Below are 60,948 nucleotides of genomic sequence, written 5' to 3'. Positions count from 1 at the left end.
GCAGAATTCTGTACCACAACTCCATGTGATGAAGAGTTAACTACAGTACACACTCTCTGCATTTGAGGACATGTACACACGTTTATCTGCAAGCTTTACTGTTGGCATCTCAAAATGAATTTGCTGAGCTAATCTAATGATATTCTGAGAAGGTGTCAACATTCCAGGTGTTGGGCAGTGCAGCACTGCCAGCACCTGCAGCAGTGCTGGTGCTCTGGGTAAGGCAGAGCTGAACCCCCAGGTCCCACAGCACAGTCTTTCAGATAACACTGAGCAGAGCCCAGCCCTTCCTAGCAGTCATTCAGGAGCCTGCAGCTCACTTCACACTGGGATCTTTGGACTTTGCTTCCTGGCCATGTGCCAGCTCAGGGGATTGCATCTGAACCAGGTGTGCTCTGCTGCCTGGACGGGCACACAGGCACTCACTGCTCAGTGACACCAGCTCTGGGCTGAAAGGGATGCACCCTGCCATGTCTGGGGACAATGCACAGCAACACAAATGTGCACAAAGCATCCACTGCCATCCTGCCCATGGGGCTGCTGGCAAGATTAAACCAGACACTGCATGTTGTGTCAATGGGAACAGCATGGAAGGACAACCACGATGCAGCTGAACCTGTTAGCCAAAACTTTCTGCATATGAACAAAGCTGCCTGTACAAGACAGAGGAGAGAAGCAAGAGGATCCTGTCTGTCCATCCCACCATCAACAACAAAAAAGGAGGCTTAAGCTACGAGACAGAAAGCAGTCCTACATTTTAAGGCAGGCAGCATCTACCGCAAAAGGCTGAATTTGGATGTAAGCTTTACATCTTTCAGCAGCGTGAAGGTCTGTGGGATGCAGAAAGAACATAAAAACCCCATAAACACGTTCTGGATAGTACCAGGTTTCACAAAGTTTCAGATTGGTACATCAGTCTCAATAGAAATCTCCTTTTTCCCCTCCCCCATGCACGGCAGGCCACCAGAACTGCACTCAGAGACTGGAAGACAAATGGGCAGCTGCCTCTGGAGGCAATTGTGAGGAGACTAAAGATCAACTTGCAGCTGGCACTTCCACCCCCACCTCTCCTTAATACTTCAGTCCACTCGCTGCCAGACAAGGATCATGAGTCAGCTCCTAAACATATTCTCCCTGAAACAATGGCTACAGCTCTGTGCTGCAGCCACCCCACTGCTCCAGCTCCCAGGGACACGCCACAGCCACGGAAACAAAACAAAGGCACCAATTTTAACCTAGGGCAGCCCAAGCCCAGAGCTGAAGGATACACAAAGCAGGCACTAAAGAATACTGTGCTAAACCTGGGAGATTAGCAAAGCTCATTTTGACATGTAAGGGACATGAAGTCAGTGCTGCAATGAAAATCTGCAGAAACAGCAAACAGAAGTGGGTTTGGGGCTACATGGTAAAGCAGATGGCTTTTGCTCAAACCTTTTCTGCTACAACAGGGTGCAGTTTGATACCCCATCATTGTATACTGCAGTACTAATTAGAGGGCAAAGGAGACAATTTAGCCTTTACAAATTAACTTTACCATAACCATTGGAGCTGCTGTCTCAATTCTGACCAGCCACCACTCACTGAATCTCCTGCACTCACAAAGATGGAACCCCAGCACCGGTCTCTCAAGGAGAGTAAAAAGCTTCCTTTTGCAAGGACAACCTTTCAGCTTACCCAGCTGATGACATCAAGCTCAGGCTTTTCTGACCCAAGTGCTGTCAGGCAATAAAGAATTCAAATAGCAGGTAAAAAAAACCACACCAGAGATTTCTCAGAACAAGATGTTAGGTGATGAACTGGTGGTGACTACTGAGCACTTAAAGAGCTGTGCACATAATAAAGACATGGAAGAGTCCATGTCCATGCACCATCAAGAAACAGCAGCACCCAGAACATGGCTTACCTGCAGCAGTAGAGACCCTGAGAGCTCCAAGCCTTACCTCCACTGAGACCCTCTGATGAGATGTTTACAGAGCTAACCTGAGAGGAGACTTCTGTGACTGCTGTGTTCCTGGTTTTCTGCAGCTAAGAAATCAGCAAACCCAGCTGTCCTTTCTCACCTCACCTCACCACAGCTGGTGTTTCTTACAGCTGAATCTTGCCAAATGCTTTGAAGAAGTCTCTAACCCTAAATATCATGAGCCACACTGCCCTACAAGCCAGAAGGGAAATTGGAGACAGAAGTAAAAGACTGACTCCCAACATGATAAAGAGATAGGAGAATTGAAGGAAAACCTGCAGGACCCTGCCAGGTGTGGTTTGTGGGACTGAGCAGCACAAATGAGAAGGTCCTACAGCACATCAATTTTACCACTAACAGAAAAGTGAGCAATGCACACATTCTATAAAAAAAGACAGCAAGCTGTATACATATGTATCTTTTAAATTATTTTATTTTGTGTAAGCTAAAAGGAAATTTACACACTTAAATCTCAAAAGACCTTGGGCATGCATATTGACCTTTTTAGAGGTTCTTCGACATAGCTCTCTTTTTTCCATAGGAATTTCCCCAGACATTTACAACCCATAGTTTTTTACTGTATATACAGCCTAAAACCATAGCAATCTATGATTATGTCATTTTACACTGTGCAAAATCAAACAGGAATAGTGGTACAATAGAACATAAAAATTTTTAACAGGTAAATTTCATTGTAAGACATTCATATTGTTTTGGTCCTTCTTTTCCAAATCAAACTGATTAAGAGCAGACAACCTTCTAATGACCAAAAAAAAATATAAATCAAGTGTTTAGACAGTAATCCATAACTGGAACAAGAAATTACTGACAGCATACCTTTCAAAAGGCTATATAGTGACAGAGCCATACTACTGAAGTTCAGGAACATAAAAACTGATCAGCCAACCAATCAAACAGGGGGAGGGGATGGGGGAAAAGAAAAGGAAGAACACATCTTAAGCTTGTTAAAACACAAAAGAAATTACTGGGTTTTAAAGAAACAATAACTGAAAAACCCACAAAAGGGACAACATTACCTTTTGATTTTTTTTTCCAGCAAGAAGTATTTTAATATATGCAGGAAAGAAAAAGTTGCTCAATGCAATCTGAAAGTCTTAAGGGGCAACTTCACAGATCGTGAAGACTGAAGTTTTCATTATGTGTTTATAGGATTTTTTTAAAACTTTTAAAAGTTTTTTAAGAAGGACACCACCAGTGTATTTCACAAAGACATAAATGTATACAGCCCAGCACAACAAAAAGAATAGATCTTCAAAAAGATTTACCCCCAATTATTTACATTTTTCTCTAATATAAATTTAGGACTCCAGTATGTAAATAAATATACATTACTATGTATACCTTTCTAGTGCTGCTTACCAACAAATCATCTGAACTTGATATTTTTTTAATTAAAGCAAGATTGCTTTTTGCGACCCGCAGAGGGAAGAAAAAAATCAATAGAAAACGTCCAATTCACATCACTTTAGTCTACCTTTTCTTGGCAGCTTGTTGAAGGTGTTAATGTGGCTGGGAACATCAACACCTTGGCATGCATGAAAGTTAAGTCAGGAAGGCTAGAAATCACCTTGGCAGCCTCTTCACTAAGATGTTCTTCCTTTTTAGGCTTCCTGTTGGGAAGAAGAGAACAAAGTGCATTAATCCAGTACCTAATAACCCTGGGATCTCTGAAACAATCACTGATTGAAGCAATGTTCTGTCAGCTTGTCTCCCACTGACAGGCACTTCTGCAAGCTCCTTGAAGGTAGTCTAATGTTATAATACCTACCTGCCTACCAATAATGTGTTAACAGAGAGAGTCAGCAAAATGTTCCTGTGTATATTGTTGCAATAAGGAAAAAATGTCCTATTCAAATGATAATTTTTACAGATTTTTTTTGTTAGCAACTTCAAGAGACTCACTTGAAGAGATAACCATGCCCATATTCTAGGGATAAAACAGTTGGAGCATTAGTTCTAAACTATCTAAATCTGGTACAATTCTTCAAAAATACAATGGAAAAGATCTTAAAAGGACATTAAGAAATGTCTAAGTTACTTCTCAGTAATTTTAAAATAAAAAAGCACTTATGCTGTGTTTTTATGACTGTTTTCACACTGCCCATCATGCCACTCCACACTGTGATTCCAAAACCTTTTTCTCCTCAGGATTCAGCAGCAGCAGAAGGTGCCTCACAAATAAGTTTATCTACTTGCTTTGAAGTGCAGGGGTACGAGCAGCCATGATGCACAGAGCAGTTTGGGAATCACTAGGGTTTACTTTGCCTTTTGCATTATTCACAAGAATTACTGAGCACAAATGAATAAAGAAGTCTGAATCCCATGTCACCTGGTTCTCACTATTATGCAAAAAATTCACACTTCCCAAGTAAAATGAGGCCTGGCTCAGACTGCTACAGACCCCCCTCCTTTGCCCAAATATCCATACTTCACACATATCTGGCTTATCTTTGAAGAACACTGACTACTACCAGAAATACTAATTTTTCCATCAAACATTATTCCAGTTTCAAAAAGGCACCTGCTAAATCCTGTGATGATGTAAGAAATTGCAACTGAATAAGCTCCCTCACCTTTGTGGGGAAAAAAGCTGAGACAAAATGCTTGAACCAAAGAAACTGCTTTCCCTAGAGCCCTTCAGAAATCTCCTTTCTGTATCTGGTCTTATTTACAAGCTTTAAACCAAGGCCATGAGAGGGCAATGTCCTCTCCAATCATGAAGCAGCATGTACTTTTTGTCAGCCCCCATGAGGATTGTTTCCTCAGCTGAGCAGAGACCAGTGGAAAGCAAGGGGCCACATGTTTGCTTCCACAGAAGCTCTGAGTTCCTTAGCTAGAAGAAAAAAAGAGCTGGAGTCAAATGCATCCTTGACATCTGATGGTTGTGGTGACCACCAGCACTGATCACAGTGCTGACACTGAACTATCCCTTCTGTTTGCCACTGAAATCCCCACTTGATGAAAGTCCTCTAGATGAGGCAGCCTAAACACTAAATCTGACTTACCTTCACAGAACAGCAATATTTTTTTTTCTCTGCTACAGTGGAATTTCACGAGCTACTGACTAGGCAGATAACCAAATTCTGGAGGATAAACAAAGCTGTGTGCTGGTTTTACTGAAGGAAGAAGCAGAGAGCCAATATGTGCCTCCTCTAACAACTTCACAGTCAGCTCTGTTTGCACTCAAAGGACTATCTCTGAGCTGTTGAAATGTGGTTCTCACCCACCACTGTTATCAGTAGCTGGTGCCACTATTAATAATCACTTACCACAAGCCCCTTAAAGGTACCAACTCCTGATGATCAAGGACTCAGAGCTAACAAAGAAGAGTTTGGCAGAGGAAGCCAAGGGAAGAGGGCTGCCTTGGAGATGTTCCTGCAATTGTTCATCAGGCTAGATGGAGCTCACACACTCCTTGCTATTTATATTCCTCTTCCTCCTGTGCAGCATGCTAAGCAATGGCACTGCTGGGCCCAGAGGCAGCGCTGCCTTTCCCTCTGGGGTCACATGCAGCACCTTTGTCACAGCACAGTGCCACCACTGCTGCTGTGCCAGCTGCTCTCTGCAGAACAGGCACACCAGTGAGGGGTCAATCCCACGCAGCTACCCACTGCTCCCCTTCTGGCTGGAACATTCCCCTTTGCAATAATTTATCTACTCCAGTGCAATGTAAAAAGTATTTCTAAAGCAGGAGAAGCTAATGCACTAACACAGCAACCACTGCTTAACTGTGACCAAGACAGAACTACAGACACAATCACTTGGTAATGAGACTCAAACCCTTTTCTGAAATCACCTCAGTGCAGAAAGGGATGAGATGGCCAAAATTCTCCATTCCTCAGCGGAGAGAGGCAGGTTCCTCTGCAATACAGCAAAACTGGACACTACAAGTACCCTTTCTGGGTAACAACCAACACTTCTGGCAGCAAATATCACCAGGACAACCCTAAAGAGTTACTCACTAACTTTAATTTTAAAAGACAAAGTAGCATCATCACTGCAGCCAGGTTTTACCTTTTAAAGGTAACAAACTGCCCACTAACTGTGATGTCCACTTACAGAGGCAAGAGAAGTGACTGTGCATTAACTTCAGGCACCACTTTTGCTGAAGATTTCCCATTGCCAAGAGATTCTTTTGCTGAGCCCTGAGCAGTGCAGAGGAGTCTTGCAGAGCTTCTCCTGCTCAAGCACTCCTCATTTTTAGGTGCCATGGCTCAAAGAACAGACACCTGAGTGAGTGGACTGTCAGTGGCAGTTGTTCTATTTCTATCTGCTTTGGGATCAGAACTTTTGATTACAAAACCATATAAGGACCCATCCCTGGATCAAAACAAAGTCTCTGCCTCATTGAGGTTTCAAAATAATCCTCTACAGCACACTCTGCCCCTATCCATCTCTTTTCTTACACTAGGTTACATTCCCTCCCACGAAGGACAGGAGGGATATACCCCTACCCAAGCATTTGTACCAGCCCCTCTGTCTGTAGGTACTAAATTTCCTTTTCAAAGGCATGTTAACACCAAGCCACAAGAAATGAACCAGACTTACAGGCAGGAAAGTTGCTGGAAGAAAATCAGGCAAGAAAGAGGGAATGCTTTGTCCATCCATCACTTGCATGTCACTGTTCTGTTTTGCATTCCAAGCCCTTCCTGCAGCATTCAAGTCTTTCAGGGCTTCAGTCACCTCTCATGTTTGCAAAGGGCTTTTAGGATAGCACCAGCAAGGCCAGGCTTTATCAGCAACAATGAGGTGATTAGAGAAATGCACTTTAAAAACACTCTGTAATTAAGAGTTAGCCTGCTCCATCCAACACCATCCCCAAGGAGTATTTCCAGTTTAAATGAGGGTTTTGGCCATTTCTTGGAAAGGTATCAGTGCTCTGCTTTCCTTCAAAAAGACAGCAGATAAACTTTTGATCTCTGCCAATTCTATGGAACTAGGCAAGGCTGGAGACTCTGTGGAATGCTGCTCTGGATCCCTGACCTTCAACACTTATTGCTGCTGTCAAAGTTTCAGGCTCAAGCTCAGGAGGAAGTTTCCCTCCTCTCCCAATACTTTCCTGCTGAGAAACAGACTTTCTGGTTCAAGAGATGGCTTTGCAACCAAAGACAGGGCTACTTTAGACAAAGACAACTCCTCACATGGCATCCCACAGCTGAACAGTGGTATTTTCACTCTAAACTTCACCCTAAAGATCCTGAGTTCAGCCAACAGACATGGGATAGCCCTAGCACTACTGAAGTTGCCATCAAAGTGAACCTAATCCACTGATTTTGTCTTCCTCAGTCAGTTATCACTGATGTCTAATAGTCCACATTTCCAGGCTGGTGCATGAACCTCATTCTCACTGACCTGGCTATACCCAGCCACTCCTATTGTATAGTCTCCAGTTCATTGCAAAAGAATTTATAAAACTGAAAAGAAAAACAAATTTATTACAAAAAGCTAACATTGTACCACACTAGTTGGCATACTGCTGAGGCTATACCTTCCTATTTTTCACAAGGCTTCTGGCCTGAAAAAACAGACTGCTTTTCTTTTGGGGAGCATGAAATCAAGAAGAAAAAGCACATGAATTTTTTTTTTTTAAATTAGGAGTTGGTAAGAACATACAAAATGTATTAAACCATGAAAACAGCAAATCCTTGTGTGTGTCTGAACTTAGCCTCCAAGTCTGAGGTGCCAGCCTGGTATAATGCTACATCAGATCTAGAACCAGTTCCTGCTGGTAAGCAATGCTCTCCAGAACAGGGGAAGAGCTCTGACATCTGGATAAAGAACTTTAAGAGCACAACTAAGAGCTTTCAAGTGCATTGTGGAAGCACTCAGGAAAAAACCAAACCCCTCATATCAAAAAAACAGTACAGAAAAATGAGGGTCAACACTTATTTAAAGGAAGTTCCTTTGTAAAGAAAAAACTAAGACATCTTAAAGCAAGGTACAAATCTAAGAGTGCAGATACAACAAAGATACATTTAGAGTTTGCATGTCCTGCTGTGGTTACTTTTAAATTAAGCTTAGAATATAATACAAAAGTATTTCAACTGTAACTATGTTTTCTAATTCCTGAAAGCCAAACTTCCACTACAGTATCTCCAGGAAGAGCATGTGCACTCCATGGATAGAAAAAGAAGCAATCCAGAGGACCCAAAAATCAGCATGGAAGTGGGGAGTTCCCTCTACTGGTTCTCCCTTGAAATTTCATGGCTTGTTGATTTCATGCTTACTTTCAAAATTATCACTGCAGGAAAACTGGACAGAGTTTTCTTAGTAAAAGAGCATGTTTGACAAGAACTCTTGAAAATTACAAATTAGTCATTTTAAACAAGCCAGCTCCACCCCACCATGACTGTGCCTCCTCCTAAGGGCTGTTGCATGAAAACACCTCCACTTCAAGAGTGCTGAATAAACCCTAAGGCTCACTGGGGAGTGAAGATATGTTATCATGCACTTGTTGCATGTTGAGGCACACATTTCCAAAAAGCCAATGTTTTACCTGGTAAAGACTCCTCAGCATTACTTTTAAAGGGCACAGACATTAGTTATATGTTAAGACAGTCTAGGATCCTTCTGCTAAGACATAAAGAAATAAACCCAAAGAATACAAGCTTGTAAATGGAGAGATGATTCTGGACCAAATCAAAGCCCAGACTTCAAGCAAGCCATTTGATGTCTAAAGCCTTTCTACAGATGCTACCTATAAAAAAAGCACAAAACTACTTTATGTGTGCTCCACTAAGGCAGAAGTGACATCCTAAACCAACTACACATTCAATTCTCAAGGTGCAACAGCAAAATTAAACTGATGTTTGCTCACTGACGTTTAGACAGGTGTTAGGAATATTTGTGAAGGGACAAATAAAGTCATAATTATTAGTCTGTTATCATTTAACTTGTGCAACATTCTGTATTTATAAATTACACAGAGACCAAGGAGAGTCCCCTGTGTGAGCCCTAGGTCACTGAGCTGATTCAGTTTACCCTGCCACTCTCAGGAGCCACTCTGAGCTCTGATGTTCAGAAAGTTGCTTCCTCCAGTTCAGTCTTTAGCTCTACCTTTTCAGCATAGGTCTTGGTGATCTTTTTCCTTCAGCTCATAAACTCTTACCCATCTCATTTTAGACTTCTGAGATAATTTGAAAAAGGAACTACAGTACAACGAACTTCAGATTTAAAATCTAAAGCCTTTTGATCATTCAGGAACTTTTGCCCTAAAACTGCACACACATTCATACCTCACATTTCACACCCCCCTTAGGAACAGAAGAATAATGTGCAATGAAGAGCATTTACCTTGTGGACGTGCTTGCCTTCTCCACTGTGGACATGAGCCTTGCAAAAGCATCAGTTACTCTGCTGCTTGCATTGGAAGTTTCCAGTTTTGAGGTTGTCAATTCATACAGCTCAGGATCCACACCTTATAGTATAAAACAATAATCAGTGATGGTTGGAGGCAAGTAAAGTCATAATTAGTCACAGACCAACTTGCTAGAGACTGCTTTCTGTAAACATCTGAATCATTTATAATTTGAAGATACATGAAAAGAACATGACAGAACATGTTTGTGTTTCTGAAGCATCATCCTCTCTCCCCATCCTTTTTCAGCAGCTTTTTCAGCTGTAGTAGAAAACACATGCCTTGGATCATGTCTGGCATACAAGGTCTCAGTCTGTGAGTAAAAAAACCACAGTCTGATTGACTTTTCAGAGTGGAACCTCTATAAAAATGTCAGCTGTGTCAAAAATGGATTGCTTCAATTATTCCAACTCCACTGCCTGTATTAAAAGAACACTGCATGTTAACAGGGACCAACTCTTCACCTAGAGATTACAAACAACACTGGCATGCAATAGAGTCCATTTAGCATCTGCCTTTTCCCTAGGGGTTGTGTTAAAATTTTAAGTGAGGAAAAGAAGCTTTTATGAAACACAGAAGTGGAATGGCATTAAAAAAAAGTTACATACTAATATGCACAGGACCACCAAAACTTTTAGTCTATGCTCCCTTTGCAACTTTCAAGTATTCCTAAGTATTTTTTCTTTTTAGAAAAAAGAATTCTTTCTAATGGCATGAAGAATCTGAATGTTTCAGCCTTGAATTTCTAGCTTCAGTTATCTGAGGTCAGATGCTGAATTTTGACATCACTTTTGTTGAAAATGGATTTCAAATTTTAGCAGCAGAGGTCATTCTGAAAACACTGCAAACAATGGAAAGCTATATGCAAAAAATATATATGTATGAGCTAAATTCTATCTGTTTAGTATCAAGCATCACATCTCAGTAGGAAGCAGCTCTAGGATTTTAAAATACTACATACTATTTCTTAAAAAAACTTCTAGAAATTAGAATTACCAAAATAAATAAAGAGGAAAGACTGTTACAGCAAGTTCTGTTGCATTTGAAATTGCTGATACTTCCCTAGTTACAGTTTCAGATATTTTATGCTTCAGAGGTTTCATGAAGTGTGCATATGTGCCATTCACAAGGTGTTTTTCAAAGACAGCACAGAATTTTTGTTCATAAGCACTGTGTTTATTCAGAGGCACCTCTGAGCTAAACAGGTGTCATGTCACACTTGTGCCTGTTGGTGTGGACAACACAAAAGCATTTCATTCTACTGCAGAACAAACACTGCAAATACTGGGACCTGGTGCTCCTGTGCAGCTCCCCGATACAAAACCAGCATTTATTAATGTTTGCTGATGATTGTATCCAGTTTAATTCTCAGGATCAAGATGCTTTTAGAAGTATTCCTGAAACACCAAAGGATTACCAGAAATAAATGCCAGTGCCTATTGTCCTGCCTTTACCAGCAGTAACTGCAGCACTGTGAGTGCTAAGAGATGATGTTAATCATCCCCAAACCTGCATGAGCTCTCTACAAGCAGTGTCTTGACCATTTATCCTTTTGGGATGAGTTAATTCTTCTTTTATTGTGAGGAAACTTAGCTGACCAAAATATGAAATAAAGAAAATCATCTGGTTAAGTTGCAGGACTTGTGGAAGATTTGTTCCACATAGCATGAGTTTATTAGAAATTAATCAGCTGTCCTTTTAACACACATGGTTTTTTATATCTGGATTTTCACAATTGATTTGATCCAGTTCCATGCAAAATATCAAAATAGGTACTGTCCTGAGACCGGTATACCAAGACTTCTGGAAATGTCAGATGTTTACAGAACTTAGAAATAGGAAAAAGCCTGAATATTCCATAAAATATCCACTTTCAATCAGGGAGAGGAAGCCTTGAAGAAATACACTTTGACTTGCAGAAGCCTGTGAGATCCCATTAAGGTACAAATTGGAAAGCTAATTGAAGGAAGGAACCCTTTGACATGCAACTCTGCAACAAACATTAAATGCAACCTTGGAAGTTACATCATTTAGATATTGCCATTTACAGTCCTGTCTTGGGATGTCACTGCTCAATTTACTGCTCTTTAGGCACCTCTTACTCAGCTGCATTTATATTAAACTATGAACATGAAAAATAAAACAATACACTAAATCTGTGGGAAAATATAAGAAATGAGTAACTCCCTATTCATAATGTGGAATGAAAATTTTTATTAAAAAGTTATTTTGAGTACTGATGAAATCAGACTGAGAAGAATTCCATGTCAATCTATAGCAAGTAAAACTAAATATCCAAAGAAAGAATAAACTTCTACTGAAAAAAGTATCTTCCTTAAGCAAAAAAAAAAAAAATCTAGCAATTTGTCTTTCATTTATTTTATGTATTTTTTGAGAGTTGCATATTCTCCATTTTATTCAGATCATGAGAGAGTATTTAAGTAAACCACTGCAAAACCTTAATGAGATATTGAAGGAAAGTTAGCCAACCAAACCCCACACAAAGCTCCTAAACACACACACAAACACACGAGCTGCAAGCCATGAAACAAATGACTTTCCCAGAAACAAGTCAGTAAGAAAAAAAAACCCAAAGCCAAACCAAAAGAAATGAAGGAAAAAAAAAAAGGCACTATAGGGCATACCATAGAAGGTGATACCTGTAACTTGATGAAACAACAACATAAAAAATAAAATGCAATAAAAGACTAACAGAGTATTCCTCCAGTAACACCTTCCAGTGTGCACTCCTTCTGCACAAGCAATAATGCATGTACCCAACTACACAAACAATAATAGGTGTAATGGGCACTGGTGACTTGTGTCAGTGGACTTGGCACAAACTTACAAAAAAATCTGTAGGACTCAAGCACCTTTTGCTAGCTGTCACTTCCATGACAAATCTGCCCTCTTTCATCTGATAATGGTATTTCTCAAGGGTGGAATAAAAAGTCACTTAGATTGCCATGCCATAAAATTGCTTTCAGTGATTAGATTTTAAAACTAAAAAAGTGTGTTTCTAAAAAGAAAAAATACCATAATAATTATAATCATTTGTTTGAAATATGGTAGAACCCCAAACATCGTATGAACGGGTTTTAAAAATTAAAATCACTAAGAGGAAAAATATCTTTCCTGTGACTAAATTGATTATCATGGCTTCAGGCATTGTATTGAAGGAGTACTTGCATTATCAATTTAACCTATGCACTAGAACAAATCCCCAGTGTTCCCTGAAATTCCTGCAGGAATTATTCAAAGTGTAGGTTTTCACAAGCTCGTGCAAAATACTCAGAGCACGTAAAAACCACGTGAAAAATGAATTAAATTACTTTCACACATTATTCAGGGAGAGAGTGGTGTTTTCATCTCCTTTTTACGGGAGTAAGTTGCAGATAAAATGCTTTGGGTTCAAAATTAACATTCATGAACTTCTAATACCCCACAAACATGCAACTATCCTTCTTTTCTATTATAAAGGCTGTTAAAACACCTTTTTCACTGTATTATTGGTAGTAGCCCATGACCTCCTGAGCTGTCATGTATCAAAGTTGATAAATTTATATTCACACATTGCTTCCAAACGTCATCATAATCCTGTAATTTGGAGGCACTCAGAGAAGAGAGGAAGCCTCATTGTTTAGGAATTGCCACATCTACACCATTTTTCAAATTTCCTTAAGTGCTTAGAAGAGTTAACTTCTGGAATTTCTCATTTGAAACAAGTGTTTTAACATCTTATTTGCAAGAGCATAAAAGCCATTCATTCCTTCAGCAGGTGACAAATACAGAGCTGACAGTACCTTTTAAATACTTCGTACTCGATACAAAACATCAGAAAACAGAACACAGATTAAAGGAAAAACGCAGTAGAGAGACATTTTAGAGAAATGCAATGTAAAACTTCTCCTTGTTTGTAGGAAAGTCAAGTGATGTGCTCATGCTTTTAGTAAGTCGTTATATTCGTAACAGTTGTGGTTTGAACACTCTGCTGACCTGGGATTGTGGTGGTGCTGCTAGAGCTACTGTCATCCACGGGCCCAAAGAAATCAAGGTTCAGAAGAGTGGAACCTCCACTAGCTTGAAATTCAGTGACCGTGTTGGTAGGCAGCCATATAGAAGGTAAGCCAAGGGAGGGGTTTATGTGTAAAAAGGGGTAAGACACACACTTGAACATGCAAGTTATAATTAGTACTCAGTACGCAATTTAAAAATTGACATGAAAACAATGCTTACAGTATTAGTTTGTACCTTCTAAAGTGTTAACAACTTAATTCAATGCACATTTCCTCATGTACAATGCAGCAAGGAAATCAACACTAGTAACTTTAAAATAGAAATATTTATTTCAATCTAAAAATGAAAGAGAACCAGCACGACCCAGAGAGAGAGATGTGACCAGTTAAAGGGAAACAATATATAAGTCAATTGACAGTTAAAATATAATGGGCTTTTTCTCCCCTCACTGAAATTGAAAGCCATTCTTTCATCAGGAAAACTTAGCAAAGAACAAAAAGAAAAAAAAAATTCAAAATTTTATTTAGCAGCTTTAAGCTATTAATTATCATTATCTTAAAGCAGTGTGACCACTGGGTAACAAAGGCCACTCTTATGTCCAGCTCCTCACTGGCAAATTATACTGTTCCCCTTTAGCACTAAAACAGAAATCAAACCAAGATACATTTTAAAGTTGTTTGTTAAAAGAAAGCATGATGATTGACTGAAGTAGTAAGACACCAGACAACAGCAAAAGGGTCCATCCAGGCTTTCCTTCAGCACCATGATATTGCTATCCAAACTCTTACACCCCACACATTCTGCAACAACACAGTGTGGCAACACCAGTGCAGTAAGAGATGCACTTTATCTGAGCCTGCCTTTGAACTTGTGTCATCAATCAGTTGCTGTCAGAAGGCTCCTTGTAAAGGAGTTTCTTAATAGGCTTCTAGTCTATCAGTCAAACAAGTTTCCAGAACTTGTTTTATTTCCTTTGCATGCACTTACATTTCTGACTCTAGAGGCAGTGGCACAACTCACTTTGCTATTAAAATAGACATAGGTGAAGGGTCTTTTAGGTGATAACTATATACATTTACAGATATAAATAACTTTGTAGCTACCTCTTTAACATAATTGCTATAATTAGCTCTTTAGTGTAAGCAAAAGTGATAATGAATGAAGTCACATTTTTGAAATACAAAATTATCTTTAAATCTGAAAACTTTCAGCTCAGGAAGTGTACATTTTGCAAACAGTTTGTGGTTAAAATATTGTGCTTTGAAGTAGCCACTTTACAGAAGTTTGTCATTCAGAGGATGTCTAAAGAGATAGCTGACTGGTGAAAATACTTTTAGGAAGTAAAACTCATCAACCTAAAATGCTCATTTGTTCAGAGTTTCATTATAATCTGCAGTTATACGTAATGAAGTGTTAATATTGCCACTGTGTCACTAGCATATGGCAGGAATCTAAAATAATACTTAACTTGTATTTTTCAAACTATGTAATACTTCACACAGGGGAACTGTAAATCAGAAAGAAAGCCTGAATTTCCAAAGTTAGGAGTAAGAAATAAGTATTATATATATTTTTATATATGTGTGTGTGTATATATCTTAAAAAAATAATCAGCAGATAGATGTTTGTCTGAACTTTGTAGCTTTCTTATCTCTAGCTCTGGTGCTAGAGGCTCTACGGAGAGACGTACCATCTAAAGGGTTAGTAAGGCCACTGCTACTCCAGTCAAACTGGACAGGTGGTAGAGATTCCTAGAGTTGAAAAGTCAGAAATCAGATTTTATAGTCAGTTCAGGTTACAACAATGCAAAGCAGTTCAAACAACAGATTCTTTAGCGTCTAAACACTAAAAAAGACAACTAAATGATCAAGCCCCAACTTTTGGGAGGTGTGTCTTTTCATAATATGCACTAGAGATTCAAAGTAGATTTCTTCTACCACAGGAAGTCCATTAAATTCTGCACAGATTAAGTAACTTCTAACTCAAACAGGATTAGCAAATTCACTAAAACATGAATTGAATAACAAACCTTAAGGCATCATTGGAAAATCAAGCTATTACTTTCCTGGAAGATGAGGCACTTAGCATAAATAGTTATGTATACACAATTACAGGGCAAATTCAGAGCAGTGAAAGCTGTCTGTGCATCCATTCTTTGTCTTGATCATATATATTATTTATCATCAAACAACCAATCATTCTTTTGGTTTGTTTTGCTCTTAGGAAACACAATCTCCACACATTAGGCACAAAGTATCAAAACCCTCTCCACCCCCTTTAAAAAATAAAAGTCCTGTGAGTTATTATCCTTTCACAGTTAATTCATCCTGATCTATATACAAACCATGGGCAGCAATGCTTGAACAAGAGGAGTATGGAAACACTGACTCCTCCTGGGAGTCCATCCTCGCCTTTTGATTTCCTCTTGTTAAGCCTTTTGGACACAAGCAAGCAGCAGGGACCAAGCTCTACAGGGGCAGTGTGAGTGGCAAGCACTGTCTTCCTGTACTCCCAGGACACAAACTGATGGGACAGTAGCAGAAATGTCTGAAAGAAGCTGAACCTTTCTACTTCTGTGCATTACACCCTGCTCTCTCCCCAGTGAAGTCAACTGTCATGAGGCACTGGGAAAGGATGTGCCCTCAACTTCTAAAGAAACAATCACAGTATGGAAGAAAAACAATGGATCTTCTCAGCAATATTCTTTAAAACACATCATTACTTGTTAAGCTTCCAGTGGCTGAGCCATACCTTCTCTTTGCTTTTGTAAAAAATCAGACTTCATTTTTAATTTTAAAGATTCCAACCATCTGACACTGAAGAAAAATGCAGATTCACTAACTGAGACTGCAGCAACCTGAGGCAGCTTTGTAGCACAATTAAGCTCACTGTAAATTTCCTCAGTGCTAGATGTTTGCAGGAAGCAAAACAAAGGGAGCTGGAAATTTCTGTATTTATTTATAGGAAAGATTTTTCTAAGCAAGACATTTACTATCTAATGTCTTAAAAATACTTTCAGTACTGAGCACAGCTTGAACAGTATTCTCTCCATGGAGGTTAATAAACTGATTCTTCACTTTTTACTTTGCTTTGGGAATGGTCTTACTGAAATGATTTGCATGCAGATATAATGCCAGCAGTGTGGAAGCTGCACCTGATGAAGTAATGATCACCACTATCAGTAGCTTGTTTAAACTTTGTCACATGTAAAATATATTAACATTAAAAGGAGTTTGTAGGAAAAGAGAAGGGTTGTGAGTATAACAATTTAGCAGCTTTCTACCCTGAGCAAAATGAACTCAAATTGAAATAAAGTGGCTTCCTACCAACTCTTACTGAGGAAAACACCCAGTAGATTTTGTGTCAAAGGCCTGAGTTAGGACTGATGACTGACAGAGCTGCATGGAAAAAGTGGCAGAAATGGTTTGCCAAGTGTTTGCCTTTAATGATGGCCTGACTCTCAGATTTGACAAGGAAAGGACAAAGGATGTGATGAATTCTTCCTAAAATGGGAAAAAAAAGAGTCTGACTCCAAATCAGTAAGAATACACCAAATGTATTAGTCTGCTCTGTGGGGTGAGGCCACCCTGCTGACTTCAAGTACTTTGCAAAAGAGAGCGTAAGTAAAGCAGCCCTCACCTATACAGATGCTGGCAAGTCCCAGTCTATACAGTAGCAAACTAAGTGAAATGAAAAGGCAGAGGAAAAAGCAAAATTAAACTGAAAGTTTTCTGTTTCTTGCTACTTCAGCCCTAAGAAACACCTGAACACAGGCACTGAAACCTCAGCCAGTGGGAACATACCCAGGAAGTGGGAATATAATGTTCAGCCTTTCTGAAACTGTGAGGTTGTTAGGTTACTGCAATTATTATTTTAGTGACATGCTTTAAGGAAAAGTGCCCAATCTATGAGAATATTGAGAAATGGAGCACATTGCTTTCACTCCTCAAGGCCTCCATCTTAGATTACAGGACACAGTACAGAAATGAAAAAGTATACTCAGCTGTCAGAGTACTACTCTGAATGTTAAAGAAGTAAGAAAGAGGAAATTAAAATGCCTGCCTGTTTTACTGCATCATATTTCACTTTGATGCAAGTGAGAGATGTTTTCACACAGTAATTTTAGAATGTATTATGTAAGAGCTCTCATAATCCAAAAGAGTAAAATGTAAATGTTTGTATCTGTGCCAATAATTACTCAAGGAAAATTAAACAAAATAAATAAAAAGAAGCATTTTGCTGTCTTAAAGCTGGGCAAAAATAATAAAAGGACTTGTAATACAAATATAATGTCAATATTCAGATGGATCCCAAAAATGAGCATCATACACATTCCAGAAAAAGCTTTACATTCAAGTAATTAATACATTTCATTGTGTGTATTCATTGGCAAAATTTTATCAGTCTGAAAACTGCTCTTTTCAGACAACTCCTTTACACAGCTGTCACATCTGAGAGAACAGCAAGTTCTGTAGCATCTCTTACCTGCAAATCCTTCTTCCTTACTCTGTCAACAAAGCCACACACACTCTCACACTCTTGGATCTTTCTCACACGTATAACTGGAGAGCAGTTCCTGATGGAGCCTTTGGCTGGTGGCCAATAATATGGTAGTTTGCATCTGTCATTGTTAGAAGTCCTGATGGTCTCTTATGTAATTAAAAGTGTTTTTAGAGACTGTCACCCCATGGGGTTTAATTAAGGTTCAGTCCCTAACAGCCACCAAGTGTAAGATGTATATTTCTATTATAACCTGATCCCTACTCAGTGGCTTACATGCAAGCAGATGTGCCGTAATGGGCACCTGCAGAAAAGAAGCACTGGTAATTTTCTTCTACAAAGGTCTGGGTCACTGCAGATTTTTATTCCAATATAAAACTTACTAAGTAAAACTTGGCAGGTAACCCTACAAAAGAAATAGTCCCAAACGGAGAGAAGAGAAGAGAATGCTTTGAAGCAATAGCAGAAGAGCAGAAATATCTGGACAACTTTCTTCAAAATATTCAAAGAGAAGCAGATAAATAAACTTTAAAACAACATTAACCAGAAAACAATATCAAACCAAGAGAAAGCAGTCATCACTAAGTCCAGACAGCAACCCTTTAGACAAACACTGGAATGTAATTTGCATGCACTGCCTGAAGACTTGGCTGTGATTTAGAAGCCCACTAGAGCTGCACAAAAAAGAAGAGAAAGGCACCTGTCTTGGGTCTCACAATCAAAGGGTGCCTATTTCACCAGCCACTCCTTACACCTGATGTGCCTTGACAAAGCCTTTTACTTCAGCCCTGTGAAGTCTTTGAGACACCATGCTCAGATCAAGGCAACAGTAATCAGGGGATTATTTCATATTCTGTTTACTGCCTTACAGTTATGAGCACAGAGAAACAGAGAAATAAACCCCTCAATTGTCAAGATAAACAACAGATCAAAGAAGAATTTAGATTCTACCTTCAAATATAAAAGAGAATGACTCTACAAAAATCATCTTTGTACAAGAAACTAATGCGACAATCCAGTGACTTGCTTACTTGCTTGAGAACTCAATTTCAAAACCCTTGTCCTTATAGCTTAAATGGCTCAGATGGAAATTTGTCCACTCTATTTCCCCAGCCTAACTCAGTGAGACCCACTGGAGGGAATGAAGGCAAAACATTCAGAGTTTATGTCATTACTAGGAAGAAACATTGCAGCTCATTTGCTGTTTTTTACCCCATTCTATTAGTTCTGAAGTTCTCCACTTTAAATCTCTGCATGGTTTTGTCTGTTTGCCTACAACAAAACCATTTAGGAGGCATTTCTGTGTTTCTACAAGTGTTCTTTCCAGTATTCCTTTTGCCTCATCAGTCTTCCAAAGTCTTATTCCCTTAGCAGGAGGTCATACACACAGATGCACAGATCTGTATACAAGTGCCATAAATGCCAGCCCTCAGAGGAGAACTTTTCCCTGAGCAAAGAACATTGATCTATCAACCAGAGCCTCTCCTTCCAAAGAGAATGTCAATATTCTGAAGTTTGTGAAAATATGGATAAATCTTCATTCTGAAAATGGAGGAATTTAGAAGTTTAACTAAATAATTACACATTAACCAGGTACACTAAAGAGATACTGGAATTGCTGCACCTAAATAACTTGCACTTAGAATAAGAAGTTTCAGACTAAGAATAGTTTTAGAATGAGAAGTTTTAGAGTCCACTAAAACTGCCTGTATTTCTACTGAATAGTTTAACAATGTTTCTAGCAGACCTCCTAATGAAATGCTTGGGCACATCATCTTATTACCACAACAATCTGGGATATTCTGAAAGAGCCATTTGTACAATGTGACGTGAAACTGGATTTTCCCCAAAGCAAACAGAAGCCATCAATCATTGACAGAAGATGAGACCAAGAAAGAAAGGAGGTCTCTGAGGTGGAGAATTGATTGTTCATGCCCCGAAACTTTCAGAATGTCATCTAACTGTAGCCTCCTAGAATTCTGAATGGTTACAATCTCTAACCCATTTCTTCCCCAAAAGCTTATTTTAGCGTTTGTCTTTTTGAAAAAGCTAACCTAATGCCAACAGTGCAGACAGACAGCACACAAGCTTCTGAGATGGACCACAACTATTGAACAGAGATGGCCTTATCAGAACAAGCTATAGGTCAAGATTATCCCACTGTGACAAGTAATGGGAAATTCTGTAGCAGGAATTCATAATTACAGAAAAAGAGAGACTTTGGTAAGTAGAGGTTCTTATTTTCAGCACTATGACTGTCAAGCAACTGAGAAAATGGCACTTGTCAGAGATGCTGTTACTTCAGGCTCTCTCAACTCTCTACACTGTTTAGTGTATGGCTTCATTTATGTTTCCTCCTCTGTAAAAAAGGGTACTTTGAATCCTGCAAAAAGACTGTGAAATGTTCCTACTTTCTTACCACACAGTACATTTCTTCAGGTCAGACAGCTTGCAGTAATCACTGTTGTTACCTTTTCTTATATCCACTTCAGCTGCTCAGTTCCACTGCACATGAGGAGCAGCACAGGAAGCACCAAATGTGTATTGCTGTATAAAACAATGGGAGCTCTGAGCCCACTGACAAACTGCTGCTCAATAATGAAAAAGAATTCTCCTCTGCTATAAGCACATCACACTTTGAGCTCTGCAGTGTGGCAGAACAAGGACTGCAAGAACATCACTAGAGTCACAAGTACCTAGTGTTAAGGTTAAGTGTAGTCCAAGAATAATCCTTTCTGGAATGCCTTCAATCAGAAGTCACGAGCATAGCAGGTAACTGAAGATGTTGGGTGGATTAAACAAGACCTGCACTAAGGAGGGACACAGCTGAGTCTGAATATGTACTGAGCATCACTGTAATGACACTGAAAATGAAGTATCTCTGCATATCCCATTAGCTTGTTGACAACCACACACATTGAAGCATGCATGGCATTCAAGTGCTCTTCTAATATCCTTACATCAAAACAACAGCAACAAAGAACTCATGAAATTCAAAAGCTCACTCCCAAACTCCTCTGAATTAATTTTGTATCAGACTTTAAAGATAGAGAAGCCAGCAAAGCAACTGTGTGTAACAGATAATTCCATAAATCTGGCACAAAGGGCCAAGAGAATTCATACAATCAAAAAGTCAGACATGTATGCTTGTAATGACCACACCAAAAATCTCTCTTGGGGCAGCTGGGCTGCTTTGCATGATACTCTGAAGAAGTAAGACAGGGCAAAAGGAAATGAACATGAACAGTATAAATGTAAATAGGATCATTCAGAAAACTGAGTGCTAACCAACATGTAGAACAATCTCCAACAATGAGCTCCAGAATAAGCAAAGATGAAGAACCCTAGCCAGAGGTCAGATGAGTCTAACATTACATATAAATCTGTGTACCTGCCCAGTGCCTTTGAGAGCAAACTGCTGTGTAACAGTAAGGATCATCAGGACTCTGAAATGGTGGCCACCAACTGCTACAGCCTCATCACAGGGACTCCCAGCCACACATGAAAAGCAGATCCAAGAGCAGGACTTCAATCTGGCACAACCAACAGCTGCCTTTTACATATAGGTGTCTTTGAATACACCATCCAGATATTTTAAACATAAAGAGACAATGCATCACATTATTTCCCTCATTCTTTCTTTGCCTCTCCTCTCCCTTCTCTCCCTGTTTTTTTACCTGGAACTGATCAGATGCACATGTGTTCATCTCTGGTGATACAGGAGGTGTCTGTCCTATTGAAGCTATTTTTTCTGCTGCAGATATTGGTTTCAAAGGTTCCTTGGTAGGTTCTAACATACCCTGAATAAACAAACAACAAACAAATAAATAAATAATCTGATTTTTAAAAATGACTTGCACTCACAGACACACACATTTACAGACATTTCAAGAACTGCAGATGCCAAAAACTAGAACACACTACCAGGTAAAACTACCCTCAACTAAGGGCTTGGGGGTAACCATGTATCTCTGGGACACTTTCACTGTGTTGAGATGGAGCAAGGGAAAATCATCGTGGGTCCTTAGGCCTAAGAAACATTTTAGAGTTAGTAACAAAAACCCAAGTGTTGAGCTGGAGCTTGCTTTCAACTGTCAGTAAGGTAATTTAAGCTGGAGAAAACAGTTACTTGATAAGGTGATGTCTTCTCCTCCCAATTGTGTGTAGACTATTCCAGAAATATCAAATGACCCATCACAAAAGTACAACTGCATTCATTCCATTTAAACAATTAAGCAATCCAAAAGAAACAAACCAAATTATCAGTTTTCAGAATGATAGTTACTGAGATGCAATAAATGCATTAAGAAGCATTAAGAAAATAAACTCATATTTTAATTTTAAGCAAACATTTAAAATATAGATAGTATTATGAAAAATGTCTGAAATCTGATCTTGAAAAAAATATAGGGAAAGAAGATCTACAGAGAGCCCAAAGTTTGCACTGAGACATGCCAACCACCTGAGAAAAATGAGAAACCCCCAAATAAAAGCATGGGATTTGCAACTACAGCATTTTAAACAATTTTCAGAAAGTCACTTGCCAAGATCAACTGTCCCACAAATGTTTCTACACTTTATTAGGGGAGCTTTGAATTTATCCACTAGTTCAATAATTTCTTTTGGACAGCAGAGAAACACAGAAAGTAATGTGGAAACAGAAAAGCAACAAGCCACTTTACTCCTACTCCTGCTGTTATCCAGCTTACTGTGTGCAAATATAAAAAAAAAATTTAGGAGAAAATTATCAGCAACAACAATGTGCTGCAAAAAATAACTGCATGTGTTGCAAACATAGTCCTGCTCACAAACAGGAAGAAAAAAGCAGTATCTCAGAGTTGTTTTAACTACCTGTATCAGAATACCATGTTAACATCCAAAGAAGCACACAAGCTGACCTTGATGCACCAGAAAACTGTAGAATTCACTCTATAAAATTACCCTACGTAATTAAATCAGTCTAATATAAACCAAAGAAAACTATTTTTTTACTGTTTCATTTGTGGATGATCATATGAAAACATAGGTGTGTTTGTCTGTGTATATATATATATACATGCTCTGTTTTTTTAGAAAAAAAGAGCATTTATTCTGCTCAGACCAGCAAAAATCACAACCCTTATCTTCTCCTTGTTTTTACCAAATACTTCTTTCCCTTAAAATCAAGTATCTGCTTGCACACATAATGAAAATTATTTATTTGGTAATTCTTTTCTAGCATTTCTACTGATGCCTAAGCCATAACTGTACACACAAAAATATCCTTCAGCACACTTGGTGCTTAATGTCATTTAATATATCTCATTATATGATGTTGCTGGAATTATAACAAAAAATAATACTAAAAAAAGCTTACCAGTCCTGCTGCATACATGGGTACTATAACAGGCTGCTTCTTGTTGCCTGTAAAGAGCTGATAAAACAACAAAGAATTTACTTAAGAGTTTCTTCTATGTCAGTGATGGAAATGTTTTTCAAATGCTACATAACTTGAATAAGGTTAGTATCACAGAATAAATGCTATGTTAATTATAACACAATGGTTCAAAACTAATTTTTGCAACTTTTTGACATTAATAGGGCTTGTAAAAGGTTGCCAGGTGGTCTGTCATGAACAACCATGTCCTGTGCAACTATGCAATTAGGAGAAGGCACTCACACAGAACACCTCCACCTGATTCTACACAAAAAGCAGCTTCCTTATTTAAAAAGGCAGTTTTACTGGCAGACTCACAATATTTCTTGTGTCAATTCCCAGGGAGCACAGAAGCTTTTTGTTGCTGTGGGAGCCACCCCACTGGTATCTCAGTCCGTACGCATCGTGGATGTCCTGCAGCTCTGTCCACACGTCCATCAGTTCCCTGCACAGCCCACCATAAATCAAGTTATCATTCAGAAATACAGCTTAGCAGCCTCCAATACTTACTCTGTTTTTTAATGCAAGTGACTTACTATACATTCCAATTAAATTTATGCCCAAGCACAATACCCAGGGGAACTAAAACTGCAGTGTTCTCAGAGCAATTATAGTTCAGACTTCTTACTGGAAAATGATGTCCATGGCAGGCAGGACAAAGCCTGCTAAGACTTCATCATTACATGAATAAATACAGTAATTTATAGCAAGTGTAACTAATAAGACATATTTGGTTAATTCAGAGACATAATTGAAAAGAAGATGATAGGCTGCTGAGTTGCTAAGTGAAGTACTCCTGGTGTATGTAGTCACTGAAAACAAGAATTCTGAGAGATAGCTGATTTTCACTCGATGGCTTCTCAAAATACTTGAAGCAAACACCTCATTTTAAATTACTGTCACATGTGTTTCAAGTTCATCTTATGTTTGTTGCACTGTGGTTTCTTACCCAGTACTTCCTAAAGTCTCCTCAGTTGTTATCTGCTTTTCACCTGCTTCCAGCAAATGATTCAAGGAACTTATTTCTTCTTCAATTTCAGCAACAGGAATGGAAGGAAAACAGACTTCAAATATTCGTTCCAGACGACTTAGCAATGTTGTCTATACCAAAGAGAAAATATTTATGTCAAGTTTTGCTAACTGTTACAAAAATAAGTCCAATATTACAGCACAATGGAAAACAACTTACAGCTAACACAAGATTTCACTTACCACAAAATATTAACTGCCAGAGGACCAGAAGACTCTTTAAACACCAAATACAGGCTAGGATCCTGTACATTTACTGTTTGCCCTCTGCAAAGTGAGTTCTAACAGAAGTATCCAAAGTCACTCTGGTAGAAATTACCAGAAAATGCACACAACAAGATTTAGGCTATATAAGGATAATGTCTCAGCAATATAAACAGCATATATTGGAAATAATGGTTTCCAGACATTTTAATTCCAAAGCATGCACTGGGCCTTGGCAGATGGATCTAACATGAAAAACAAAACAAAAGTCAAACAACCTCCTGCCCTCACAAAACCAAAAAAATCCCTCTGTTTTTTCTGACAAGCATAGTATGCTTTCTTCTTTTCAAGTTCTTCCCTTACATTTCTCTTTTCTCTTTAGTATTTCCATATAGACAGGATTTCAGCTTCTTGTACCTCTCTGTTAACTGGTCTTGGACATCACATGTACTAATGATATGGAATTTTTTTTCAACCCATTAAAAACAGGTAAACATCAAGCTTTTATTATTTATTAAAATATCAATTTCAATGGTATTTTTTGAAAGGTAAAAACACCTTGATGTAAATATGTAAAAATTAAATTAAAGCCTTTTTTAATGTACTCATTTTTGCCAGAAACACATGAATCTCTTTTCTTGCTAAGGAAAGGAGACACAAGCCTGGCGTTCAGTGGAGTGTTTCCATCTTTCTAGTTTAGTGTTCCTCAACAACCACTTTCCCAGTGCTCTGCTGCAACACACACAGGGCAGCATCCAGCAGCTCTAGCACCTGCTTTTCTATTGGGGAAATGGAAAAGAAACAGAGTAGGCAGAAATCCCAGGAGCATCCCACAGCATGTGCTGTTTTAGCTGTGCCAGCAGAGCCCTCCTGTGGAGATGCAGCATATTCCAGCAACAATGTTCAATTTACACACATAGGCCTCAAAACAGAGGGTTTTTGTTACAACTGAGATGATTTAAAGTTCAAAAAAGCAAGGCTGTAGGAGGAAGTTACCTATTTTAGTTAGGCCAATGGATACAACTGGGCCAAACCTTCATGCAGCAAAATATCTGCTTCACAATTCCAATAATTCTCTGCAACATTTCTTATTTGAACTTTTAGCTGAAAATTTGCCTTGTCTCTCATCTCAGCTAAGCAACTCACTGACCATGTACATCAGCAAACACAACAGAGGTAAATATGTTATCAGAATATCTAGATTCTGTGTTGGAGTTGGGATGATGAGTCAGGAACTGGGATGGAGTCTGTCCAGACTATTCTGTCTGTTCAGCCTCTTAACTGCAAAAAACAGGAAAATGAATTGGCTTAGAGCATCAGCTCTTCAGTTTTACTGCCTGAGAAAGAAATGCCTGAGAGGGACAGCCACCAGGCACAGCCACTTGCAAACCATAATGCAAAAATGTGCAAAGATCTGAATTCAGAGCATACCTGACTCACCCTCCCCCCTTTTTTTTTTCTTTTCTTTTCTTCTTCGTTACCTCTCTGGTAAATTCTGCCCATAATGAGCCATGTTCTACAGTAAATAATTCTTCTTTTAATCATCTCTCAGTGCTCAGTCATTCTGGCCATACACTAAGCTGCAATACTTGCAGGCTGTTTCCTGTTTGCTAACCAGAACTAAGACACCACCTTACATTTTCAGGAAGTAAAACTAAACAGTATTCCAGATTCTAGCCTAATGCTTTAACACACTAAAGCATACTCTGCTTCAATTTTAAACCTTAACTTTGCCTACAATATAACACTTCCCCTTATCTTACATTAACAGGTGATGCTTACTTCATTTCTGTAATACAGCAAGAGAACAAATCCCCAGGGAAAAGCAAGAGGCAGATGAATGGCATTGGATCACAGAGACAGCAAGGCATCACATTTCTTGAAAAGGATCAACATTTGAGAACATGCTAGTGACTAAAAATATGCTTGCTTAGGTAATGAAAGAACTAACAGAACATCTCTAAGAACCAAGCAGAATCTCAGTCAGTGTCACATTTCAAATTTGAGTTTAAGAATTGTGCCAAAATTTCAGGAACAGTTTAACTATAGCATTCTTTACACTTCCTGTCATCTTTTCTAAATTCCCAGCGATGCTTAGCCCTTATTTCTATATGACAAAGAATGGTTTCCATAGCAAAGCAGAATAATTAATTCTGTATGTGCAAATGGACAAAGGGATGAGTGCACAAACACACATCTCCACACAGTGGCAATGGAAGCAGCTGGACTTGGTTTTGTAATGAAATTACAAAGCAACTGAACTTGTTTTGGTGATGAAATCCTGTGGTCACAGCTTCCAGGTATTAAGGGCATCACCAAGATTTTAAAGCTGGTGTAAATGTCCACCTCCTACAAACTCTAATCTATTGTTGCATAAATCAGACTGCAAGAAAATACTGTGCATGACCAGAAGTAATGCCATGTCTGTCTTTCTGGGGAAAAAAAAGCAGAAACCAACAATTTTTATACACTTCTCATGTCACTAAAAGTATCTGATACATGATTGTTCTGCATGGCCTTTCAAGAAGAATAATTCTTGAAGGCACTTACAGAAGATGTGAAAAAGCTACAGCTGCCATTAAACATCAGCTGTGATTCTCCAAACAGCTGATAAATAGATAAGTAAATTTATTTATTAATAAATTTAAAGACTCATAGTTTTTGTAAATGCATTTTGGCAGACCCTTAAGACGTGGTAATCACCACCAGTACCAAAGAAAGTACCAGAGATGCTTTTTAAAAATAAGCATAACCACAAGATTAGAATTTATCTCTGTGGTAATTAAACAGGGGTCAAGATCCATCCCTCAGAGCTGAAAGCCCAAAGTACTTGGTTTACACAATTTGTTTTTATTTCTTCTCCACCACGAGGTCACAGAATCCAAGAACTCCTTCAACACAGCAGTTCTTCACTGAGCACCCAGCACACCAAATCCTCCCCAGGTGCCCCCACATGAACCCAACAGTGACAGAGCACTGCCTTTCTTCAGAGCTATCAAAAGAGGAGATAATAAAATTTGCCATAAAAACAACACACTTGAGCCCCACTACAGAAACAGTGGGCACAAATGGCAGTTTTCACCATGTAACTGCTGTAATGTGGGTAAAGTTTAGGGGAACTCTGTGTGCAAGAGTGGAAAAAAGCCAATCTTGCCTCTTTCTTTCCATGGTTCTGGTCCCATCTAAGCTGTGGAGCAGACACAAGAACTCACCCAGGTGAACTCCCTTTCAAAGAGTGGAGTGACACTTTGTCCTTCCACCCTCTCCCCTTTCCACTGGAGGGCACAGCCCCATTTTTAACACAAGCCCTTATCTTCCCTTTGGAAATCTCTGATATCCCACAGCATCTCTGCTCTGGCAGCCTCCAGAGGTGCTTTAAGAAGGGGAGAGTCAAACACAGAGGCATTCCTTCAACCCTCCTCATCCTGCTGCCAAGAAAAGAGGCCACAGAGGAAGCAACACAAACTCTGGGCTCTTTGCCTCTACCAAACACAACACTGGAAGATCTAAGAATAAATAAAACCAGTGTAATAGTTAAATTGTTGAGCATGTTTAGATATTCAAGCTTTTGTGAAAAGTAATAAAAGAAAAAACATATTAAAGGAGATGGAAATGAGCCTATGAAAGATCCAAAATGCTAAACACAAAAAGTAGGAAAGGAATAATATGAACATGACTGGCTTCTGGTTGGAACTCAGAAGCTGAATGAAAGCTCTCAAAAAATGACAGAACAAAGCTCAGGGGCCAAGAAAAGAAAATTATTAACCAATGAGATTTTATTTAACTTAAATCATGAACTCACTGTTCTGCAGAGTGCCTAGCACAGCTTTTTATGACTATTTTAATAAAATAAAGGTTAAATGAGAAGCTCCCTTTGCTGAGTTTTTTTAACAACTAAACCACATTTTCCAGCAACACATTTGCCTGTGAAGAGCTAAGTAGCCATTTACTCTTCTACCTTCACCATGTGTGGCATGGGCTGGGTGTATTTGGGGTTTTTGTTTGGACAGTTTTATTGATGTTCTTGGAGTATTCTGGGGGGGTGGGTTTGGGGATTTATTAAGAGCTAAACTTCATGACCATATAGGACACAAGGGAGCTGAAGAACCAATTTCAATGGATGCAACTCCCCATGGGGAACACACCAATCAACTTCCTCAAAACTTTCTGGACTCCAGCATTAAACAAAGCTAAATGGTAAACTAAAACCCCACAAGCAAATGAACAAATCCCTCAGCTCTCAATTGAATGGGGATGGTTTTTTCTTTGAAACAGTTTATGGACTGTTTAAACTATGAATCCATTTCCTTTTCACACAGCAACAATTTGTTTCTTTGAGGAGGCAACACCTCCTCAGAAGCAAGAGGAGAACAGATGCAGGCAGAAAAACTCCTGAGTAAAGAGAAGCAAAGCTTACAAAGAAAACTGGTTTAACTTCTCATGTTTCAAATGTGATGGATTGTCTTCATCCCCACTTTAAAAGCTGGTTAATATAAGGTAGTGCCATACATTTCTTAGATGTAAAAAACTGAATTGAAATAGGTGTTTTTATTTACACAGGAAATTTACAACAGAAACACTGATCCTAAACTGAGATTTGCAAATCAGAAAGAGGATGCCACATGAGCTAAAAAAACCTTCATCAACATAAAATGAGGATTCAAGATTTTTTTTAAACAATAATTTAAAGAATTAAAGAAGGCAATGTTAGTCCTAAATATCCCAAACCCATTTTAAAAGCGTAACTATAAAAGTTTTGAGCTCCGCTGCAAAGCAAATCTGAAAATGTAGTGGCTTCAGGAGAAAAAAAAAGTTAAGACTTCTCTGCTCTTTTTACTGCTTGATCTGAGAATGTTAGAAACTGCAGGGAAGTTTAGGCTAGAAATATGAAGCTGTCTCTCTCCTTCCTGCTGGAAACTTCACCATTTATTCTCCCTCAGCTGAAGAATGCATCAAATATTGCATCTTCCATGCAAGCAAAGTCCAGTTTAACAGTTATTTATTGTAAGTACATAGAACTCACTGACCATTCCAGTTTGTCACGTTGTTGTTACCTAGTGGTGTTGTACTAACTTTTCAGTCAGACTCCGAGAGGAAGTACAGCAAATAACACTTGCGTGTACAAAATGGAAAATAATTTTGTCCATAAATAGTAATGCTAAAACAACCCTCTCTCAAACTATTTTCTTTTGCAAGATTCCCCTCAGCCAGTCTGTTCTGAAAACCAGCAATTACTGGCTACTTTTAATAGTGTGATTTTTACTATTATACAGCTGCAAATACTTCAGAACCGTGCTGTGGACTTAAAACCCCCAAACCTTTCCAAAAGGGTATTTTAACATAAGCAGCCAGTACTATTTTAATTTACCTTACTGAACCAAGGGGCTGAAGTCTTTATGGTCATAATTACTTTTCTCCAAAAGGATGCTCATTGCCCAAGACAGAGTACACTCCAAATGACAGTGATCCAGGGCTTTCTTTGTCTGGGTGCCTATTCATGGCTCAGTAACTGTGCCTCGCCCACACTGATTAATCCAAAGAGGCAGAGCCTGCACAGGCTCTCTAATAAGTGGAGAACCTTAAAACCCACTTGGAGGACTGTTCACCTTTTCCTTCACCCCTTGCTGGGATTTGTTAAGTCTCAGGTAAGATTTGGCCTTCCAACCAAGCCCTTCTTTAGCTCCCATTGCTCTGGAGGTGCCCATGCTCCTTGCACACAGGCAGGCACAGCCATATTCCCCACCCACACCATTACCATGGATTATTGCTGCTCTTGTGCCTCACTGCTGAATCCTATATATATATATACATATATATTCTTAATGCAGCAGAGTAACCCCCTCAGCTGACTAATGCTCAGCATTATCTCATGGCAAAAGCTGCCCTACAAGCCTTATATTCATCATAAACAAAACCTGGAAGTGTGCAATGAGATTTCATAAAAAGGACTAATGCTTGTGCAGATTTGCTCAAGACTTGTTGGATCAACCATTTCAGCCACAACTACATCCTAAATCTGTTACTGAACACAAAGGCACATCTCTAATGCAAAGTGCAGCCACACTGAAACCAGGCATTAGATCTTTTCAGCTGCAGACAGAAACTAAATGAAATAAGGTATATGCAGCATGAATATGGGTTCAGATGGTAGTTTGTGTGCACACCATGCCCTTCCTCCTCTCCCCTCCACACAGAACCACTGAACAGAAGAGATCAGCATGTTACAAATCCTGCACTGCAAATTGTGAGCAGAATTCAGAGAGCCTGAGACCAAAGGCAAGGAAGAAAAGACCATGATCTTTTTGCCACTACATGTGACTATATAAGGTAATTTTTGTGAACTTCCCACCTCTTAGTTTCATCCTTTATATTGTATATTTTCTAATAAAAACTGGATTAAGTAGTTGAATTGAAGCAAAGCCTATTTTTAATTAAAGATTATACCAAATCCACAGTCTTTAAACAGTTTGCCCATCACACATACATCGTGCAATCAAGACTGCATTCAGAAAGCACAATATTTTACTGCCATCTCCACATTCAGAATCTACAAACTAAGAAACAAAGGAAAATACACAGAGACCTTTTCAATGGAAACTTGAGCTACTGATAAATAACTTTGCTTTCATGCTGCATTCTGATGGATGAAAATTGCTGTATACATTATTCTCACATTTAAACAGCATTGCTGCTGGCTAAGTATCCTTTTCAATTTTCTGCTTTTGCAAAGAATTCCATTAGGATCATTCTGTTTATAAACTATTCAGGATTCTTTCATCACCACATTACAGTGCCTCTCCCAGCCTCACCATCACTGATCAAGTGTATTCAGTATCTTGTAAACGATCCCAGCTCACCTTTAGCCTAAGCTGAGATCTCAATTTTCCCATCTATCTCAAGTGTCTAACACATGCACTGTTTGTACACAGCCTGCTCCCTTTGGGTTGCTACAGCAAATGCTTTTAGATCTGCCAGCAACACATTGATGCAGGTAATCCCCTCCTCCATACCCTTCTTTAGGCTGGGTAATAACAAACTTGGTTTTCTTCCCTCTCACCAGATTTATCTTGCCTGCCAGTATTTCTGCTCTTGCATCAAACAGCTGCAGAACCAAGTTTAATACCTGCCAAACAGAAGATTGGCAACTACTTTAAAATGCCATATTTTGTGTTTTGACCTCAGTGACAACCTCTTAAAAGACAGCAAGGAAGCTGATCAAAATCTGAGTTTAATTTTACTAAGCTTCTGCACTCAGAGTACCAGGGCTGTCTGCTGGTTCATGCTGACTCATTAGTTAACCTCTGTTTCTAGCAGCAATTTAGCAAACTGTGTCTCATTGGATTATAAACAGAATTACTATTCAATTTTAAAACAAGGATTTTTTAATATAAAAAAAGTTTTAGCAGATCCCTCTGAAACTTCAAGCACTTACAAAATAACTACTGCTTTAAGGGCTAACTGAAAAAAAAGTAGCAATTGACATTGCAAGGCTAAGGAAACTATTGCAACAGAGAAAACATGTCCAGCTCAACTTCCTCTCCAGTTTATTTGTGTAAAACATTCCCTCAGCTGTACTTCCTCACTGGCAGAGGAAGGGGAACATCACTTTAGATCCAAACAGTCACAACTGACCGTAGCATAAAGAGAAAGAATGAAAAACTTGAAGTCTTAAAATTTGCTTTACAATTAGACTTCATGGCAGACATAAAGTAAGGAACTTCCAATTTACTTGATTTTGTTCAGGCAGGCTTGGGGAGGGAAAACTTAATTACAGAGCCTCTGAGGGTTCTGTTTTTATAAATATCTACATTCAGAAGTGTTTTCTATTGAAAATCTATCATAAAATCACAGAAAACTTCAAGTGAAAATAAATATTTGAAACCTTCAGGCTATCCCTTAATATTAATTAATTACAAGAAAAAAGGGATGATTTACTAGAATCATCTCCCCACCCCATTTCTTTCTCAGATTCTGGACAGTCTTTCAAGTGGCAAGAGAAACAACTGAGATTAATTGCAACAATCTTAGTATTCTCCAATTTTATGGGTGAATAGGTAACAATAGATTTGTGCTTTCAGCTTAAGAAATGGGCCAACACACTCGGGTGATAAAGCAAGGTCTGACACAGACACAAAAATCTGCCTGCAGGTTTACTCAGGAGCCTTTTCTTTGGCTTGTGAAATCTCTTTGAGGTTTGGAGTGTTAGTCACTGCACGGAACAGCAGGCAGGAAGAGCAAGGACCTGAGGCTCACAGCTTTTAACGTGACAAGAAATCAGTGCTAAGTCCCAAAAGCTCCATTCCATTTGCTGATGCTGGCAGAGCTCCAGCTGGCACAACCTCCTGAAAAGCCATTTCACCTGTCACTGGTAGGAAATGGGAAGAGGCAGGGCTGTCACTGAGCAAGGTCCTGAAAGAAAGGACTTACCTCATTTCCTTTTATTGCCAGAGAAGATCCAAACCTTTCAGACACATTTTACCACTAACATCCTTTACTGCTGGTGCTGCTGCATGCTTCAAAAAGACAGGGCATATTCTAAACTACTCACATGGAATGACGTGAATAAAAAGAAGCTTTGAAGAAAATTCTAAACTGAAATTCTTGTTCTGGATTTTGTAAAAGTACTATTAAATGCTTAACAAAAAAAGTCTTTGTAGGAATAGCCACAGATCTCAAAATGACTGTCAAAAAGGTTTAGGAAGTAACTAATTAGGAATTAATGAATATTTAGCAATGAAAGCAGAAAACATAGAAGTGGTAAGAAATAAACCTATTTACTTCCCTCTCCTGGAAACTTCTAATTAGAAATAGCAGCAGCTTTAACAAATCACCAGTCCTCTGTGATGTTGCTAGAATGTGCAGCTCCCCACAGTTAATACCTAACAGAGACTTATTTTTAAAGAACTTTTAAAGAGTTAACTTTCCAGGAGTTTGAATACCCAAGACAGAATTCCACAGCTTGTGTTTTATCATGCTGTCTGCTTTAAGTGAATTAGTACAACTACTTACAAATCAAATCATCATTTTTCATCAGGTTTTGAAAACATTGTTAAAGAATGGTGATGGAAAATTTTGGGAATCAGTAATCCCAGCTTCTGGTCACACCACTATTTTGCAAAAGGGCAACAGAGTGCTTCCCCAAAAGGCAGTAAACAATGAAGCAAAAGGAAAAACTATCACAGGCTCTGAAATGTTCAGGTTGGCTTATTCCTTTGATCAATTTATGTAAATGATCACATGTAATCATCAAAACACATTCCTACAAGTTCCAGCACACCCTGCTCATTTGTCTGTGGGAAGTAACAGTGCTGCAAAGATCTGCAAGATCCAAACACAGCATAATGTTTCATGCCAGCCCGCCTCACAGAGCACATTAAATCTCTCCTGAAAGGCAAACAAGGACTATTCAAATATTTGTTGTACGCAGAAGCAGGAACCAGGAAGAACTGTATGCACAAGAGCAGAACAAGACTGAGGAAAACACAGCAAACTCTTACCTGAACTGAAGGTGACAGCTCTTGCTTACTGATAGTCCCTTGGAAAGATGCTAGAGCAGCACTGTCAGTCTTGTGTGACACTGGGCCATCGCTCCTGGCAGACACATCTGTCCTATGTGACTGCCACGTCTCTTTTCTGTGATGAGATTCACCAGCCTGCTCGTCTCCAAAGGCAGCCCAAGAACAGCTGTCTTTTTGTTCATCTTCAAAAGCATTCCAGTCTGTGGCCTGGCCACAACCTGCTGAACTGAAGTCCGCAAAGTCATCCGAGTCCTGGAAAGCAACACTCTCATCTTGAGGTTTTGGCACCGAATCGAAGTCTCCAAATTCAGTATCGTCACCATTTTCTACCTCAGTAGTATGCTGGAAGTCTACCCCAGAAGTTTTACTGGTAGTATCACATTCTAAAGTGCCAGCAGCCTGATTTAGCTCAGCTTGGTCCAAACCTGCTGGCTGCTGACACACAGTACTCGTGTCCCTGAATTCACCAAACTCCTCGTCAGGTTCGCTGGCGTGTGCGGGCTGCTCGGGAGTTCTCTCCGAATCGAGAGCGTTTACTGAGCCTTCAGCATTCCTGAAGGTGGGAGATGCACTGCTGACTGAACCAAAGTCACCAAACACATCATCATGTTTGTCACTGCAAACTACAACTTCAGTGCTACTTCCACCATTCTTGAGATCGTCATCACCACCCAGTTTGTCTCCTGCAGGATCACAGCTGAGGCTTTGGATCTTATCAGCCTTGATGTCTGCTGCTTTTGAAGGATCCTCAGACCTACTAAAATCTTTGCCATTCTCTATGTGATGTTGTCTTCTCCTCCCACTGTGCTCTCCATTCTCTGTAGTGCATATTGAACTTCCAGTTGTTTGAGACGTACTAGAAATTGCAAATTCCAGTGCTGAGGGATCCTGTTCACAACTAATTTCTGAAATGCAAAGCTCTTCTTCACTATGAGTTACTCTGTTTATTCTGTTGTTCTCCTGAATGCTCACTGAGTCTCTTTCATTAAGAACACTGCATATTGTAGGCTCTGCTCCCTCTAAATGGATTGGGGTTTTGTTTGAGAAGGTAGCAAAATCTGCAACATCTTCACCTGAGCTAGGCATTGAGTTCAAATTTTGCTCAGTACTATGGGTGCTAAGAGTTTTCAGTCCCTTTGAGTCACCAATACTGTCTAGATCTTCTGTTCCCTGAGGATTTACAGGGTCTGATGCTGCAAATCCGTTTGTTAGAATCTCTAGACACGGAAGTTTCTCACCATTACAAACATCTATTTGCTCATCCTGCCTCTCAACTGTTACACCAGTTCTAACCACATGAGAAGAAAAACCCTCTGATTTTCCAGTGTTGTCTCTTTGTTCCCCCCTTCTGTTTACATCTTCTAAAGCGGTACCTGAAGTTCTAAACTTAGATTTTTCTTTGATAGTACTAGTAGCTGACATATCAGAAAGCTCCTTAGGATGAGTAGGAAGCTCTGCAATGCAGTCTTTATCTTTACCATTTTTAACAGATGTGAAAGTTGCAATGCTAGCTACATTGTCAGAATAATCATGGAGTGGGATGAAATGATTTGTGGGTATAAACTCTTCCTTTGGATGACTGTAGTCCGCTGTATCAAAATCAGCAAAAGCTACACCAGCAGTGCTCACACCAGAAAATCCTCCAAACTCATCTTCATCATCATCATCAGCTCCATTGTCAAGTGGTGGAGGGGATGAGGAGTACATTCGAATAATGTCTGGTTCCATTGTTTGGTTTTGCTTCAACATTAATGTATTTCTGTATGAGGGGAAAACAGAGCTATGTTAGAACTGGGCTAGCTTTCATCTTCTTACATATTTCATTTTTACAGTTTCATGCCTCATTTTTAAAGTGTGTATATAGATCAATATCTGTATTAGGTATCAGAAAGAAACACTCCCCAAACCCATGTGTTTTACAGGTCACAAAGAATTTATTGGGACAGTTCAAGTCTCTTCTAAACTATTACATCATCAAATTGTCAGCAGACAGTCCTGAAATTATCAGCTTGAGCTGTTGTGCAACACACTGGCACCACTAAATTCAGTTTTAACCCATCAGTTCTCTACCTCCCATCACCAGCAGTTCACAAAAGTGCCAGTGACCCTGGTCCATGATTTGCCACACTCCTTGTGTACTCAGGTGTGTCACAGGCATTAAACCACTGCATGGGCAATGCCACAACAGCCATACACACAAGGGACCTTCATCACTGTCAAAGACTTCAAAAAGTGCTTCCATAAGCTCTGAAGGTGAAGGAGTGGAGGAAGGAACTGCTGTTAGAACCACTAGCTATGACCTGCTGCCCTGCTCTCTTTCTACCAATCCATGGGTTTCAGTTTGGTTGCCCTGTTCTCTGGATTTCCCACCCACAAGCCAACACATTGCCTCCATCTCTGCTGCCACCAGCCTGCTTCTGTCTCAGGAACCAGCTGAGAAATGCCATCATGATGGCACCTGTAAAGCCTAGAGCCAAACACACTTCAACAAAACCTATTCTCAAAAAGAGAGCTGAGCACGATTATTCATAAAATATTTAACCATAAATCACTAAACCACAGGGGGAAAAGAAAAAAAGAAGAAAGTATTCCCATGGCCTAGATAGAAACAGATTAAGGACTTTCTCTGTCTTAACATTGCAAACCATTGCAGGAACAAGCCAGGTATGGAGGGAAAATTTTCTTTCCTAAAGAATGATCTTGACTTTTTCAATGCTGTGTGCAATTAATAAAACAATAACTACTAGTATGTATAAATTCAGAGTTGTACACATCACTGAACTAGTCCATACCTTCAAACCCTTCAAAGAAGAGCTCACACCAATCTCTCTCCATTTCAAATGACACTTGACAGGAATGAACCATAATAACATTAAGCCTCACCTACAGAAAAAGAGTGGAAACAACCTACACATATTGGCAAATATTTGAACTTCTAACCACCAGAATAGGTGCAGACTTTATAACACTAGTTCTGCAACACAGATAAAACACAATCCTTATATCCAGTGCCTTTAGCAAACAACTTTGTAAAAGCACCTCAAGAGCAGCACACAAAGGGTAAAAAAGCAACAAATGGAGCTCTGCAGTTCTTCTCAAGCACATACCAAGCACTTGATATGTGCCAGGAAACTGGCATCCTTGAGGTGACTAACACAAAATTTCTTTTTGAAAGGGTAGTTTGCAGTTACAAAAGTACACCATGCTTATCAGATGAAAGCATGAAGTAATTTGTAACATAACGTGCAAACAGAAGAGAACTGCAAAGGAATTTTGTTTAGAATAAAGCCTAAGTTGTCAACAAGCTCCCACATAGGCTTACTCAGCACCAGCTGCTTAACAAGGTATTTGAGAGAAGAGCTTCACTCACTCTAAACTTCTGAACTTTCCCATTAAAAGAAAAATTTGTCCATATAGTTGATCAAAAACCATGTGTTTTAAGTCTTTTCAGATTTAGAGGTTGGTTTTCACTGGAGTAATTTGAAATATCACATTCAGGTCTGTGTTACTAACTACACCACCTTACATTAGTGGATCTCATTTTGGTAAGATATCCCAAGAAAAATTCATATACTATCCATCCTAACAACTCTACCCATTTTTTGGTTGACCATTTACTGTATGACTATTTTAACCTCAGCCAAAAATAAATCCCAACAGAGTTGAGAACATCCTTGGAGGCAAGGATGATCTAAAATAACCCAAATATGCAGTTTCAGAAAACAAACTGAATAATGTGAGAGGAGCAAGCATCACAACCACAGGGAATTTACCCACAAGACTCATTTCCTTTCCAGTTAACATGAAAAAGGGGAGACAAGAATAATAAGGATAAGCACAGGACAAAGACAACTGCATGGGAGCTGAAGCAAACAGCCAAAACCCAACTGAACATGTAGGAAGATATCTGACCATTTAAAAACTTTCTCTCCTGCAACTTCTGACATAGAGCAGAAGAAACTTCCTTCAATTTTTCATTTCAAAGAACTTTTAAAACAACACAGGGACCATTTACAAAGCAGCAGTCCAGCAGTACAATGCTCCAGCTACATTTCAGTAACAGTTGCCAAAACAGGATCTGCAAGGAACATTAACTGTACTTTTAAAAATTTGATCACAAGTTTGATAGTCTACTATGTGTTTAATCCACAAGAACCCACTGCCTAACCAACTGTATGGACTTCTGTATAATTATTTTTTAAATGTCAGGTATTTCCAGTTATGCTACTGCTGTATTTTAAAAGCCAAACACTGAGAGCTCCAAAATGTATGAATCTGCATTATAAATGAGTGTAAGGTTACAAATGACACAATTTAATTGTTGTTGACAGAACTCAAACTGTAAGAAAAGGAAAAAAGTCATAATGGTATTCCCTCTCCTCTTGACTAATCAGTGATAAATTTTTAAACTGGGCATAATCCCAATTCTCCTCACAATATAAAACAGCATGGGTATTTTATAGTCTTAATGTAGTTTTCTTCAGAAAGAATTTCATTATGGTCTTCTTTCATGACTTCCAAAAGTGTTCTATCTGCCAGCTAGAAACCAAATCAGTTGTTGTCCATTGAAACCTTTGGTGAAAACCCACAGGTCTGACAGAACAAATACTTTGTTCTTTATTTCATTTAGTTAATCCCTGCTTTGTCTGGCATTTCAAATACAGCTGGCACTGTGGCTTCATCTTTTGTAGTCCTTTTACCCAGCTCAGACATATCCTTGGTCAAGACATTCTGCTACATTATCCTGCAAACCTGGTATTTCAAGTGATGTTTACAATGTGATTTAACCCAAAGTAGAATTTGAACAAGTTCTATGACCAATGATATGGATTATTCATCATCTTGTTTTTGAGCCAATTGGTGACCAAATTTAAAAGTCTAGTATAAAGTTAACTCTGTTCACTTATATATTCTATAAATATGTATTTCTTAAAAGAAACCACCAATTTTTCAGTACACTATATAATAAGGATTGTGATTTGAAGGCAATTATAACAGCCTTTCCTTGTGTAACAGAGCATAACCTGCCTAACTTCTGTGATTTGTAATAAGTAACAACCCAGGTTTCTGGCATCAGACCTTACACCCCGAGGTGAGGAATCTGACACAGCTAAAGTGTTCATGTTTAGTGGATTGCTTTAGTCACAAACACAGATTTATGCTGACAAATGCCATAACTTCTGCAGATCTCAACAGCTTAAGATTAGACTGAAGACAGATTTCTATCAATTGCACATGGCATGTGGTTGTAGCAAGGTTTTCTAGGAAAAATAAAGAATTGTATTCTCTCTCAGATGCCATTTTCTGTATTTCTTTCTTTTACCTGTTTGCTTGTTGGGTTTTTATTAATTGGAAATGCTAGTTCTTGCTTCCATGTGCTTCTTTATATTCAAATTCTAAAGTTCACCATCAAGGGATTTCTCAAAAAATTTCAGTACCACAAACAGGAGACCACTGTGTAAGTCATACTGTACACTCACATACTATAAATGCAATTCACCAATACAATCACAAAATATATTGACATTGTACTCTAAAGAAAAAAAAAAGCTGCTTAATTAATTAAGATTCAAGGTTCAAACCTTTTTTCTCAAGTCACATGCATTAAGAATGCAATTCAAGTTAATTTGAAACATTAAATGAAAACAAATCAGTAATGCTAAAAAAAATTGATAGGCAAGGAACTGGAAAGAGAAAATGCAAATCCTCCTTTTCTGATCACTAACTAGGTTTTCAAAACATTTACAACAAAACCAGGCTATCTGCTTATTTGCTTGCAGTAAATAGGGAACAATATGTGCTTTCCTCACACACAGATCACATCCTTGTTCACTACCTTTTTGTAGAGTAATAGCAACAGCCTAACAAAGACTAGGCAGCATAGAGAACAATGCAATTACTCTACACAAAAGCAGGTATAAATTGTTCCTTCTCTGTGTATCTTCTAAGGCAAGATTTGAAACAGCATGTTTGGCTCTTACATAACACCTAAAAAATCAGGAGGTCTCAAAGAGTATCTCTAAAGAAACACTTGAGGCATGGAAATTCAAAAGAAACCCCTTGTAAGGCAGAATGTTTCCTTTAACTTGAGAGGAAGCAAAGCAATGAATAACCTCTCAGCTGTGGATTATTCTGAAGAAAAGCTGAGTTAAGCAAACCACCTCCTTAAAGCATACAGGAAACACAATAATCAGAAATGGCACAATCAAGATCTCCATGACAGAAATTACAATGTTACTGAAACACCTTACAGTAAAAGCCCTGCAATGGCAAGGAGATGGATTCAAGTCATTAGCTGCTAGCATCTGATCTTTCCAAGAACATTTAACTCTTACTGCAAGGGAATTCCTCTAGCAAATGCCAAAAATATCACAGTAAGGACCAGATTTAGACTTCTTGCTACAGCACAGTGTTGGCTTCCAGTAGGAAAAGCTATCCTTTTCCATTATCTCTTTGCCTTTTCTTTGGCTTAAGAACAATGGAAACCAGATTCCCAGTCTTTCGGCACCTGAGAACTTATTTCTAGAATGGTACTTGAAAATGAGGAGAGCCTATCTGTTAGAACAGCACTTCTGCAACCCAAAGCCACTCTAGAGAGAGTCCAGGCTGAAGTCAATATGTTCTTAAATTGGTTTAATAAGCTTACTTTTATTTTTGGAAATAGTTACCAGCAAACAAAATAGAGCAAGAAAATGTTTACTTCATAAAGCCTCCAAGAAATCAATGTTTTCGATTTTGAACTTAATGCTGCTACAGCCAGAAGGCCCATTACCCAAAGCAGAAGTTTCAGAGCACCTTTTCTTGGACATGGATGAGTTGAGGAAAACAATATTCTCCAGTTCCAGTAGGCAAACATATCTAAGCCTTATTTCTCACTACCAAACATTTGGAATTAATCAATTCCACCATACATTACTGTGGTTTCAAACACTAAATTTGCTGGACACTTACTATTACAAAGTGTTGTATGTATACTGAACATTAAAGAAACAGAACTCAGGACAGCTTCACCAAGAATCTGGCACTAATCTCAGGAAGCTCATTCTTCCTGTTCTCCTGTGCTCCCCAGGCTGGCATTAAACACCAGGCACCCCTAGACAACCCAGCCTATTCCATATTCAAACCTCTCTGACAGTGCAGCTCTTCCTCTCATCACTGACAATGCAGGAAGACCAAGTTTGGTGGCACACATGAGAAATTTAAACAGATCTTGGATACAAGCACTTCCATTTTAAATGTTGTTAAATTATATAAAGAAGTAAACATGTATTATCAGTAGTTGTGCAGCTTCACTTCTTCCTGTTTCATTTTGGCTTAGCTGCAGAATCAGAAGAGCTGTTGGAAAATATGAAACTAAATGTTCTGTTGTTTCATTAAACACCTTTTTAACCAAGAATAGCATTACTCCTCAAACCTAAAAGACCAGGTTGTCCACAAAGTTACTATAAGCAAAAAAATGTTTCAACTCAAAGTCTACTGATATGCTTTAACAGCTGCAGCTGTACATAAATCTGTAAACAGAAAGTGGGGAAAATGTTGTAAGAACAAGCACATCTTAAATTCATCTGGGCAAACACAAGTGGCTGGGACAGTCAATCAGGTTACAGCCTGGCTCTGTGGAATGCAGCATTTGTGTCCAACACACAGCACACAATGTGTAAAGACAGATGCTACAACTAACACATAACTCAGATGTTTTCATTCTTATGGTTTCTTAAATTTATTTTAAAACAGTGCTTAACTCAGCGAGAAATCTACTTCTGGATGCTACCCTCAAACATCCTAGCAGGGAATGTGTTCTAAATTAGGATAAAAAGATGCTAGATTAGAAAGTATTAGAACTAGATTACCTAGGGTCAAGTGTTCTCAGAGACTTGCCCAGAGAGCAGTGTGATCTCCATCACTTATAAACCCTTCAAACTTCACACAGGCTGCAGCACAGAGTGGATCAGAGCTGCCCAGGGCTGCACTCTGCTGTGACAGCTTCTCCCACAGCTGGCACAAGGCAAACAGCCATGGGTCTGCTTCCATTACTGCAAATGTACTCACTGCTTGTTTTCCAGTGAGCAGCCTTACTTATTCACCATTTATCCCACCTACAGACATTACCTCATATTAAAAACACTATACAGGAGGGACACCTAATACTCCAAAGAATAAAATCTATTTTCCATCGCTTATCAACAGACATATGAACTTGAGGTGTCACGTTTCCTTCACCCTACTTCCAAACACACTAAAGTGAAGAGAAGATTTGCCCTTCCCTGTGGTTCTCCCAACACAGGGCTCTTGGATTTGAAAAACCCAAATTACTTGCTTTACAGCAGATTTCTTAGATCACCTTGCAAGTGGCACCAATACAGAAATATTCCTTGCAATTGAAAACTTTAATTGCCAAAGACATTAGCATGAAAGAAAGTCTACAGAAAATGAGACTGTCAGTTTTCAAACAAGGCATTTCAAGGCTTTTTTTCTCTGTGTGTGTTCATAGCAGCAGCTTACTCAGTGTGGTTTTTTTGCACAAAGGAGAAAATCCAACAGACAAAATTTCTAACACCTAGGAATGAGTAGGATCTAAGGCACTTCTCTAACTATCCAGAAAAATTATAAGTATTTTGAATCCCCATGAAAGGGTGAGCATGTCATTGTGCTGAAATGTTCACAAAGAAGCAGTTTAAGTTGTCAAACAGCACAATAGCACAGAGAGGAATGAACGTTCTGTCGAGAGAGATAATGGTATCTGCAAGAAAATTATGCTGCAGAGTGTAGTGAAAACAACTCGATCGAGCATCAGTTTCTTTACCACTGGATTTCCAACTGATACCACCACAGCCCTGCAAGGACAGTTCAATGAATATTTCAAGAGGAAAAGGCAGAGCTGACTGAGGTCCATCTAAGGTGCTCTATTATTTCCACTGTGAAAGACAAGTCTTTTCAAAGCACTGAAAGTTTCAGAATATTACTTTGGGTAATTAAGGTGTTAAAAGGCTTGTGTTACCTCAGTAAGCTACTGGTGGAGTTTTTAAGCAGAAATGTAGAGATCACATAGAGCCCTCATCACCAGCAATATGTGACACAAGCATGATTCACTGTGTGAACTCCAGATTTTATAGTCTATTAAATCCTTTGCTAAACAAAAACATGATCTGAGCAAAAACAAAGTACATTAAAAAAACAAATGAGGCTGAGATCCTTCAACTGCTTACTTATAAACAAATTAAGGAAATAAAAACAAGAGGTCATACTTTCACATGACCTTAAAAGGTCATACAATGTGTACTTTATGCAACTAGCAGTGCAGAATGAAAACACCAGAGCTCCAGTAGCTTTTCAACATATTTTTAAGTCTCATTCTCACATTCATGCTATTTATTCTTACTGACATGACTGTTTAAAATAAACAAAACAAGCCCTCAGTAGCCACAGGTACTCCAGCTCTTCCCCAGGCTCCCACAATTAATGTCACATTCCTCCAGGTACAGCTCCAGCTTCAGGAGGAGAAACTGCTACCTGTGCATTGCATGAGCAACCCTCTGCCTGTGCTGACAACACAACAGACCATTTTTATTTTTAAAGTAGGCTAATTGCCTTTCCAAGTCTAGTTCATATATGTCCAGAGAATAAAACAAGGAGGAAATACTTTTAATTTTGTTCAATCTCCGAGGACCAATCCAGCTAAAAAGCAGCATCCATCAAACTCACTTTACCATGGGCTCAACAGCTGAAAAATGAGTTCTAATGAAGCATGTTGGGCTCCAAACCATGCACGGAAACAAAACTTGTAAAGCCAACCCAGCGCACTCCTGTCAGCAATGTTTCTCTACTCACTCCAGTCATTTATGAACAGATGTTTGCTTAAGGAGCATTAAACTGCCGGTTTCCATTTCTGTGCTGAAGATGGAAGGAAGGGCTGTCACTACTAAGAGGCCAATTTACCGACACTGTGAAGGAATCCCAAGGTTTAATCGTTGTTTTTAAGGCACTGTCTTCTCTAAAGAAAAAATTATATTTTGGTTCACCAAGCTGACACTTCTCATAGCAAACCGAAGCGACAGGACCTAACAGCATTTCAGCAATTTCGCCTCATTTCAGAATGACATTACCTCTTCCTCAAAAAGAAAAATGCCGTACTTGAATTATAGTAACTCTGTTCAGCCTGTCATGTCCAGATGCATTTAGCAACAGACACACTCTACGCCCCTCGAAAGAGAAAGCTTGTCAGGAAAAGCCAAACACACAGGACAGCTGAACTTCTTGCACCACATCCCTGCGCTGTCTCCCAGCTGAACCCCAGGAAAGCGCGGGCCCCGCCGCAGGACAAAGCCGAGCCCCCGCTCCGGCTGCGGCGGGACGAGCCCGGGGAGCGGCGGGGCTCCCCCTGCCCTGCCCTGCCCCGCCCGGGCCCGCCGCCCTCCGCCGCGGGCCCACGGCAAGGACGGCGCTGCCCCGACAGGCCCCGGCCGCCGCCGCCGCGCCCCGGGGGCAGCGCCCAGGGGTCCCCGGCGCCCTTCGGCGGCCGGGCCCGGCGGGAACGAGCCGCCCCCCGCCGTCTCTTACCTGCGGGCTGCGCGGGGGGCGGCGGGGCCCGGGCGGGCATGGCGGCGGGCGGGGAGGGGGAGGGAAGGAGGGAGGAAGGGGAGAGGGGCCGCGGCCGGTTATCTGCGGCCTCCCGCGGCAACCGCCATGGAGGGGAGCCCCTGTGGGCGACAGGAACCGCGTCGCTGCGGCCCGGCCCCCTCCGGCCGCCGCCTCCCGCCCGCCGCCGCCCACCGCGCTCCCGGCACGCACCGCGCCGCCGCCCCCGCCCGCGTCACGTCCGGCCCGGCCCGCGCCCCGCCGCGCACCGCGCTGCGGATAAAGGGCTGAGGGAGCGGGCGCTGCGCTCTGGGTATCCTGCTGTGCTATGCCGGCGGGACTCAGTGGCCCTAGAGCAGCCTGGGGCTGGAAGGGACCCTAAAAGTCCGCTGGTTCCATGCCCCAGCGAGCGTGTGTTAACATTGTAAAGAATAACGTTTAAAAGAGTAGCGTTTATGTAGCGTGCAAAGCCTGCCATTCGTCCTGGGGCCTTGGTTAACAGGGCTCCGTACAGCGGTCACGACGCCGCGCGAATTGCGTTAATAAAATAGCGAGCGAAGTGTAACATTAGAGCTTTGTTACGGAATCACGGAATGAATTCGGTTGGGAAAGAGCTCTGAGGTCACCGGGCCCAGGCTGTGACCCGGCACCGCGGAGCCAGCCGGACACGGCACCGAGAGCCGCGGAACGGAGTGTCGTCCCTGAAACACCTCCAGGGACCGTGACTCCACCGCCTCCCGGGCAGCCCATTCCGAGGCTTAATCACCTTTTCTGTGTAGAAATTCCTCCCAGTGTCCAACCTAAACCTTCTCTTGCTTACAACTATTGCCTCTGTCCTGTCACTGGTGGCCTGGAGGAGAGGCCGACCCCACCTGTAGGAGCAGTAAGGTCACCCCAGGGCCTGCGCTCCCCCAGAGGCTCTAGATACGTACACACCATGTTTAAACACACAGTAGTTTGGAGAAGAAAGGCTTAAAACATAGAACATTTCATGTTTAACATAGGCTAGTGGAATAAAAATACCTCAAATGCATTTAAGGGTAATTATAATTAATCTGCTAATTTAATCAGCAAGAGAAGGCTTCAGTGAAGCAGGGGGGAATTATATTGTTAATGCAACGTTTCTGTGACGTTCTGAATCCTGTTAAAATAGCTGAAGATAATAATGGACGACTATTAATGAGTCTGTGTGACTATTAGTGAGGCTCTATTACTTCGCCTCCTGGTGGCTGCTCTCTTCTTACAGCTTAGTGTCAGAAGCCAGAGTGAAGCTTGTGCTGACCCGGCAGGACAGAAGGAGAGGCCTGAGGAAACAGGAAATAGGATCATTTAGCGTTCAGCGACCTTCACCCCGTGTACAACAATGCGATTTACAAATCGTGAGGGCATCGTGTAAAAACAGTGAAATACTTTGCTGTGAAGCAACAGGGAAACGAGATCTTCCCTGCCCCTTCCCCTAATATCTGGCAGTAGCCATGAAGTTCCAGAGGCCCGAAGCGTCCCTTACTGTGGGGTGCCACTTCGTGAGGATTCATTTTCCATTCCAGCTGTGTTTAATTGGTGGTCATTAGCTATGAGTGTTAATCTTCCTGTTGTGAATAATACAATTGGAGAAGGTAAAATAATAATTACCTTCTCTTTTACATCTGCCTTACCAATAATTTCAATGATACATGAAATAAACGTGCTGCCTGTAAACTCTGCAGACAACAACATAAGCCCCAGTGTTGTCCAAAAGAATCAGATTTTTTACACAGTGCAACAAGCCAATAATTACACACTCAAGAAAGACATTGGTTATTTATCTTGGAGTTGCACAAGCTTGGATCCTCTGTGGTATTCCACAAATCAAGTACACCAACTATAAAAACTTTTTACTATTTATACATTTTAGCAAACAAAGGAATTAGTGTTCACTAGCTACAAGTTACAGAGTTCTCTTTTTAATTGGTACTCTCTCCTCTGTTGTTTAATGACTCTCTCACTTCTCATGCTGATTAGTCTGCATGCCCAGGCTTTCTCTTGCTCTGAGGTGGGCTCTCTGCTGCTGGTTGTGATCTGTCCCTGCTGGAATTACCTTTTACCCAGGCAGAGCTGATTTGGCATGGTCACTGGGTTGTCTTTATTGGTTCCTTCCTTATCTTGGGAGCTCTGCTAAATGTCCTTGGGGCCCATAAATTCTGCATTCTTTGTGCCCACCATCAGTGGCACATCCTTCTTCCCAAGCCTGGTTAACCTCCCCCTAGGTCTGAGATCATTGAAGCAAGTCCAGCCCTAAACCTTAAGAAGGCAATTCCACCCACAAATAATTTGTTTTTCAACACCTGTATGTCAGAGCTTGTTAGCTGCTCTCTGTTTAAATCTCCCTTCTTGCTGATTTGGCTTGAAAGTATATAAAGACCAAACATTAAACATCCTTTCTTTAGAAAATTTTACATATTACACATTTTGCAACACTGGCACCCTGAAGAAACACAAAATAGTAAAAATTGTGCAAAAAGCCCACAGTTGCAGAACAAGCAGTTATCTCAGAAGAAAAGCCAGGAAGATTAATGATGTCAGTAATCCGGTTCTAGATTAGAAGGAAATTTGTTAAGTAAAATTTCAGATGCTTTCAATAAGTGACTCATATTCTAAGCTATAAAGAAAGGCAAAAAATTCCTCCAAATAGTCCCTGCCAGTCTGGTGTGGTGAAAATTTCCTTCTCTTTCTTGGTGGCATTCAGAAGTTTCCAGGACCAGAAGCATTAATCAGTCTGCAGTTGTGAGTCCATAAAATTCACTTAACTTGCATGCAAGATCAGATGGGAGGTAAGCATGTCATACAAAAAAATGAAGTTAATATTCACTTAGGCAGAGTATGAATGATTGACAAGATGTGTGGGATTTCTTCAGTCGTTCCTGCATAAGCTTTGCTGTTGAAGGAGATTACATTTGCTTGTGAAGGCAGACTGACTCTTTATAATAGCATTAGCCATATCATGTATTAGCTCTGTGAAATGGAATTCATGGGTTACAACAGTAATTTCAAGGTTGTATTTTTAACATATGAAAGTTTCCTTTACACAATTGCTTGGATTGTAAACACTGTATCTTGTTTGGAGATGATTCTAGCACAGTGTTCTATCCATTTTCAAATAAATGGTGAGGTGTTTTTAAAGCAAATGCTTTCAAGCAATTTGTTTTCCTAAAGCATGGTAATAAAATGTATAATTTTGATATATCCATCTCAACGTGAATCCCTTCTGCAATAGAGGTTTTAAGTCGAGCTGGTCTGGTCTTGGTAGGTGTGAGGCTGAGCCTTGACTTGTTGACTGCAGCAAAGTGGCTTTGTCAGCCACTGCTACCGAGTCCTGGACTGTCAGGAGAGGGCGCAGCCTTCCCAGAAGTGTCAGATGGAAAAAGGTACTCTGGTGTGTCAAAGTGATTCAGAAAGGTTCTCCCAAAACCCTGCGTGGTCTGGGGCACACAGACACTCCTCCTGGTTTGGGAATTGAGGACGGCGGAAAGAACCTGCTATGGTCGGCATCCATGTCCTTCTTAAAACTTAGTCATTCATAATTCTCAAAAAAATGGAGTATGTAGTATTTACAGAGAAGAAATTTAGGGTTTATTTCTCATTTTGAAGACTACATCATGGCTCCTGAATTTTAGTTTAGTAAATTTTACTTTTATATAAGCTGTACCATATATTGTGTAGTGTGATGCAGAAAATCTTCTGAAAGATCTTTTACTGCTGGTAGTGGATAGTGCAGTTATTTTTTTCTCTTTAATTTCAAAATTGCATACAGTGCAACATGGCTCATGCCACTGCAAACATTTTTGGCTTCCCCACTGAGTGAGGAAGAAATTTGCTGTAATCAAAGGCTAGATAAGTCTCCAAAATTCAGGCAGTGTGCTTCCCTCTCTGCTGTGTCTGGCAATGCTGCTGATCAGAAACTAGTTAGTGTCCTGAGAAATTATCATCCTTGGTTTTCCTTATTATTTTTTTAAAATTCACAATCCAATCAGACATTTAAAGATTTTATATTATCCATAGAATGAATTTTAAATGGTCTTTTAAGATACGAAATAGTTTAATTTCATTAATGCCTTATGCTTTCATTTCTGCTATTGGCTCTGTCCTCGGCCAAGTGCTCTTCACCATCTATTTTAACACCGTGGGTGCAGGGCTCAAAGGAATACTAAGTTTGCTGCTGTCACTAAATTGGGATGAGCTGTTGACTCCCTTAAGACCAGAGAGGCCCTGCAGAGAGACCTTGAGGAATTAGAAAGCTGGGCAGTCACCAACCACGTGAAGTTTAACAAAGGCAAATACCAGATTCTGCACCTGGGTTGGGGCAGCCCTGGATGTACAGCCTGGGGAATGGGAGGCTGGAGAGCAGTGCCATGGAAAGGGACCTGGGGATCCTGGTCCATGGCAAGGTGAACATGAGCCAGCAGTGCCCTGGCAGCCAGGAGGGTGACCTGTGTCCTGGAGGACATCAGGGACAGCATCCCCAGCCAGGCAAGGGAGGGGATTGTCCTGCTCTGCTCTGCACTGGGGCAGCCTCACCTCAAGTGCTGGGGGCAGCTTTGGGTGCCATGGTATAAAAAAGACATGAAGGTGTTAGAGAGTGTCCAAGGGAGGGCACAAGGATGGTGAAGGGTCTGGAGGGGAAGCTGTGAGGAGTGGCTGAGGTCACTTGGTCTGTCCAGCCTGGAGGAGACTGAGGGGAAACCGCAGTGGGGTTTTTGACATCCTCAGTGGGGGCAGCAGAGGGGCAGCACGAATCTCTGCTGATGACCAGTGATAGGAGTTGAGGAAACAGCCTGAAGCTGAATTGGGGGAGGTTTAGGTTGGATATTAGGAAAAAACCCATCTTCTTCACCCAGAGGATGGTTGGGTGCTGGAACAGCTCCCCAGGAAAGTGGTCACAGCACCAAGCCTGGCAGAGTTCAAGAAAGATTTGAACAAGACTCTCAGGCACATTGTGTGATTGTTGGGATGTCATGTGCAGGGCCAGGAGCTGGAACTCAACCATCCTGATGTGTCCCTTCCAACTCAGTATATTCTATGATTCTAATATTCTGTGAAATCATTGCAATTCATCTTCCCAGAGTGTTTTGACTTTTTCTCATTCTGACATGAAACTGAATTGGCACATTTCTTGGAAATGTTTTAAATTCATTTAAGGCTGCATTTATTTTAGACCATTATAGCTGAAATAAACCTACAACTGCATTATCAAGCAGAAAGGTCTTTCCTGACTGAATTCACCAATCAGAATCAAAAGCTTTACATGAAAGTTTTTTGTGGCTGTGGTTTCATGAGGTGGGCATTATGAAAGCTAGTTGAATGAATAATATGTGCTTTCTGCTGGCTTCTAAATGGGCATCAGTCAATAAAAGAAAAACTCTGCAGTCACTGCTGGCTGAGTTAAACAAAGCTGCAGCTGAGCAGAGAATGAACTGTTGCTAAAGCAGCCTGTTGCTGAACCCCACTGTCCTTTTGCATGGAAAGGTGATAAGACAGATTTATGAGCGGTGTTTCTTTGGGGAGTGGCTGGGGCTTTGAGCTCCACCCCGAATCAGTGCACACTGCCTGGCTCCTCCCCAGGGCAGCGCTGGGCTCTCACCTGTGCTAGAGTTGGGGGAGCCAAGAGTGCCTCTCTTGGCTGCAGGGCACCACCCAGCCACATCAGAGACCCTTGTGAAGAGCCCATCCGGGTGTGCAAACTTCCCCACATCTTCTGCATCACTGCTACTCCCTTTGGCACTGACCTCTGGGCATGCAGAATGACCAGCACTGGTTTCTCTGGTTTTGGGGATCCAGCAAAGGTGCTTTAACTTTTCCCAGCTCCCCAAGCAGGGGACTGTTTCCATTCTGTTCCAGTTGCAATGGCATAAAATATAAAACATTGTTCCATATGTTTCAGATGTAACATGTAAGTATTCTGTTTGATGCAGTGTAAGTTTGTTACAACTTTTCACAAGTCTTCCTGGATATCTTTGCTGGAGTCCTAATACAAAAGCGAGAAGGCAGTGCTTTGTCAGCAGCTCATTCTCTTGTGATTAACAAAACATTAAAATTTTCAGAATTGTCCCTAAACAGGCCTGAATGTATTAACTACAAAGAACCCAGTGTAGTTACAGAGAACAGAAATAACAGTTATTTTAGAAGTCTCTTACATCTGAATGTAATTTCTTTGGGGTTTAGCTCAGGCTTATTTGGGCAAGAATACAATTGTTGACACTCAACAGTGTTTGTTAGGAGGGTTGAGGGTTTTGTGGTGGTAGGGTTTGTGATGTGGTGCTTTGTGTGTGTGTGTCTGTGTGTCTGTGTGTCTGTGTGTGTGTTTTGCTTTGGATTGGCTCTTTGGTTTGGCTTGGTTTGGTGGTATGTTTCTTTTAAAGAGGTTCTTTCTGAGTCTTGGCCATGTTAGCAGCTGATTTGAAGCATCTAATGAAGATGAAGACTCACATTCTTGCCACATGAGGGCTTACCCAGTGGATTAACCAGATCATGAATGTCTGAAGAGCCCCATTTTACCTGCTGTGGCCTAGACCACATCCTCCAAGTGGCACAAGTTAATGACTTCAGTGTGGCAATGCTATGTGTGCACCTGGCCTCAACATATTTGCATACATAACTCATCAGCAAGGTGTGCAAAGTGTATTTTAGTGTATGTACATATTAATGGTGATGAGGTTTGTCAGCAGAGTCTGTAACCAAACCCAGGTCTGACAATACTTCCTCCTCCTAGAAGATGGTATTGAGTACCTCAGCTGTCAGCAGGAAAGCAAGATCTCTCATGCCCACAGCAGCAAAACATTCCAGTGCAACTAATTGTTTTGGTTTGGTTCTTGTTGGTTTTTGTTTTGGGGTTTTTTTAGTGCAGGCTCTAAATGCAGAAAGCCCATAAGGAAAGAAATCAAAACAATTCATTTCATGACAGTCCCTTGCCTTTAAGAGGTATGGCTTGTGAGCTTTTTACATTTAAGATGAAAACTGCTTAAAAGAGGTTAAGTCCATTATTCTGTTTTAATGGTCTCATTGATTTATTGGGCAAAGGTGAGCTGATTTCCCAAGTCATCCTCCTCCCTGCTGCGTCAGTTCCTTTGTGTGAGGGAGGAGTCAAGAGCCTCCAACACCCTTGAAGATCAGCTGATAGGAAATTCCAAGGTACAAACTATTCACTCTATGTGTGTAATAAATATGTATGTAATAGGCACAATGACAGCAGTCCCTTGCATACCAACCTGTGCAGAGTAGTAGTATACATTCCTGTATTCTCCATTAACGTCCATTTGAAGACATTTTCATTTCTAAGGCATTCTGGAGTTTGGGGATATTTTGTTTGGTTGGGTCTTTTGGAGGTTTAGGATCACTGAAAATTACCTCTACCACTTCCCCCCCCCCCCCCCCCCCCCATATATTTAAGAAGACCTGCAATATCCTATTTTAATCACACAAGTTCATCTCACTTCTGTGTGTCAACACAGTCACTGAAATTCAGGTGTCAGGTTCAGATGTTTTGATTAAGTTTTCCTAATAAACTAATGTTGTGTGACTGGCAGTGATTCTTATCAATAAAAATAATTTGAGATTTTTTTTGCAAAGGTCATGTCATTTTCTACAGTGAATGACAAAATGTCCATTAAACACATAGTAACATTCAGTTCCAGGTTTAAAAATGGAAATGGCAGAGGTTTTTCTGGGTTAATGACAACTTATGTCTCAAATGCAACTGCTATGCAAGGAAAGTGCTTTCTTTCATAGGTGTTTGTCAAAATCCTTCTCATTGTCTTTCAGACTCATATCTGTTGCCTTGTTTATTTGTCAAAATCCTTCTTGTTTTCTTTCAGGCTCATATCTGATGCCTTGTTTCAGAGCCATATGTTCCAATTTTATCCTCTGTCATATTTTTCTGTAATAGGTTTGCTTTCTTGATCTACATTCATTGAGATGCAAAGCATCTGGGATGTAGGCACAGGAGAAGGCTGAATCTCAGAAAAAAGAGCATTTCTTCCTTGAAAGCTCTTACACAAGAAATGTGTGAGATTGGCTGTATCTGACCCTAAACTACCTGACAAGGCTGTTGTCATGAACAAGAAGACAGAATCAGGAGATGAAATGCCATGCTCCAAGTAGATAAAATGTGTTTGAATGCTAGCAGAATGGCAGCCCCAGCTGCCAGAGTCCTGCATGCCACAACCTTTGGCTGCACCAGCAGTCAGGATGAGACCTTCAGATGGAGGGATCTGTTGGTCTCTGTGTCATCCCATTGCTGTCTCACAAGCAGAAAGAAGAGAGAGTGAACACCTGACATTTGTATCAAGAACAGGCTGAGTGGGAGAAGGAGCAGGCAGAGAGGGGTGTGGAGAACAGGGAGGGAAACAGCAGGGTGGCAAAGAGAAGCACAGACCATGGGGAAGATGAGGAGATGAAAAGTCCAACCTCCACCCCTTCTATATCCAGGATCAGTCAGAGATTTCTGGAGAGCAGCTGAATCAGCTCTGTTTCCATGAAAAGAGCTAGGAAAGATGAGATTAGGTAAATCCAAGCTCCTGAGCAATCTGTTTAAGGTCATTAGGTTCCTCTTTCTAAATCATGGCTAACTGGGTTTCAGCAGTGGGAAAAGGATGCTGTCTCTGAGTCAGCTTCTTGGTTCTGGGAGGCAAATGTAATCTCATCAAGCTTACTTGGAGTCACTGATGTGGTCTGCAGGAGCCCTTGCCCTGTCTCCTCACCATTTTCTGCATCTTTGCACCAAACATGCAATCTAAGGGCAGCCTGTGTCACTAAAAGGGAGCAGTAAGCTGCAGTCACCCTCATCTCTAAAGTTACTGAACTCAAGGGAATTTGGCTCACAGTTTTCAGTTTTTAACTACTGAGCTGGAAAAAGTGCAATACACATAATAAATCTTTTAATTTATAGGGTTGGGTGCTTCTTGCAAGGAGCCTTGATTCCCAGCACAGGCTGATCCCCGAGCTGGTATTCTGAAGGAGACTCTTTTGTCTCAATTTCCCTGCATTTATCGAATTGTTTATAATGTAGGCCACAGGGTCTTTTCTGTCTGTTTGGTCTGATGTAGGTCAGCAGTTCAGTGGATTCAAATGAATGACTGATAGCAACCTCCAGTTGGTTTCCATGGAAATGGCATTGGGCCAATTGCCCAGTTGAGGAATGTTGTAGGAGCAAAGGAGACATAATTATTTCCAAATTTGGCCACAATCCATATTATATCCATATTTATCCATATTTTGCTGCAAATGGCCTTGTCTTCTTTGGCAAGATATCCCGTGGGCAGAGAACATATCCTTAGTGACTCACTGTTCTTATATTGGGTATATACCATGTTCCATGCTGGGTGGAGTTTCCAACAAGCTCTCCTCTGTGGAGAGGCCAAGACTCACGACCCTTGTTGGGCATGCAGCTGTGTCCCAGAGTGAGGCCTCTGGCTCCTTGGCAGCCTGTCTCTGATGCTGCTCTCTATGGGATCACTCACAGACCTTTGAGCAGCAATTAAATCTTGGTACAAAACCTGTATTGAGGTTTTCAAGGAGCAAAGGCTCCTGTGCATACCCTCATGTGAAGCAGGAAGGAGTTTCAGGAGCACTGCAGAGATCTCCCACCAGTGAAATGCTTGTTCCTCTTACTCAAAGAGGTCACCACCTCTTTGAATATGAGCCAGCTTTTGTTGAAAAACAACATCAGCATTTGAGCACATGACAGCCCCCAACATGTCCTCTTGTACCTTCTGGGATAATTTTGTCTGAATTGTGCTGATGGAACCCAATTGTTATCAGATGGCCCTTTGCAGAGTTGCTTCAGGGGTGAGGGAGATGTGGACTGAACGTGCTGGGGTAGCTGTCACAAACTGGCCTATTCTTCTCATGCTTGTGGCCAGCCAGTCAGGGATGGTTGGTGTATCCACTTCGTGGCTGCTGAGCTATGAGTCTTTGATCTTTTTTCTGTATAAATGTCTTCAGATGCAATTTGACAGCAGGTTGCACTCAGAAGATTTTTCCACTCTGCAGTTCTACACTATCAAGACATGCTTAAATTATCCTAGAGGCCATGCCTTCAGAGAGGCCTGGGTTAGTTACACATCTCTGGTTGTGACTGACAATTTATACACCCTCCCTAGCTAGGCCACTTCTCTGGAGAGTCCCCGTTTCTTGGTCTGACAGAGATGCAGGCAGACAGAGCTACAACCCTGCACTATGTAGAAGAAAACCAGGCTGATAACCCCTACAAAACATGACAGAGTCACTGCATGCTCGGGTTTGCCTTGGAGCTGGTTTGCTTTTACAGAGCCAGACCAGTTTCTTCTGAGTCAGATCCTGTTATATGCACACGATTGTAGTGCCTTTAATTCATTTTAAGAGTGGAACAGATAGGTTTCTTCCCCTTTCACAATTATTACCTGGTTATGTCTTTGCTTTCTAAAGTGTTCTGGTTGCATCTCACAGCTGCAAGCGTGCCCCAGGGCCTGGTGCAGTGAAGTGTCTGTGTGTGTTTTGCTCTCTTGGTTGTATGGAAGGAGTTATCACTGCATTATAAACTCATCTCCATAGTTTTCAAAGCTCATTCAGGCCGGTGGAAAAGCTTCATGTGTGAAAAGTGTCAGGTCCCTTGTGGGATGGGGTGGACTCTTACACCCCGAGCTGCATCTTGCCATTTCTTTTTCTGCACTAGACCTGGGAAGAGGGGGCAGATAGGAGAAAGTCAGAGCTGTATTGGACCCCAGTCTAATGCTGGGCCTGGGTAAGCCTCTGCAGCAGTCTCCAACTTTCTCTTGGAAGTCAAAAATTATAATATTGAATGAGTAAGTTTCATGAAGAACAGGAAATTATCTCTGCAGTTGTGGCAGGCAGCGTGTGGGAAACATGCAACATTTGTGTGAGCTGTTGAGTATTCCTGTGAATTCTCTTAGGCTGATCTAGGTTGAATTCAACCATCTCATCTCCCAGGAGCAAGCATGACCACCACAGGACTTTCACTGGTGCACAAAGATGCTCATTGTGCTTCCCATTGCACTGGTATTGCTCAGCTATGAAAAACCAGAATCACTGTTTTTAACAAGAAAATGGTTGCTAGATGAGCGGGATCTCCCAAGGGATTGTAGGTGGTAAGTTACTCTATTGGTAGAAAGCAACAAGCTGTGTTGATATCTACCTAACACACATATAGGTTTTGGACTTTTTGGTGTTAAAACAATTTTGAAGATCAGGAATAATGATGTGTGTGATTGTCTGTGTGTATTTACACTTTTCTTGCAAAGGACAAAAAGGAAAGAGATGCCTCTTTTGGCTTTTTTTTTCTTTTTTTTTTTGTTTGGTTTTTTTTTTTTTTTTTTTTTTAATGAGTAATATTGTTTGTCTGCATGAACATTGTTTACTCTGAGGCTTTGATGCATGGTCTTTTACAGCTACTGGGCTGCTCCCCTGTAAGATTCTTCCAGAGGATACTGCAGAGTAGCCAGCTGCAATTAAAACTGAGAAGACAGTTTGAGTCCAAGTCCTTTGACTTCCAATTCTTTGACTTCCATTATCTTTGAATTACATCTGCCACACTGTCAGAATAGGATCACTCTTGCCCGTGGTTTACTACAGCCCTAACCTGATTAGAAATCTGAGGGTTTTCTCCTCATTTCATTAGGGAGTATTAAAACAAATTATCCTGATATGGAGACTATAAAATAGGCAAAAAAAAAAAAAATTCAAGCACTGATTCTCTGTGTGCCAAAGACCTCACCATCCAGAGCCTCCATTAGCAATAAAAAAATGTTTGAAGAGGCAAAATGTTGTATGTCTGATGTCTTCAGGTTTAACAAAATGTCATTGTCCCTCTGTTGAAAGTCTATAGTCCCAAACCTTTGCTCAGTCTTTAGCTGGATGAAGTGGACAAGGAACTTAGAGTGGGTTAGAACACATCAGGGCTCCTGAGTCTAGCTAAGACTGCATATAAAAATAATATTGTCTTAGAAAGTAAAAAGGCTGCATCCTGCATCTGCTGAGCAAGGGTTTTAATCCCATGGTTTTTTTCTGTGTGCTGGCAGGTTCACAAAACAGGATGCATTCTGACTATGGCTAAACAAACAGCTGGAGGGGTGTTGTCTCTGCAGAGCCACAGGCCTGTCCCTTTCTGTTTGCAGGCACTCTGCCCATTCCCTGTCGTTTGTAAAGGCTCCAGCCTTACAGGGGGGTGAGCACGCTCACACACAACGTTGGTGTGACCTGAGACTGAGCCCAACAAGTGCTTTCTGTCCCACTCCCCCAGAGCTGGTCACTTAATCTCTGACAAAGCACTCTGAAACACCCATCAGGCTGAATCAGGCTTTGTGTGGGTAGTGATCATTCACCCATCCCTGGCATTCAGCTCTTTTGGAATCAAGGGAAGGGATTGTCCAGCTCTGCCCTGCACTGGTGTGGCCTCACCTCAAGCCCTGTGTGCAGTTTGGGGCACCACAATATAAAAAAGACATTAATCTATTACAGTGTGTCCAGAGGAGGGCTGTGAAGGTGATGAAGGGTCTGGAGGGGAAGCCAAATGAGGAATGGCTGAGGTAATCTGGTCTGTTCAGCCTGGAGGAGACTGAGGGGAGACCCTACTGGGGTCTTCTACATCCTTACAAGGGGAAGTGGAAGGGCAAGCACTGATCTCTTCACTCTCGTGACCAGTGACTTGAGGAAAAGGCATGAAGCTGGGTTTGGAGTGGTATAGGTTGGATATCAGGAAAGAGTTCTTCTTCCAGAGAGTGCTTGGGCACTGAGCAGGCTCCCCAGGGCAGTGGTCATAGCACCAAGCCTGACAGAGTTCAAGAAGTATTTGTACAATGCTCTCAAGCACAGGGTGTGACTCTTGGGATGACCTGTCCAGGGCCAGGAGTTGGACTTGATGATCCAGATGTATCCCTTCCAACTCAGCAGATTCTATGATTCTATGGTGCTATGAAAAAATGGTAAGTGACACACAAAACTGGCAACCCAAAGCAGACCAGATCAGATTTGTTTGCTCCTGTAACCTCCTCAATATCTATGGAGCACCAGCATTGTTTCTTCTACATTCAAGTGTAGGAGACCATTAGGGAATAAAGGCTCAGTACTGAGACATTTGTCGTTTCTGGTGTTGTTTGTATATAAACTCCTCAGCCAAGAGCTATTGCATATTTTGAATTCCAAGAAGGCAATGTTCTGTGTCTTCTTACACGTGCCAGTGCTGAACAGTTCAAAAAGGACAGTGAAAAAAAGTTACCCTGTTCAGTCTAAGAAAAGTGATAAATCTCTTGAAACACAGTTCTGCTTTATCTGGCTTTATTTTCAGTGGAAGGGGAGACACACACTGCTTTCCTATTGCCACCTGTTTATGGCAATGCAGGCCCTGCTTGTAAGCCACCCAAAGTTCCCATAACCAATAATTCCTTTGGATCTTGCTAATAAGAAACTCTGCTCTCAGCAATATGGAAAATAATTGAAAGTAAATAAAGGCCACATGTTTACAGAGCCCTTCCCACATCATTAGCATTTCTGGTTGATAGAGTGTATTGTTTCTTACTCCCGTGTGTAGAAGATGCTTGCACTGCCTGTGGAATGTTGTGCAGGCACTCCGTAAGTACCTTGGCTTCTTCAAGAACCTTTTATTCAGATCTTTTTCCAAGCCTGGCAGGATAGGTGAACCTCTCTGGAAGCAAAATTGCAAGTGTCTTCTTTATTTTGTTATTTATGCATAACCTTCCCTCTGCCTTCAGCACTGAAAGCTTTTGCTAGTTTTCACTTTCCTAGGGTTGTGGTTTCTTTCTTAATAGGTACTTAAGGAAACACCTGGAGTCACCTATCTCTGGTCTACTGTTTCCATATCTGGTTTATTTATTTTTTTAACTTCAAACACAGGATGTGTGCATGTGTGTGAAAAGGAGATCAGGCATCTACATTTAGGTGTTTGGTTGGAAGTGAGTGTCTTCCAGGTTCTTTTATAAACACTGGAGCTAAGGCCTCTAGAAAACAATTCAGGACATCAAAATCATCCCTGCTAAATCATGCTCTGGAGAAGCATCTCTCTTTCCACTGCCTGTATAGGCAACCCACAGAGACCAGAGTGAATTACCACAGCTGAAATAAGATGCTGCAGAAGGTGGCATAAATACCCCTGCAGTGTGAGCTACTATTCACCCACTGAAAGGCTTGAAAGGCTTCCAGTTTTCCCATTAATGTAGTCACTCTGCTCACCTAAGCAAAAATTTTTGTAAAAGTGCATCTTTGCAGAAAATTGTGTATTAAGCACCAGTCTTTATTGCACCAAACAGCACTTTTAAATCCTCTCCCCAGGAAGCTGCTGACACATGTTGGAGTCACTCTACCACCTTCTCCCAAGAAATGCGTCTGTAATTGTATTTGTTTGGTTACACGTTGCTGTGGAGGTGTTGGCATGCTGATCCAGACCTGCAAGCCAACCAGCACAGCAGGTGGCTTCATGGCCCTATATGGCATTTCACCTGTGAAGGCAACCAGGATCTCCCTCTGAATCTCTTTGAGGTCTAATCTAAGCAGCCTAGAAGGTGGCAAATGGAGCTGCTCCATGCCTGAGATGGGTGGCAGTCTCTGGCAGTGAAAGCTGTGACCTCCTGTTTGAAACCTGGCTCACATCACCCCAAATGTTGTGAAGGATGGTTCTTCCTGCCACGCCCTCTCCAGAACAAGATGTTCTCTGTGGAGCAGTATGCTCTGAAAGGCCAGGTCTGGCTGCTCCCTTCCAGCACTGCAGAAGAAGATGGCTTTAACATAAAGGAAGACACAAAAATGATCTGGAGGCTGGCCAGAGGCAGGTGGGAACAGGCTGAGAAGGTGGAGGTCTGTTTGGTCTGGTGACACGGCTATGTAGATTCACTGTCTAAAATCCCTTGTGGGGAGAGAAAGACATGGAAGGAGTCATTGGCTGCAGTCAGTTTGGGGTGGAGGGAGTTTTCTCAAGGCCAGGCGTAGGAAAGCTTGAAAGCACACATTTCAGCATAATTAGAGGCTTTTCTGACATGAAGATAAAACTTGATATGCAAAGTCTGTGCATTTGGATTTCGTGTTGCGCTACACCCCCAGATTTGGCCTTTATCTTACCTTTACATCAGGATGTTAGGCAATTCACCACCACTTGCAATTTACTTTGATTCTGGTGACTGTTAATTCTTACAGTGTGGATTGAAGAATTCTTTTAGAATAGTTTCCAGTTTGTTATTTGGTCATTAAGTTGAAAAGGTCTGTGTGCCTTTAAAAAGGTGATAATAAACATGATGAAAGTGTAAAGAAAGCTCAGTGATACTAAGAAGTTAGAAGTTAGAAGTTAGAAGTTACTAAGAAGTTACTAAGAAGTTAGTTAGAAGTTACTAAGAAGTTAGGTTATGGTCTTCTCTTTATTCATCCACCTATTAGAGGATGAAAGGGCATATAATGAGACAGAAGAGTGGGACATTGAAGGCAGACAGAGATTTTCTTTGCATGTGGTGTGTTGCCATTCCTGAACAATATCCACATGCATAAACGTAACAGGATCCTGCAAAAGGTCAGGGATTAAGTAGCCTCCAACACCAATTGCAATAGCAGTGATAAAAATATAAATTTCAAGATTATTGAATGGGCTTCTGAGGTCAGTTATGCTGTAGCTGTCTGTCACAGCATTCCATGTCCTGTCCTCCAAAACACGTTCCAGTTAACACACCCAAAGCCTGGGAGCTATTTGCTCTGCCCATTTTATCAAGAGTAACAGTCACCATGCTCCTGGCATGGTCTGTGGCCATCACTTTGTTTGTACTGGATACAATAACAGTCTGCTGGGATTCTGGCATTCTGACACTACCTGAGTGACTGCTGAATGCTTTAAGTGTACTTCAGTTATTTCTTCCACAAGTGAGCTCATATTCTGCTCTACTTACAGATGCTTGTGTTGGCTCTTGGTGGAAACTTTCAGACCTCTTCTGGTCCTGTACAAGTCCTGTCTAAACCAGCACAATGGCAGGACTGTTAACCTGGCTGATATAATTCCCAGAGAGTCTGGAACAGCTTCTCTGACATGAGAAATATAAATGGTTTATGGGACCTGGAAGCTGCTGACAGATGCTGCTGCACCTTGGCCCTGCACAGGCAGCTCCTGCTTGCCTCACAACCAACTTTGCTTACAGTCAACTTGGCCCTCCCAGCTGTGTGCCCACATCTGTGCAGTTTTCTTCCCAGGAATAAGCCTTTTGCCGTCCTGGTGAGGTTTAGAGAGCCAGGGAGCTCTGCACCATGCTTGGCTGTGCAGCATGGGCACCCCAAACACTGCCCATTGGCAGCTGAGACCCAGGACTGAGCTCTCGAAGGATGCCTAGGGATGGCC

At 40.7% G+C, this 60,948-nt stretch overlaps 1 protein-coding gene across 2 annotated transcripts; it reads right to left on the bottom strand.

Annotated features, from left to right (window-relative positions):
- Positions 1–2,375: 2,375 nt before the first annotated feature.
- AFTPH (aftiphilin) lies at positions 2,376–44,679 on the bottom strand. 2 transcript variants are annotated; one of them, XM_054290189.1, is made up of 10 exons: positions 44,580–44,679; positions 34,002–35,781; positions 24,221–24,372; positions 23,590–23,716; positions 23,212–23,268; positions 21,533–21,655; positions 15,046–15,106; positions 13,335–13,418; positions 9,275–9,398; positions 2,376–3,591 (listed from the first exon to the last, which is right to left on the bottom strand). In XM_054290189.1, the coding sequence occupies exons 2-10, from the start codon at positions 35,769–35,771 to the stop codon at positions 3,447–3,449; spliced, it is 2,643 nt and encodes an 880-aa protein (XP_054146164.1). In that variant the 5' UTR covers positions 35,772–35,781; positions 44,580–44,679; the 3' UTR covers positions 2,376–3,446. The 2 variants fall into 2 exon arrangements, with proteins under 2 accessions (XP_054146164.1, XP_054146165.1); XM_054290190.1 differs by lacking the exon at positions 13,335–13,418.
- Positions 44,680–60,948: the final 16,269 nt, after the last annotated feature.

The sequence above is a fragment of the Melozone crissalis genome, unplaced genomic scaffold (assembly GCF_028551555.1).
Source record: "Melozone crissalis strain CALT ecotype California unplaced genomic scaffold, PUWL_Pcris_2 ptg000081l_1, whole genome shotgun sequence".
NCBI classification, from domain to species: domain Eukaryota; kingdom Metazoa; phylum Chordata; class Aves; order Passeriformes; family Passerellidae; genus Melozone; species Melozone crissalis.
The sequence above is the reverse complement of the archived record's forward strand: the minus strand, read 5'-3'. Positions and strand labels throughout refer to the sequence as shown.

Excerpts from the sequence above, each read along its gene's own strand:
- AFTPH (XM_054290189.1), bottom strand. The coding sequence starts at position 35,771 with ATGTTGAAGCAAAACCAAACAATGGAACCAGACATTATTCGAATGTAC. Across the intron at positions 23,269-23,589 it reads GAATTGACACAAGAAATATT|CTCTTTACAGGCAACAAGAA; the intron begins GTGAGTCTGCCA and ends TTGTTTTATCAG. Across the intron at positions 13,419-15,045 it reads CCTTACTAACCCTTTAGATG|CTAGTGGAGGTTCCACTCTT; the intron begins GTACGTCTCTCC and ends CTGAATTTCAAG.